Source organism: Callithrix jacchus, chromosome 5 (assembly GCF_049354715.1).
Source record: "Callithrix jacchus isolate 240 chromosome 5, calJac240_pri, whole genome shotgun sequence".
Taxonomy (NCBI): domain Eukaryota; kingdom Metazoa; phylum Chordata; class Mammalia; order Primates; family Cebidae; genus Callithrix; species Callithrix jacchus.
In genome coordinates, this window is record NC_133506.1 from 115,869,049 (window position 1) to 115,920,970 (window position 51,922).

Here is a 51,922-nt window from a genome sequence, read left to right on the forward strand (position 1 = left end):
GGTGGACTGCCTGAGATCAGAAGTTTGAGACCAGCCTGGCCAACATGGCAAAACCTTGTCTCTAATAAAAATACACACACACACAAAATTAACTGAACTTAGTAGTGCATGCCTGTAATCCCAGCTACTAGGGAGGCTGAGGCAACAAAATTGCTTGAACCCCAGGGTTCACACCACTGCATTCAAGCCTGGGCAGCAGAGCGAGATTTCATCTCAAAACAACAACAAAAAACAAGTCGGGCACGCACAGATGAGAGTCCATCCTCCATCTGCCTCAGCAGCATTCCTGAGCCTTGGGGGTCCAGCTCCAAATGAATCCCAGCCTTCTTTTGTCCCTGACTGCCTACCTGTAGGTAATAAACACGCTCCACGTCACTTGTGTTTGCCTCGCTGGAACTTGTGGGTGTTTGCTTCACTGGACTCAGAAAAGATGGTAACCAGTGCGCAGTGAACCTGCTTAGACAGACAACTGGGTTCTGATTCAGCTATGTGATCTTGAGCAAGATACTGAACCTCCCAGAGTTTCTGTTGCGTCATTCGTGAAGTGGAACCAATGGCTACTTGATAGGATTGTTGGGAAGATTTGGAGAGAAAATTATGTGAAAGTACCTAGCGTAGAGCCTGGTACTGAAAGTGCCCTAAACCTATGTTCGTATCTTAAAAAGTGAAGAGGAGGTTTCTGCTGCGGGCAGGTACACTGGGAGGTAAAGGTGCAGGTAGGCCAAAGTTTCTATTCCTGTGAACTGGGAACCTATGCGCCTTTTGGAAGTCAGCTGTTTTTATTTACTGGGGGCCAGGAGATAGTAGTAAAAGGGTATGGGGTTTCTTTCATAGGTGATGACAATATTTAAAATTGACTGTGGTAGTAGTTACACATATTTATTTGTGAATGTAGTAAAGACCACTGAATTCTACACTTTAAATGGTGGATTGTCCCAGCACTTTGAGAGACTGAGGCAGGAGGATTGCTTGAGCCCAGGAGTTCTGGACCAGTCTGGGCAACATAGCAAGATCCTGTCTCTTATGAAAAAAATGTTTAAAAATTAGTTGGACACAGTGGCACATTCCTACAGTCCCAGCTACTCAGGGGGCTGAGGTGGGAGGATTGCTTGAGCCCAGGAGTTCGAGGCTGCATTAGCTATGATCATGTCACTGCTCTCCAGCACAGGAGACAGAATGAAATCTTGTCTCTAAAAAACGGGGGTGGGGGTATGAATTGGATAGTATGTGAGTATATCTCAATCAAGCTGTTACATAAAACAAGAATAGGCCGGGCGCGGTGGCTCATGCCTGTAGTCCCAGCACTTTGGGAGGCCAAGGCGGGTGGATCACAAGGTCAAGAGATCAAGACCATCCTGGTCAACATGGTGAAACCCCGTCTGTACTAAAAATACAAAAAATTAGCTGGGCACTGTGGTGCATGCCTGTAGTCCCAGCTACTTGGGAGGCTGAGGCAGGAGAATTGCTTGAACCCAGGAAGTGGAGGTTGCGGTGAGCTGAGATCACGCCATTGCACTCCAGCCTGGGTAACAAGAGTGAAACTCCGTCTCAAAAAAAAACAAAAACAAAAACAAGAATACTTCTTGTTAATCTGGCAACAATGTGAAGAACAATTAAATTAGAGTAGCTTAAAAATAAAACATTGAGGCCCAGATGAAGTGGCTCATGCCTGTAATCCCAGCACTTTGGGAGGCTGAAGCAGGTGGATCGCTTGAGGTCAGGAGTTTGAAACCAGCCTGGCCAACATGGTGAAACCTCACCTCTACTAAAAATACAAAAATTAGTTGGTGGTGGTGGGTACCTGTAATCCTAGCTACTTGGGAGGCTGTGGCCGGAGAATCACTTGAATCTGGGAGGCAGAGGTTGCAGCGAGCTGAGATCACACTACTACACTCCAGCCTGGGTGACAGAGCAAGACTCCATCTCAAATTAAAAAAAAAAGGATTGGTATCTCAAAGGAATACCAAAGGTCGGGGTTAAATGTTAAATTAAGTAGATAAACCACATCAAGGTGCTCTGCACTCTCGATGACAAGGAATAGGAGGTCTGAAAGTGCTGGTTTCCCTTCAGTGTCTTCTCTTCTCCATCCCATAGTAGCTGCCAAGAGAGCCCACCAGCAGGAGGCCAAAGAAAACAGAAGCTCTTTATGTCAAATCACAAGGACAGACAAGGGGAGTGTGGGGGATGGACAGGAGGAGGGCCTGGGTGGATCCTGCCTCCCTCTTTCTTCACAGATTTAGATGTCGCTCCATCTGCTCTCGAAGTTTGAATTTCTGGACCTAGAAGAAAGGAAAAGGAGTTAAGGTGACCAGCTATCTTGGGTTGCCCAAGACTGAGGGGCTTCTCCAGTCTTAGTACCAAAACAGGACAAGTCCTGAGGCAAACCAGAATTAGGTGACTTGGTCACCCTACTGCCAGCCTCTCCATATCCACTGCTGAAGGAAACGGAGGTGGGGCCCGTCGGCCCCCAGAGCCCAGGCTGCCCTTCCCAGTCTCCTCCACCTTACGCACCTTTCCTGAAACGGTGAGGGGGTAGTCTGTGACAAACACGATGTAGCGCGGAATCTTGAAGTGAGAGATCTGTGGACCAGAGGCAGGGAGGGCGGGCATGAGGCTGGGCAAGCTCACAGGGCTGCGGGAAGGGGACCAGGGGCTCGCCTGGCTGGGAGTCAGCTTCGTTAAGGGAGGAGCAGCCCCCGCCCTGGGCTGGTTGGTAGAGGAGGGGATGGGCAAAGAACCCAGCAGCATCAGCTTGGTTGGGAGGAGGCTCCCACCTTCCCTTTGCAGAAAGCTTTGATCTCCTCTGGCGTGGTCTTCTCCCCGTTCTTCAGCCGAATGCAGGCACAAATCTCTTCTCCCATCCGATAATCCTTCACTCCCACCACCTTCCAGGGCCAGGGAAAAATATCAGACATCATCGTGTTCATGTGTGTTCCCTGTTTCTGGGGACTCCCCTGGGCCAGGTACCTCACCTGCACTTCCTGCACCTTCGGGTGTGTGTGGAAGAAGTCCTCGAGCTCCACAGGGTAGATGTTCTCGCCGCCCCGGATTATCATATCCTTAGAGCGGCCCACGATCTTGCAGAAGCCCTGTTCATCCATCATGGCTATATCTCTGTAAAGAAAGCCCAGGGGTGACCTGTCACCTCTGCCTTGTTCACTCACAGGCTCGCTCACTCGTGAAAGTGACTTCTACTGCTCTAGACTCTGGGAGACATAGCAGAAACAAGACACAACCTCTGGATAATAGTCTAGTAAAGGGAGGGAAGGCAGAAAAAAACCAGCCAATACCTATAACATATTCTCTCTCTCAATGTATCCGTACATATGCTTTTCACAGCTGGCTCCTTTCTGGGTCTCAGCCCAAACGTTTCCAGACGTCTTTGTCCACACATTCTAAGGGAAGCTCCCCTCCCCACCACAGCCACTTTCTCTCCTATAACCCTATTTTATTTTCTTGGTGTTTTTTTGTTTGCTTGTTTGTTTTTGAGATGGAGTCTTGCTCTGTCACCCAGGCTGGAGTGCAGTGGTGCAATCTCAGCTCACTGCAACCTCCACCTCCCAGGTTCAAGCGATTCTCCTGCCTCAGCCTCCCAAGTAGCTGGGACTACAGGTGTCAGCCACCACGCCCAGCTAATTTTTGTATTTTTAGTAGAGATAGGGTTTTGCCGTGTTGGCCATGCTGGTCTCGATCTTCTGACCTCAGGTGATCCACCGGCCTCGGCCTCCCAAAGGGCTGGAATAACAGGTGTGAGCCACTGCACCCGGCCTATTTACTTGGTGTTTATCGATGTCAGAAATCATCTCTTTTCCTCCAAAAACCAGGATCCTTCTCACCTTACTTTCCTCTGGACCTCCAGCGGCGAGAACAGTGCTAGCATATAGGGAATCTTAACAAGAATTTGCTGGGGTAACCAATGAGTGACTGAATCTGGACTCAGATTTTGCAGCTGCTGGAATAGGGCGATGACCCAGTCGCTTTCTTCCATGCTATGTATGATCATCCCTATCGTGTACGTTTTGGAAATTAAGTCTCCAGCATGTGAGGAGTCATTCTTGATACCCGCATCCTCCCTGTGCCAGGTTAATGTTCCCGGCTCAGCCTCAAGACCTCCAGCCTCCCCTTGGCAGCCAGAGCCTCCACCCCACCCTGCCTTCTCACCCTGTCCGATACCACTTGTCCTGACCCACTACTTCCTCCGTCTTCTGAGGCTCGCCCCAGTAGCCCAGCATGACGCAGTACCCTCGGATGAACAGCTCCCCCGGCGTGTTCAGCTCTGCCAGCGTCCCCGCCTCCATGTTCATGATCCGGGCCTGGGACAGGACAGCCTCATGTTGGGGCTTCCTACCCTCTTGTTTCAGGGTAGGTGGTCCTTGGAAATGGAGAGGGCTCTGCCTCCCCTCAACCCTCCCCCCCCAGGAATGAGACCCTCTGGTTCTGCCTATCCCCATCCAGAGAAGGGAGACAAAGGCTAGAGTCAACCCAATGCCAGTCAGAGACCTGAGCTGGGCATGAAAGAACAGCTGAGGCCCAGGCTGGGAGTGCTGAGGAAACAGCGGGCAGGCAGCTGCTGCAGAAAAAGAGGTCCGTGGACAGCCAGGCCAGCTGAAGAATGACAAACGGTGCAGAGGAGAAGGGAGTCTCCTCTTATTCCCCATTAAGCAGCAAATAAGCCAAAGAGGGTGTCGTTGGCAACACCATGTGAATAGAAGAGGCAGAGTCTGAAAGCCTGGTAGAGAAAAGAGCCATGGCTGCTGTGCCAAGGAAAGCTGAGCCTGTGTGCCTCAGTGTCTGCATCTGTGAAATGGGGCGAATGATGCCTGCCCATTTCCCTTCCAGGTGGGCATCCTAGTGAGAGTGGCAGTGCAGCTGTAGGACACATGGGAGGGGGCTCACATCTGCACTCACTCCCTGTGTGCAGGACTGCTCTGGCGGGAGGGCAGGGCAGATTCACACCAGGACAGTGGCCAGGCCCAGGGGAAGCAGCTGCTTGCACACAGGGGCAGCGATCCCCCAGGGTGGGGAGCAGAAGCACAAGGGAAATCAGGAGCTGGCTGGCAAGGCCCAGTGCTGGAGCAGGAGAGGAGGCATGGCTGGGTGTTTGAGATTGAGATGCACTCTGGGCAGTCTTTGAGGGGCAAAGGGACCCCCAGAGGATAGGCTGCTTGAGAAATGGAGTGTTTACGCCAAGCAAGAAGAGGAACTCTGCTAAAGTGAGAGGCGGGGACCACTGGAGGAAAAGAAGCTGTGTAGGAAAAATCTCTGTGCTCTGGCTCCTCTTTGAGGCTACCCTGGCTGCCCTGAAACAGACAGTGGGCTTGGCAAAAACACACCTCAGACAGGAAGGGAGGCTGTGGGGAGGTTCAGCTGGCAGCCACTCATGGCCACTGTTCCAGCTCTTCCCCTTTCATGCTTAGCCCACAGAGAGTGCTCTGGGCCAGGCCTAGCAAGCCCCTGCGGCTGGGGGCTCTCAGCATCCTAAGTGAGCCATTTGGCTCTCTCACTGAAAGGAACAGATGTCCCAGCTGGGTGCACCCCAGGTGGGTGTTGGGAGGTGGGGCTTGGGGGTCTTGGTGAGGGGCTCACCTCTGTGTGAGGCATAACTCTGCCCACGCTTTCTGCCTTCTGCTCCACAGTGTCCTCGGGGAAGCTCATGAATGTCACGGGACTGTTCTCTGTGGTTCCATAAGCACTCTAGAGGGTGCAGAAAGGGTGTTTGGAGAGGGCTCAGAGCCTGCAGAGGGATTGGGTGAGCTACCTGGGGAAATGAGGAGGAATTCATAAAGGAAAAGGGGAAGTGGAGGGCAGCCAAATGGTGGAAACAGAGATGTCGTTGGTAGGGGTCTGGGGTCAGGAGGCACTGGGAGTGAGCAGCCTAGGTCTCTGCAGGGCCCCAGATTTGAAAGAAAACTGAGTGCAGGGACATACCATTCTCTTCCAGCTGGGGGTCACTCAGTGCCCCATTTCCCTGGAGCAGCCACCTGTCTGTGCCTGTGGCTCCAGTATTACCAAGACCCCACACTTCTCTCCCCATCCTCTGGCTGCCTTAACCCCACCTTCCTGATTTCAGACCACATCCTCTGCCCCTCCCCTTCAAGCCGAAGGCCCCAAAAGCTTGATGAGAAAGCCAGCCTGCCTTGGCCCAGCTAGGAGTGGCACAGACACAACCTCACCCCTGCATCCCGAAAACCCTGAACAAGTGCCTGGCCCTGGGGCAGGCGTCTCCCAGGCTCTGGAGAGTTTCCCATGAATTCATTTCTGTCAAAATAAAAAACAACCGAAGCAGTGATTTTAAAAGCCAGTGGCATCCTCCCCCTGCTCCCCATTTCCAGTGGTTGGAAACCCTGAGTGACAGGAAAACTGGAAGCCAGCCTTGGAGAAGCCTAAGTACCACCAAAGAATGTTCTAGGCCAAGTATGACCCGCCTATCCTAGAGGTAAGGGGCAGAGAGGTTTGGGAAAACGGCAGGCCTTGGAAACCAGGCCCCAACACAAGGGTATGGGGTAAGGGGAGAGAGGCCAGCTACCCCATATCTTAGGTCCCCTTCAATCTATGGTCACCAGATCTCAGCATCCTCCTCCCCGCACCAAGCTTCCCCCATATCAGCTGGTCTGGCTCTGGCACAGCTGGGGTTTGGTTCAATGTGGGGTCTGGTTTCTCCCTCCGCCCCTCATTGCAGACAATACCCTGTGCCAGGCAGCCTGGAGCTCACCCTGGGGCCAGAGCTGTGACCCTGCCTGCTCACCCTCCCCTTTCCACAGGAATCCGGACATCGTGGCTGGCAAGTGGGCACAGAGAAATCTGGCGGGCTGGGGCGAGACTGCCCACAGAACTTAGGGTCTGGCAGCCTGAGCTATCCAGGGCTGGTCCCTCGACCTGCCTCCCCCTTCCTCCCCACGAAACCGTCCTTGCAGTCCTGAGGCCACTGCCCGAATGTGGCCTCTGCCAAGTACACCTCGGCGCCACTCAGCCGCCACCCTGAGACCCCTCAGGGTGGGGTTCTGACCACTGGGGTTGGGGATGAGGGATGGGGATATTTCGAGGCGATGAAGGAGGGGGATGGCACGACTGTGCTTGGGGCCTGTGGTCTCCAGGTGTGTTTGTCATTCCCGTGGGCCACCCTCCTCCACTTCCCACTTTTCTGCTTAGCCTTCAGCAGTGGAAAAGGGGGATGGGTGGCGCAGAGGACAGAAACGCAAACGGGGTTGGGAGAGAGGGGCCGGGGCGCACCCGAGGGTGTAGAAGGAGTTCGCAGCGTCTCCCCAGGGCCAGCTTTGGCGCGTCCAGCCCGAAGGGGGAGCCCGACGCTGGGGCGGCTCTCACGCTTGGCCGGCGCCGCACAAGCGCCCCATTAAAACGCCGCCAGCTGGCCCACCGCGGGGAGACGCGTCCGGCTGTCCGGCTCCGCTTCCTCCCGCCTGGCGTCCAGGGCACCCGGCCGAGCGCGTGTGGATGGCGTGGCGTGGAGGCTCAAACTTGAGCAAACAAATATGTTCAGGGAACGCCTCCCTCTCTCCGATGTAAACTCGGGGCTACAATCAGACCCATTCCCCCTTCCCAGAAAAGCCCCGGAAAGGCGGTAGGGAGAGGAGCAGCATAGGAGAGTAGGGGACTGGAGCCAGGGTTCGGGGGACACCGTCCCAGTCCCGGAGGAACGGTCGCCGGCTGGGGGACGGGCCCCGCCCCGCCCCCCTCCCCGTGGAGGGCGGGGGCGCATCTCTGGGCGCGAGGGAGTTAAGCCCAGTGGCCTCGATGCTCCACGTAGGAGCTGGCTCGGCTGCCGGCTGCGGTCAGGGCCACCGTATAAAGAGGGCGGCAGACCCGAGTGCCCAGGACTCGCCGCTGCCCGCGCCCTGCCGCTGCTGCTGCCCCCAGCCCCGGCCCCAGGCGCCCCGGCCATGGTCCGCCCAACGCTCTTGCTCAGCCTCGGCCTTCTGGCCGGTCTGCTGCCGGCGCTGGCCGCCTGCCCCCAGAACTGCCACTGCCACGGCGACCTGCAGCACGTCATCTGCGACAAGGTGGGGCTGCAGAAAATCCCTAAGGTGTCAGAAAAGACCAAGCTGCTCAACCTACAGCGCAACAACTTCCCGGTGCTGGCTGCCAATTCGTTTAGGGCCATGCCGAACCTCGTGTCGCTGCACCTGCAGCATTGCCAGATCCGCGAGGTGGCCGCCGGTGCCTTCCGCGGCCTCAAGCAGCTCATCTACCTGTACCTGTCCCATAACGACATCCGCGTGCTGCGCGCGGGCGCCTTCGACGACCTGACCGAGCTGACCTACCTCTACCTGGACCACAACAAGGTCACCGAGCTGCCCCGGGGGCTGCTCTCCCCGCTGGTCAACCTCTTCATCTTGCAGCTCAACAACAACAAGATCCGAGAGCTGCGCGCAGGCGCCTTCCAGGGCGCCAAGGACCTGCGCTGGCTCTACCTGTCTGAAAACGCGCTTAGCTCCCTGCAGCCTGGGGCCCTGGACGATGTGGAGAACCTCGCCAAATTCCACGTGGACAGGAATCAACTGTCCAGCTACCCGTCCGCTGCCCTGAGCAAGCTACGGGTCGTGGAGGAACTGAAGCTGTCCCACAACCCACTGAAAAGCATCCCTGACAATGCCTTCCAGTCCTTCGGCAGATACCTGGAGACCCTCTGGCTGGATAACACCAACCTGGAGAAGGTGAGCTTCTGGCTGCAGGGCTCTGCCCTGGTTCCTTCTTCCTTTCCTGGAGGCCCCAGGAGCCAGGGCCACAGCTGGCACCATCCCTTGTCCCCAGGTTCCCTGTCCCTCTGGCTATCTCCAAGGCAAGCAGCTCTGCCACCTCACTTCATCACCTTGTCACATCCTTATCCTAATCCCTGTCCTGCTGTCAGTCTCACCACCACCCTCCTAGGATTCCTACATATGAAAGGAGTGGGGCTGCCCTGGCCCCACAAATACCCCCCAGGGCCATCACCAGTGCTCCCAAACTCCCCACCTTGAGCAGCAGCCACCTCCACCCCTCCTCTGCTGTGTTTCCTGTCTCCAGTAAACCTACCATCCCATAAAGGAAGGTTTGTTTATTGAGGAGCCTTCCAGAGGAGCTGGGCAGATCTGGCCCACAAAGAGACCCTGTTCCTGGTGGGGGCTGTGCATGTGTGCTAAGGTGGAGTGTGGGGCTGGGGAGTGAGGGGAAGCAAATGCTTGAGGAAGACATTCTCCATGCCCCACAGAGGCCTGGGTGGATGGCCCTGCCCAGTCCACATCCACACAATCCACTGCCTTCTCAGGTCCACTTCAATTGAGCAGGCATGGGACCAAGGGCTCCTCCAGGCTGCAAGCATGGTGCCCATGGGGTCCATGAAGGCGGAAAGCAAGACCACCATTGTCAACCATTGGCACAAGACCCCAGGTGTCTCCCCACAGGGAGGGCTGGCGTGCCTCACTGTCTCCAGACTGCTGACTGCCCGTTGCCCTCCCCTGTCACCAGATCCATCTCCCGTCTGTATCCTCACTGGTTCCTTTCTCCCCTGGGGTGCCCAGGGTCTGGCCAGGTGGGGCTACCTGGAACCAGAGCAGAATCCCTTCTCTGAGACTGGAAAAGTCACCCTGGTTACAGGGGCTTCAGCCAGGAGGTTTGCGGGGGGACCAATAAGGCAGAGGACAGGCTGGTTACTGGAGACTTTCATACCTCAATGTGGACCACAGGAGAGGAGGACAGGGGCATGGAGATGCAGGCAGAGTCCTACCTGGGCAGCAGCCAACCTTTGTCTAGGTGGATGGAGCCTGCTCAAGCCTGCCCTTCTCCAGCCCTGCCTCTCTCCAGCTGAAGTTGGAGTCCCCTGTGGCCCACCAGTGCCAGAGTGGTCTTTCAGTGGTCAGCAGAGCAGCAAATCAGGGGCTGGTTTGGGCCAGACAGGAATTGTGGCGCCAGGGCAAAGATGTGGGCACCAATAGAACATTTCCTCTGGAGCCGTCCAACCTTGCCAAAGGCTCTACCAAGGTGGCTTCACAAATAGTGTCTGGCTGGAAGTGGGGGCACAGTGAGGACAGCGCTGGGGGATGTCCCGGGACTCTGGGGCTGTGGGAAGCCTGGGCCCACTGCCCATTCCACTAAGCACAGATTGAGTTCACCGTGTACCAGTTTGGGCTGCTGCACAGTCCCAGTGTTTGTGCAGGGATTGTGGTGCCAGTGGGAGAGGAGCTGGGTGTGGTCCTGTGGCTACTGTTTACCCACTGCTGTGACCCTGGGCAAAGGACAGCACTTTTTCCATTTCTCGATTTGCATATTAGAAATAACACCACGTGTCTCAAAGGGGGTTGTGTAGATTGGATCATCTGAGACCACTTGGTCACACTGTTTTGAAAACTGGGCAACTCCTCAAGGTGCTGTGGCTCATTCCAGGGAAGGACACTGCCCCTCTGGCACTGGGGTGCTCACTCAACCATCTTGCTCCCCAGTTCTCGGATGGTGCCTTCCTGGGTGTGACCACGCTGAAACACGTCCATTTGGAGAACAACCGCCTGAACCAGCTGCCCTCCAACTTCCCCTTCGACAGCCTGGAGACCCTCACGCTCACCAGCAACCCCTGGAAGTGTACCTGCCAGCTCCGGGGTCTTCGGCGGTGAGAACACCCCCATGACACTCCCAGAGCCCACCACTAAGCACTTAGCCCTGCGCTAAGGCATGTGGGACATGCATCCTAGGTCTGCTACCTAATAGGCATGGGACCCTGGGAGCCTCAGTTTCCCCATTTGTAAAATGAAGATGACAGCTTCAGACTATCCTGCAGCCAAGTCAGTCCTGGCCCCATAGCTCACTGCCCTTCCCCCCAGCACTCCCACCATCTCCCCCAGCCCCAGCAAGTTTCTGTCTCTCCAGGTGGCTGGAAGCCAAGGCCTCCCGCCCAGATGCCACCTGTGCCTCTCCTGCCAAGTTCAAGGGTCAGCACATCCGTGACACGGACGCCTTCCGCAACTGCAAGTTCCCCACTAAGAGGTCCAAGAAAGCTGGCCGCCATTAAACAGGTGGGGCTGGGTAAACAGGTCCCCCACGTTCCTCTTTGGCAATTCCAGCAAGTGAGCTGGTATCTTCCAGGATACTCCCTCCCCCTGGAGGAGCAGGCAGACCCTCCATTTTTAGAGAGAGAGGAGGAGAGGACTGGGACCCCTTTTGAAGGGAGGAAAAGGTCCTGCCCAGGACCCCCACCATTTCCTCCAAGCATCATCTGGGTTGTTGGATGGAGTGATGAGTCAATCCTTACCTCCTTGCAGGTCCTGACCCAGCCAGTCCTGGTGACTGGCCTCTGCCTTCCACCGGAGAGACTACTGACCACCCACCTCCACTCCTACCTTCTCCGCACAGCCTCTGCTGATGCACAGAGCTGCCCACACCTAGACACGTCCTGGCAGGGGGCCTCAGGCACTCCACTACCAACCCAGCTCCACTCAGCTGTGTCCTGGGGAGGAGGAAGGCTGAGCCCCTCCTCAACTTCATGCCTTCCCCACCCTCCAGCTCCTCTCAGAGAAGCTGTTGCTGAGAGCCCCCAAGTCAATAAGAACCAGAATGGGTTGGTCATCAGGATGGCTACCCTTCCAGAATCATCCTTCCTCTGTTCCTCTTTCCCAGCCACATGGAACAATAATCAGACCCTTGCCCTACCCCTTGCTTCCAGAAAGGGTTTTAAGCCCATGCCCCAACTCCGCCAGCCCCCACCTGCCAGGACACTCTAGCAGGACATTGGTGCTTTGCTGCCCATCCGCCCATGCTGCAATTTCTTCCTCAGATTTCTATAAATATAAATGTATGTATGTATGATATTTACTCCCCTGCCACCTTACTCCTTCATCTGCCAGGTGCTAATGAGGTCAGACTGTCTTTTCTCACATCTGCTTTCTGGAAGGAGGGCTTGCTGACAGGGTCTCCTTGGAACATCTGGTCTGGGCTCATCCCCATGTCTGCCAATCTGTTGTCACCCCAGGCCTGGCCTGCCCCCAGCCTGGGCCCCGGTCACCACTCACCACCAGCTCCTTCATATTTATCTTGTCTATGATGGCTCGGATGAGTTCTGGAGGTGCAGGGGACCCAGCGATCACACCTGAATCAGAGAGAGGGCTGACCCAGCTCCCCACTTCTCCAAGCCCTGTGGAGTCCTCTTGCTTACAGCTCACTCAAGGGAGGAACATTCCCTCTTCTCCCCTGACCCTGAGCGTTTCCCACACCTGGCAAGTTGGCCATGGGCTGATGTCCAGGGACACTGGGGATCTCCCTCCCTCCCACCCATATTTTATAGTGTCCTTCCTGCCCCCTAAATAAAAGGCTGGGAGCATATCTAAGTCACCCAGGCCATTACTGTGGGGGAAGCAGCCCCCTCCCCACACCTGGCTGCCCTTGGCCCCACCCCACCTCCATACACGGTCGAGATGTCATAACTGGAGAAGTTTGGCTGGTTCAGAATGTCCACGAACATCGTGGGGGTACCATACAAGAAGCAGCCTCTGTATAGGAGGAGTTCTCGAAATTAGGCTTTGGAAGTGGAAAGGAACTCCCTCTTCTCACCCACCCCACCATGAACCTGCAGCAAGAGAACAGGCAGGAGAAGCTCCTGAGGCAGGAACTGGTCCTCTCCTGAGGGACCTCCTCTACTGTCCCCATCCCCAGTCTCCTGGCTGGAGGGAGCAGGCAGCTTAGAAGGGTATCAGGGCCCAGGAATGAGGAACAAGAGGGTTTTATCAGCCCACAAACCACCACCAATGCCCACCTCTCTGTGCTGATGGCCTCCAGTGCCTTCTTGCCATTGAAGATGGGAGAGGACAGGATGAGGGTGGCACCATACATCAGACAAACCATTGTGCCTCCCACGGATCCCAGGCAATGGTACAGGGGGCTGGGAAGGACCATCCGCAAATTCTCTGGCGTCTGATGATGGAGACAGGAGGCTGGGTCTGTCTTGGAGCCAGAAGCCAGTTCCTCTAGCTGGCGAGGGGAGCCCAGCCAGCCCGCCACCCCTGCCTGAGCCGCCCTTCCTGCAGCCTTGCCCCAGGCCTAGTGTCGCCTCACCTTCTCATGCAGTTTCAGGCGTTCGCCTATCAAGCTGGAGTTGTTGACAATGTTGTAATGGGAGAGGGTGGCCCCCTTGGGGCTGCCTGTTGTCCCCTGACAAGGCAAGTGGGGGACAGCTTGGCCTCCTTCTCATCTCCTTCCCACCCTGGGCCACTGCCTTGAAGGGCACTGGACCGGGAATCAGGAGACAGGGATTTTTGCCCCAGATCCATCTGTTCATTCAGTCTATTTGCAAAAGGTCTACCGTGATGCCAGGTGTCAGGGTCCAGCAATACAGAAGATAAGGTCTCTGTTCTCATGCCACTTATATGGCCCAGAGAACTCTGCCACCTACTAGCTGGCTTGGGCAAATTCCCTCTCTGGGCCTCTGATTCCCCATCAGCTAAATGAGGGGCAGCCTCTACCCAGCTCTAACCTGTGTAGGTTCATTGAATCTGCCACTGCACCGGGAACAAGAGGGCTGGAGTGGAGCGGGCAGGGGGCCGAGGGAGGGAATGCGACAAGGACACCAGGTGCTGATATTTTCCAGGGCAGAGAGGACAGGTGAAGGCCAGTCCCAGGAAAGAATGCCTGCTCTTCTGACCTCCTCTGCTGTCTCCCCGTCTCCAGGGAAGTGTCACAGGGGCAGGGGGCATGTGTCAGCCTGGGCTTGAGGCCTGGAGACCTCTGCCCTACCGAAGTGAACTGGATGTTGATGGGGTCATGGCAGGACAGGAACTGCTGGGTGTACTGGAGCTGGTCCAGATGCTGCTGTGTGCTGCCAGCCGCCACCACTTCGTCCAGGAGCAGGGTCCCCGGCAAAGGGGCATCCACCGAGATGGCTATGGTCAGATCTGGGAGCCTGGGGGTGGGCAGGAGGGTGAGAGGCAGGGGCTGAGGGATGGGGAGGGTGGCCAGAAAGTGAAGGAATCAGCGATGCTGAATGATGCACCCCCATTAACCCAGGACACACTCACCTCTGGCTCTTCAAGGCCCCTGGCTGGGCATTCTCCACCTCTGGACAGATCTGCTTCAGGATGTTGTAATATTGCTGGGTCTTGAATTGCTTGGGGAACACAAGGGCCTTGCAGCCCACCTGTGGAAAGGGAGTCCCCCACCTGCAGTCAACAGGGAGCCCCAGACTAGGGCTCTGGGGGAGTCCTCCCTAATCAGCTGCTCTCATGCAGATGCACCTGCATCTGATACACACACCTCCAGCATACTCACAGGCACCACACCCCATGACCAATACGCACACGTACCAGCCCCAAGACACACACACCACGTCCTGAGACACATGCATCACGTACGAGGACACACACACACCTGCCCTGACACACGTGTGCCACTGCACACTCACGCCAAGCTTGTGTCTGACCAACCACCCTCCATGGAGTTGGGGCCACCTTCCAACCACACATGGCCTAAGGAAGGACACTCTGCCTGTCACCCACCCATGCACGCCCTCGCTCACACCATCAGACTCTGACAAGCAGAGTCTATGCAGCCCCGTGTGCCAGGCCCTAGCCGGGCCCTCCATGACAAATGAGCTGTACCTTCTTGAGGACATACTCCAGTTCCATAGCCTGGTAGGCTGGGTTCACAGACACCTGGAGGAAGCAGTGAGGGCATGTCAGTATTTTGGGCAGACCCTGCCCTCCTGTAGCCCTCCACCCCCAGGAGGCATAGACTCTATACCTCCCTGGCCCCTGGAGGCCTTCTGGGTGGATGTCCACCAATCTGGGGGAAAGCACCACTTGGTTAGAAATCAACCAGGCACTGGTGTGGTTCTGAAGCTGAGGGCCTGAGGGGCTCCCCTTGAGTGATGTTCCCCCACAACACACACCCAGCTGTGCAGGCAAGCCCCTCCTCACCAGAATGATGCCCGCATGGGCAGTGGCCAACTGCATGAGCACCCATGCATAGGAGTTGGGTCCCCACATGCCCAGCCGGTCACCCTTGCAGAGGCCAATGCTCAGGAGGCCAGAAGCAGCTTTGTCCACCTGGCGTAAAAGATGGGGTACAAGGGGTGAGATGGGGGCAAGCAGGAAGGGGTCCTCAGCTCCTACCCTCAGCCCTTTGCCCAGGGGTTATCATCACAATCACTGGGAACAAAGGGATGGCAGATTCCCAGCCTCAGTGGGTCTGCCCTGGAGCCTGCATAGGTAGCAAGTGCCCCAGGAGTTGCTGATTCGTTGGGCCCCTGTGCCTTAGTCCCATCCCCTTCTCCTGCCATCCCTTTGGGTTCTCCAGCAGCCCCAGCACATTGCCCCATAGCCAGGTGCCCATGTTCCTGGTTCTGCCCAGCCAGGGCAGTTTGGGAGCTAGCACCTGCCCACTTTGTGGTTTCCAGGTCAGGACCCACCTCCTCCTTGAGCTGGGCAAAGGTCAACCTGACGTTTTCATGGAGGACGACCAAGGCCTCTCGTTCTGGGACCCTCTGTGCTGTGGCCTCCAGGCACTGGCCCACAGTCTTGCTGGTAAGACGGTTTTTGATGCACCCCTGAATGTAGCTGAGGCCTCCGATGGGCAGGGGGACCATGTGATCCACCTCTCTGGAACTGTGGGGAGAGGAGCTATGGGTTTGACTGTCCCATATCAGCCTCCCTGGAACCAAGGACATGGCACACCCAGCCAAGCCAGGGGGTAGGCTGCTGACAATGTGTCAGAGACCACTAGGTTTTCTCCAGATCTTCTTGTAAGCCTAAAATCCCCCAGACCTGTTTCCCAACCTCAAGCCTAATCCCAAGGCAGAACGACAGGGACATGGTTACAACAAGCTGGGGCAAAGGGCCCTCCTTCACCTTCCAGGGAAAGATGAGATGCTCCAGGGAAGGCTGGGAAAGCCTGCCTGCACAGACAGACAGGTCTTAAAAAGTGCAACCACGCCTTTGCCCCCAGCCCCCGCCTCCTAGAAAATAAACAGGTCACTGGGGTCCTTCCTGAGGAACCAGTGAAGCCACGGCTGGACCCAGTGCTGGAATCCATGGCCTTAGGATTTTAGGCTCCCTGGTGGGCCATTTTTTTCTCCTCTGGGCCTGAAAGCCAAAGAGAATAGGAAAGGAATTAAGCAGAGGGTGGATGGAGGCCCTAAGAGAGGCAGCTGGGAGGCCCCGGTTATTTCTCAGGCCTGTAGGTGCCCAGTGCCCAGTATTGCAAGATCCTGGACACCTGCAGATGAATAAGAAAGCCCCTAGATGCCAAATGGCACCTGGGCTCCAGTTCCCACTCTCAGATCACAAAGCAGGCAGTTTCTGTCTCCAGGGAATTAAGCTGGCCAGCCGAAAGCAACCCATGAAGGCAAAGGGGCCGACGTCAGACAAGCAAGGGGCACTGAGCCTGAGAGTACTGAGCTGGGGATGTCAAGTGAGGAAGCAGCCAGCTCGGGACCTAGCTCGGGTTCTAGTCTGGGGCAGGGACTCCCCACCTCTCACCTTCGGCTGCCTATCTGTCTCAGGGCACAGGTGGAAACAGGTCTGGGCAGAGGCCTAGGCAGTCCCAGGAGTAGTAACCTACTTTTCACTTTTCTCCATCGGACAGAAGTTCCTTCCAGAAACTCCCCATCTCCTCCCAGCCCTACCAGGTAAGAGGCGATCCCCAAGTGAGGGCACATCAAGCTGAAGGAGAACCTGCACTTCCATTACTGCTCCATCCAACTTCCCCACCTTTTATTAACTGTGGCATCTGAGCCGGGCGTGGTGGCTCACACCTGTAAAGTAACGCCAGCACTTTGGGAGTCTGAGGTGGATCACTTGAGCCCAGGAGTTTGAGACCAGCCTGGGCAATATAGGGAAACCCTGTCTCTATGACAAAATTTTAAAAATTAACCAGGTATGGTAGTGCATGCTTGTAGTCCCAGCTACTCCAGAGGCTGAGGTGAGAGGATCACTGGAGCCTGGGAGGCAGACGTTGCAGTGAGTCATGGATGCACCACTGCACTCCAGCCTGGGTACAGAGAGAGACCCTGTCTCACACAACAAACTAACAAAATCAAGTGGGACCTGGCAAGTTACCTGCTTATTCTTCGGCCAGAAGGGGATGAATAGACGGCCTTGCCTATTCCATAGGGGGGCCACGAGGTTCAAGTGTGAACAGGCCTGCAAAGGTGCTTTGCTCTGTAATCGACAGGCATTTTACTGTCTGCTCATGGCATTTGTTGACCATACATTCAACACACATTCAGTGAGCACCTACATGTGCCAAGTACTATGCTAGGACTAGAGACAGAACAAGCCACTGTCCTTCCTCTAAGATACTCCCTGTCTCTGGGGGAATTAAACATATTGGCTCTTCTTGGGTGGGAACAGCCTGGTAAATCAGGAAATAGGAGCCAGGAAGCAGACTGTCAGGGGAATCCCACCCCATCTGAGGCCCATTCTCTGTCCTCTCAAACTGGGTTAGGGAAGCCTCTCTTAGACCTGGGCCCTGGGGCCACCCACACTATGGCCTCCTCAGCCCTACAGAGTAATTAGCCAACATTTATTCCTCCAACAAGTATTTGGGAAACACCCACCACACAGAAGGTTCAATGCTAAATGATGAACAAAATCAAATACAGTCCCTGTCCCTGCAGAGCTGAGAGTCTGGTAGGAAACAGCAGGGTGCCGTCAACCTTAGTAATGAGGAATGTACGTTTAGAAAGCTGAGATAAGGAAGGGGCTGTGGTCCTATGAGCACCTGTAGGAGGGAATCTGTGATCACCTAGGGGTCCGAGGAAAACTCCCTTAAGACAGTTATGCTTAAGCTGAGAGTTGAAGGGTGAGGAAGCATTAACCCGCAGAGAAGGGAGAGGAGGGCATTTCCAGCAGAGGAGAGCTTGTCTCAGTTGCTGGAGCACAGAAAGTGAGAGGGAGTGCTGTGAGAACAGGAGCGGGGACTGGAACGTGAACCCAGCTGAAACCAAAGGGTCCAGACCAGAGGACACTGGGCCTGGAAGAATGTGGAGGGCCCCAAAATTCCAGGTCCTGGGGTTAGGTTTTCTCCACCCATGGGCCCAAGTGTTCCCACACCATTTATGAGGTGAAGAGGGATGGATGGATGTTGGAACCAGGATCTATGTTTACGGGCTGATCCCTCCCTTGTCCCTCCAGGGACACCAAATGGAACCTTCTCAACCAGTGTCACTCCCTCCTCCGAGTGACAGTTTATCAAGATGTGGTCCAAGGATAGCTGCTTCAGAATCTCAGGAGCTCACAAAGAATCCAAGTTCCTGGGCCTCTCCAGCGCCTACTCATTGCAGAGCCTCTGGGAAGTGGACCGGGAAAATCTGAATTTTTAACAGACTCTCGTGTGATTCTGATGCGGGAGTGGGTGAGAAGGATCTATGAATGATGACCACTCTCCTGGCAATCGAAACCACCCAACTGCCTTTGACTCATCTATTCAAGCAAGCTTTAATGAGCACCTACTCTGTGCCAGCCCTGTGCCAGGTGCTAGGGATACAGGGATGGATAAGACACTGCTCCCAGCCCTCTAAGGAGTCACAGTGTGGTAGGAAGAGAAAGGTTTGTAAACAAGTCATTTCAGGAACTTCCTTAATGTAGGAGTCCCTGGTTCTACAGGCCAGCCCAGCCTGGAAGCCAGCCTGGAAGAGGAGAGGCTCATTCCTCTAGGGACAGCCCTCAACCCTGTGGGGCTAGAGCTCCAAGTCCCCCATTTTCTGGGAGGTATCAGTACCTTCTCAGAGGTCCAGGTGAATGAAGCTCTTGTTGCCTAGGGTGATGATGTTAATAACATGCCCCTCATCGACTTCTCCCAATCCCTGTCTTTCTCTCTTTACTTCCTGTCCCTGCTTCCTAGGATCACTCTCCGAGATAAACTACCTGCACTGAAATCCTTGTTCTCAGGGGAATTCAAATTAAGACACAGGATTTATCCTTTCTAGACCTCACCTTCCCCACCTATAAAGTCTGGTAACTGGCCAGGCATGAGGACTCACACCTGTAATCCAAGAACTTTGGGAGGCTGAGGCAGACAGATCACGTGAGGTCAGGAGTTTGAGACCAGCCAGGCCGACATAGTGAAACCCCATCTCTACTAAAAATATAGAAATAAGCCACACGCGGTGGCGCATGCCTGTAATCCCCGCTACTTGGGAGGCTGAGGCAGGAACATCGCTTGAATCCGGGAGTTGGAGGTTGCAGTGAGCCAAGATGGTGCCACTGCCCTCCAGCGGGGATGACAGCTGTTCAGCCTCACAACAAGCCTCCTATTCTCACAATGACCAGGAGTCCCGTTTAGTTTGGAATTTGGTTTTCCATTATTTGCCATGATTTGCAGACCAAAGAGTGGCCTCCTGGAAACTCTAGTTGGGAAGTCAACAGGCTGATTTCTGGGGAAACAAACATCCAGTTCAACTGGCACATGCGTTTTCTCCCGTGCCTTCACAGTACTCTGACAGGTGGTATGCAGAGACCCCAGTAGCTCCTTCTTCTCTCATGACGCACCCTTGGACATCTAGCTGGTCCCACTGTGTGGAATTAAGACCAGGTTTCCAAGCATCCCGGGCTGCCAGTGTAGCCAGACCGTGAGGTTCTGGCCAGAGGGGTTTAAAGAGGGGTTGTGTATGAAACTTCAAAGAAACTTTTAAAGGAAGGGACATTTCTTTTCTTTTTTTTTTTCTTCCTTAGGCTGGAACGCTGCCTGTGATGGGAAAAGACTGATGGCATTTTGGACCAAATAGTGATTTGAGGCACCACAGAGCAACCGAAGAGGAGCCTGGCACTGGATGGCAGGAGCTGCCACACCAGTCCCAGACTGGCCGTCTCCCAGACAAAGAAACTCCCGTCCTTTTCTTCTTTTTCTTTTTTTTGCTTTTGAAAATTTATTTATTTTGAGATATTTGTAGATTCATATGCAGATGTAAGAAATAATATCGAGGCCAGATACGGTAGTTGATGCCTGTAATCCCAGCACTTTGGAAAGCCAAGGCAGGGGAATTGCTCAAGCCCAGGAATTCAATACCAGCTTGGGCAACAGAGCGAGACCCTGTCTCAAAAAAAAAAAACAACACTTTTTTTTAATTTGTAAAGGTATATGCCACAACTGAGAAAAAAGAAGAACAGAAAAAAAATACATTTTTTTTTTTTTTTTTTTCTGAAGAGCAGTGGTACAGTTACGGCTTGACCTCCCGGGCTCGACTTCCAGGGCTCACATGATTCTCCCACCTCAGCCTCCTGCATAGCTGGGACTATAAGTGTATGACCCCATGGCTGGCTATTGTTTTGTATGTTTTGTAGAGATGTGGGTTTGCCATGTTACCAAGGGTGGCAAAATTTTTTTTTTTAATTAGCTGGGCATAGTAGCATGCACCTGTACTCCTAGCTACTCAGGACGCTGAAGCAGGAGGATCTCTTCAGCCTAGGAGTTCAAGGTTGATCGTGCCCACTACATTCCAGCCTGGGCAACAGAGCAAGACCCTGTCTCTCAAAAAAAGATCCCCAAAACAACAACAACCGCAAAAAGCAACAAAAAAGAACCAATACAGAAATATCTCCTGCACTCTTCACCATCAGTATGCAATTTCTCCCAGTGTTAACATCTTGCAGAGCTATAATACAATATTATAGCCAGGATGTTGATATTGATAATAGTTAAGACACACAACCATTGCCTTGACCCCATCATCTTTCACTGAGATGGGGTTTCACCATGTTGACCAGTATGGTCTCAATCTCTTGACCTCGTGATCCACCTGCCTCGGCCTCCCAAAGTGCTGGGATTATAGGCGTGAGCCACTGCGCCTGACCTCAGTTTGGGTTTCTTTGAGACACACTAATCTAATCCTACAAAAAAATGCAGGTGAGGCCGGGCACGGTGGCTCACTCCTGTAATCCCAGCACTTTGGGAGGTCAAGGTGGGTAAATCACCTGAGGTCAGGAGTTCAAGATGAGCCTGGCGAACATGGTGAAACCCTGTCTCTACTAAAATACAAAAACATTAGCCAGGCGTGGTGGTGGGTGACTGTAATCACAGCTACTAGGGAGGCTGAGGCAGGAGAATCACTTGAACCCAGGAGGTGGAGGTTGCAGTCAGCAGAGATTGTGCCACTGCACTCCAGCCTGGGTAACAGAGTGAGACTCCATCTCAAAAATTAAAAAAATATATATATTTTTAAAATGCAGGTGAGAATCATGAACTCCATTCCACAGGTAAAGAAGCTGAAGTGCCAAGCGATCAAATGGCTCACATGGCTGATGAACACCCGAGCCAGGAGCAGAGGACCTGGTGCAACTGCCTCAGCTTACAGCCATACCTGCGCACTCCCCGCCCTCAGATCTGGGAGAAAGGAGTGGGCATAGGCGATTCCTGTTCCTTCTGGTTTGGAATTTATCTCCTGTCTGATCATCAGAGATAATACAGCCTCAATTTTATTTTTCCGCAATTTCTGCTAACTGATTCCAGGAAACTGAGACTAGGGTAGGGCAGGGCTGAGTTGGAAACAGGTGGCTCTTCCAAGGAATTAAGAGTTCTACAAACTCATCAATGCAATGTAGGAATCACCCATCAATTCGAAAGATGGAGCACAACAAACCAATTCTCCTTCCTTACCACATCCCAAATGTCTGGGCATACAGGTGGCCATCTCTCTCTCTCTCTTTCTTTCTCCTGAGACAGAGTCTTGCCCTATTGGCCAGGGGCAGTGGCAGCACGATCTTGGCTCACTGCAACCTCTGTCTCCCAGGTTTAAGCAATTCTCCTGCCTCAGCCTTCCGAGTAGCTGGGATTACAGGCACACAACACAACACTGGCTAATTTTTGTATTTTTTTTTTAGTAGAGACAGGGTTTCACCATGTTGGTCAGCCTGGTCTCGAACTCCTGACTTCATGATCTGCCGGCCTTGGCTTCCCAAATTACTGGGATTACTGGTGTGAGCCACCGTGCCTGGCCCATTTCTTTCTTTCTTTCTTTGAAATTTTATTTTAAGTTCTGGGATACATATGTAGAACATGCAGGTTTGTTACATAGGTAAACGTCTGCCATGGTGATTTGCTGCACCCATCAACCTGTCACCTAGGTATTAAGCCCCGCATGCATTAGCTATTTATCCTGTTGCTCTCCCTCCCCCTGTCCCACCCTCTGAGCCACCACTTCTTTTTCTATTCTTTCATTTTGTTTTGAGACTCACTCTGTCACCCAGGCTGTAGTGCAGTGGCATGATTACTACTCACTGGCGCGATGGCTCACGCCTGTAATCCCAGCACTTTGGCTTAAGAGATCCGTGACATTGCACTCTAGCCTGGTTTACAAGAGCAAAACTCTGTCTCAAAAAACAAACATCAAAAAACAAAATAACAAATGTTGACCGGGCACGGTGGCTCATGCCTGTAATTCCAGCACTTTGGGAGGCAGAGGCGGGCGGATCACGAGGTCAGGAGATGGAGACCATCCTGGCCAACAGAGTGAAACCCCATCTCTACCAAAAATACAAAAATTAGCTGAGTGTGATTGCACATGCCTGTAATCCCAGCTACTCGGGAGGCTGAGGCAGGAGAATTGCCTGAACCATGGAGTCGGAGGTTGCTATGAGCCAAGATTGTGCCACTGCACTCCAGCCTGGTGACAGTGCGAGACTCTGACTCAAAAAAAAAAAAAAAAAAAAAAAGTTGGCAAGCATGGGAGTATATTTCCAGTGGGAATGTAAAATGATTCAGCTGCCTGGAAAATAGTGTGGTGGTTCTTCGAAAAGTTAAATATAGAATTAGCATGCAACCCAGCAATTCCACTCCTAGTTATAATATATGCCCAAAAGAACTGAAAACATGTGTTCAAACAAAAACTCGGGCCAGGCACAGTAGTTCATACCTGTAAGCCCATGAACTACTGAGTAAGCCCAGTAATCTCGGAGGCCAAGGTGGGAGGATTGCTTGAGCCCAGGAGTTTGAGACTAGCCTGAGAAACATAGTGAGATTTCATCTCTACAAAAAATTTTAAAAATCAGCTGGGCATGGTGGTGCACACCTATAGTCCCAGCTATTCTGGAGGCCTAGGTAGAAGGATCACTTCAGCCTGAGAGGTTGTGGCTACAGCAAGCTACTACACTTTGACCTGGGTGACAGAGTGAGACTCGGTCTCAAAAAAATATGAACAAAAACCTGTACATGAATGTTTACAGCAACACCATTCACAATACCCAAAAGGAGGAAATGAACCAAATGTCCAGCGAAGATGAGTGGATAAACAAAATGTGGTATATCCATCTAAACAATGGAATCCATTATTTGAATTACAGGGGTCATCTGGGTATGGAACATCAGGCCTGCCAGAGTGGAGACTTAGAGCTAAGCTCGTGGATTTATCTATCTATCTATTTATTTATTTATTTATTTTTTGAGACGAAGTTTCACTCTTGTTACCCAGGCTGGAGTGCAACGGCGCGATCTCGGCTCACCACAACCTCCGCCTCCTGGGTTCAGGCAATTCTCCTGTCTCAGCCTCCTGAGTAGCTGGGATTACAGGCACGCGCCACCCTGCCCAGCTAATTTTTTGTAATTTTAGTAGAGACGGGGTTTCACCATATTGACCAGGCTGGTCTCGATCTCTCGACCTTGTGATCCACCCTCCTCGGCCTCCCAAAGTGCTAGGATTACAGGCTTGAGCCACCGCGCCGGCTAAACTCATGTTTTTAAAATCTGAAGTTCATTGCCAGGACTTATGATGGCACAGGAAGGGAATGTGGAAGGCACATTCAGGACCCTAAACAGAGTCCTCACCATGGAGGGACTCACTGAGGACATTAAGCATCGGTGGTACTATGAGAAGCCATGCTGACAGTGACAGCAAGAGAGCTATGAAACCTGCCAGCAAATCCACAACATAAAAATGGCTCACAGGATCAACTTTTTTTTTTTGAGACAGGGTGTCACTCTATCTCCCAGACTAGAGTGCAGTGGCATGAGCTCTGCTCACTGCAGCCTCCACTTCCTGGGTTCAAGTGACTCTCCCACTTCAGCCACCTGAGTAGCTAGGATTACAGGCATGTGCCACCATGCCTAATTAAATTTCTGTGTTTTTTGGTAGAGATGGGGTTTCACCATGTTGGCCAGGCTGGTCTCAAACTCTTGACCTCAAGTGATCCACCTTCTTTGGCCTCCCAATGTGCTAGTGGTATGAGCCACCACTCCTGGCCTGGATCAACTTCTTGATGTCAAAGAATTGGACGGATCTGCGGCAGGGTTGCTGTGGTCTGTGGACAGGACACCCAGTATGGAAACCCTCAGCCAGCCAGGTGCAGTGGCTCATGCCAATAATTCCAGCACTTTGGGAGGCTGAGGCAGGTGGATCACAAGGTCAGGAGTTCGAGACCAGCCTGACCAACATGGTGAAACGCTGTCTCTACTAAAAATAGAAAAAAAAGATGGGTATGGTGGTGTGTGCCTGTAATCCCAGCTACTCAGGAGGCTGAGGCAGGAGAATCACTTGAACTCAGGAGGCAGAGGTGGCAGTGAGCTGAGATCATGCCACTGCACTCCAGCTTGGGTGAAAGAGCAACACTCTGTCTCAAAGAAAAGAAAATAAAAGGAAAAGAAAAGAAAACACTTGGCCAGTTTGTGTCTCCACCTCTTGTCTTTCTACAACCACATTTTCTGTTACCCTTCTTTATGATAAACTCCATTGCATATATGCAAGAAGGCCTCCACTTAGAGAAACAAGCCCATTAGTCAGCAATGGACCTTCTCATTTATTAAGTGAAAGAAGAAACTGAACGTAAAGTAGAATGCTGTTTGCTGGGGACTGGGGAGGGGAATGGGAACTTATCATTTAATGGGTACAGAGCTTCAGTTGGGAAAGATGAAAAAGTTCTGGAGGTGGGTGGTTCTGATGGTTGTACAAAGTGTGGGTGTGCTGTATGTACTTAATGCCACAAACCGCAAACTTCAATAGTTAATTATGATGGCAAACTGCATGTTATGTGTATTTTACTACAATAAAGCAATTTTTAAAAAGGAAATGAAGTAGTAATACATGTCACAACACGGTTGAACCTTGAAAACATTTATAAGTGAAAGAAGCCAGTAACAAAAGACTACATATTGGTCTGGGCATGGTGGCTCATGCCTGTAATCCCAGCACTTTGGGAGGCCAAGGCAGGCAGATTGCCTGAGCTCAGGAGTTCAAGACCACCCTGGGCAACATGGTGAAACCCCGTCTCTACTAAAAATACAAAAATTAGCCAGGCATTTTGGTAGGCACCTGTAGTCTCAGCTACTTGGAAGGCCAAGGAAAGAGAATTGCTTGAACCCAGGAGGTAGAGATTGCAGGGAGCCCAGGTCACACAACTGCACTTCAGCCTGGGTGACAGACTGAGACTCCATCTCCAAAAAAAAAAAAAAAAAAAAAAAAAAGAGAGAAACTACATATTGTATATGTTACATAGCCTTTAAATAATTCCAAACACATATATAGTTTGTGAAAAAGTTGTTAGAATCAAAATGGAGTGACTTGTGTCAAACCCTGACAAAATGGAGCCAGGTAAGACTGTGCAGGGCGGGTTCTCATGCATGACTACCTGATAAAAAAGATATCATAAAAGACTTTGCCAAAACCACAACAATCTTGCACAAAGGCCACCTCAGTCTTACACAAAAAAATACTTTTGTGTGGACATCTGCCCAGCAACTGCCTGTCCCGCCCTGGACTGATGCCACCCTTGCTTTTGATCCATATAGCTGAGGATAATTATTTCAAGACAACATATGTAACCCTCATTTTACCTTTAAAAATCCTTGTCTTCCTGGCTGGGTGCAGTGGCTCACACCTGTAATCCCTGCACTTTGGGAGGCCGAGGCAGGTGGATCACCTGAGGTCAGAAGTTCGAGAGCAGCCTGGCCAACATGATGAAACCCCCATCTCTACTAAAAATACAAAAATTCGCCAGGCATGGTGACACCCGCCTGTAATCCCAGCTACTCAGGAAGCTGAGACAGAAGAATCGCTTGAACCCAGAAGGCAGAGGTTGCAGTAAGCCGAGATCATGCCACTGCATTCCAGCCTGGGCAACAAGAGCAAAACTCCATCTCAAAAAAAAAAAAAAAAAATCCTTATTTTCCTTTGCCCCCCTGAATATGCCATCGTTTACTGTGGCATGCATATTCCTTGTTGCAATGCTTATTCCCGATTAAACTCGTTATACCTGAAGAATTTTTTTCCATTTTTTATGTTGATGTTTGCTATGGGAGTGACATGTTTTGCTGTGACAAGAACATGGGGTATAATCCTCTCCTCTTAAGAATGTGACACCACGATACCTCATGAGACCCCATTTGTGAGCTACTGACCTTAACTACTGGACTCTAAAATTCAGTCACGCCCTGCAAAACAATGTTGTGGCTTATGATGGATGGCATATACGACGACAGCCTCATAAGATTATACCGGAATAGTGGGCTGGGCATGGTGGCTCACAGCTGTAATCCCAGCACTTTGGGAGGCCCACGCAGGCAGATCACAGGTCAGGAGATTAAGACCATCCTAGTTAACCCCCATCTCTACTAAAAATAGAGATGGAGTGAAACCCCATCCCTACTAAAAATACAAAAATTAGCCGGGCGTGGTGGCAGGCGCCTGTAGTCCCAGGTACTCGGGAGACTGAGGCAGGAGAATCGCTTGGACCTGGGAGGCAGAGGTTGTGGTGAGCTGAGATCATGCCACTGCACTCCAGCATGGGTGATCGAGTGAGCCTCCATCTCAAAAAAAAAAAATTATACTGTAATACTGTATTTTTACTATAGCTTTTCTATGTTTAGCTATGTTCAGATACACGAATACTTACAATGGCCTACAGGATGTGGGACAGTGACATGCTGTACAGGTTTGCAGCCTAGGAGCAACCGGCTCTACCACATAGCTTAGGTGTGTAGTAGACGCTACCATCTAGCTTTGTGTAAGTGCACTCGCTGATGTCTGCACAATGACAAACTCGCCCGAAGTACTTCTCAGAATGTGTTCCCGTGGTAGAGCATCGCACGACTGTACAGATAAACCTAAGAGTTTGACAGACACTTTGAGACCTTGGGCTGTGGCAGGGCTACACTCTGTCTGAGTGCTTCTCTGAAGATTGAGAGCTCAGGCTGAGCTAAGGCCACACCCAATTAACCTTTGAGCTAATTTCCACAGCTTCACCCAACTCTGGTACTCCCTCTAGCATGGTCAAGCCATCTAGCGGAGAATCTAGCAGAGAATCTCTCCTCTAAGGGTAGCCTCAAGCTTCAGCTAGACTTTTCTTCCCACAGAGGCTTGCTTTCATCCTAAGTGAGCAATTAGACTTTAACAACTGGACTCTAACAGATGGGAACTCCCTCACTATGTAGCCAAGGGACCTCCTCTATTGAGTGATTTGTTTTCTTATTCTCCCTGCTTTAAGAACGTGAACAACAAGAACAACAAAATCTCTGTATGGCAATAAACCATGTGATTCGTGAAATCATACTTTGATCATCTCTTTATTATTATTGTTGTTATTATTATTATTATTTTGAGATAGAGTCTCACTCTGTGGCTCAGTCTGGAGTGCAGTGGCATGATCTCAGCTTACTATAATCTCTGTCTCTCAGGCTCAAGAGATCCTCCCGTTTCAGCTCCCTCGAGTATCTGGGACTATAAGCGGGCACCACCATACCCGGCTAATTTTTGTATTTTTGGTAGAGACAGGGCTTATGATGGATGGCATATAGCCATGTTGCCCAGGCTGTTCTTGAACTCCTGGGCTCAAGTGATCTACCTGTCTCAACCTCCCAAAGTGCTGGGATTACAAGAGTGAGCCACCACTCCTGGCCATCCTTATTTTAATCATACAAGACAGTATGATTCCATATGTATGAAATGTCCAGAATAGTCAATTCTATAAAGACCGAAAGCAGATTAAGTGGTTGCTCAGGGCAGAGAGAGATGGAAGACAGACAGATAATAGCTACAAAGGCATAGGGTAACTCTGTGCAGTGATGAAAATGTTCTACAGTTGACTATAGTGATGTTTATACATATCTGTGAATATACTATAAGCCATTGAATGTACACTTAAAAAATAATGCACATAATCTACTCCTAGGCATATATCCAACAGAAATCAAACATGTGCTCACCAAAAGACAGGTATTAGGATATTTGTATCATTTCCAATATGGAAACTACCCAAATGTCCATCAACAACGGAATAAATGGTGACTTATTTGTAATTATACAGTAATGACAGCAAAGGAACTATGATTACACCCAGAAATGTGAATGAATCTCATAAAAATAATGTTCAATGAAAGAAGGCAGATTTTAAAAGGTATAGTGTCTAATTCCATTTATATGTGCAAAATAGGCAAAACTAATTTATGCTATTAGAAGTCAGGAGAGTGGTCAGGTGGTGAGGGTCAGTGACTTAAAGAGGTCACGAGGGAACTCCTGGTTTCTGGTCATGTTCTGTGTCTTGATTTGAGTGCTGGTTATGTCGGTGTATTCCGTTTATCAAAAGTGCATCAAGTGGGCCTTAAAATATGTGTACTTTTCTGGCTAGGTATGGTGGCTCACACCTGTGATCCCAGTACTTTGGAAGGCCAAGGCGGGTGGGTCACTTGAGGTCAGGAGTTCAAGACCAATCTGACCAACATGGTGAAACCCCGTCTCTACCAAAAATACGAAATTTAGTCAGGCATGGGGATATGTGCCTATAATCCCAGTTACCTGGGAGGCTGAGGCAGGAGAATCGCTTGAACTCGGGAGGCAGAGATTGCAGTGAGCTAAGATTGTCTCAAAAAAAAACACAAAACACTATACTTTTCTGAATCTGTCATATACTTGAATACGAGGTTTAAAACCCTTCTAGGGCTTAAGCTACTGCCAATATAGTCATAATTAATAAACTAAATTTATAAGATTGTAGCATCTATTTAACATTCTGTCAGAAAGATAAAAGCAGCACATAGCATGTCTGTGCAAAATATATACATTAATAAATAAAGCTGGGCAAGCCAAGAAAACACATCTGTTCATGATATCTTAGAAATTACTCAAGAAAATAAACAGTCCTATTGAATGTCCTGGGCTTTTCCTTCCTGAGGATGTGTTCTCTGGGCAGTCACAGTACAATCTGACTGTTAGCCCCGCCAGTCTGTTTCAGATGTGGATGCATGCTCTACAGGTTCAGGAGCAGAGCAGCTGATGACACAGAGTTGCTCATTTAGAGTATGGCTTACTGAATGCAAGGCTCTAGCAAGATCCAGAGGGCAGCTTTACAATGTGATTTTTTACAATGTATTTTTTTCTCTTTTGGAGACAAAGTCTCATTCTGTCACCTAGGCTGGAGTGCAGTGGCATGATCTCGGCTCACTGCAACCTCCGCCTCCTGGGTTCAGGTGACTCTCGTGCCTCAGCTTCCCATGTAGCTGGGATTACAGGTGTCTACCACCATGCCCAGCTAATTTTTGCATTTTTAGTAGAGTTTTTTTTTTTTAGATGGAGTTTTGCTCTTGTTGCCCAAGCTGGAGTGCAATGGCACGATCTCAGCTCACCACAACCTCCTTCTCCTGGGTTCAAGCGATTCTCCTGCCTCAGACTCCTGAGTAGCTGGGATTACAGGCATGTGCCACCACACCCAGCTAATTTTTGTATTTTTAGTAGAGACGGGTTTCTCCATGTTGGTCAGGCTGGTCTCGAACTCCCAACCTCAGGTGATCCACCTGCCTTGGCTTCCCAAAGTGCTGGGATTACAGGCAGGAGCCACTGCACCTGGCTAGTAGTTTTTTTTTTTAGCAGGGTTTTTTTCCCCCATCAGTAATGCTAAAAGTTGCTATTCTAAGTCTTCTATCTGCCACTACTTTAAGATAACTCTGCTGGGTTGTGTTATTTCATACTAGTTTATTTAGGGGTTCCATTTTCACTCCTTGATAGATTTTATGTATTTCTCATAGGCTTCTTAACTCATAATTTCATCTAGTGCTGAAGGGTTACTCAGTGTCATCTTGATCAGCCAACCATCTTCATAACAAAATTTGTTTACAAGTCCTGGATTTTCTGCAAGAGCTTCATTAATTTCAGGTACTTCTCCTGATAAAGGAGAATAGAGCTCACTAGCAGCTTTCACACTTTCCAAAGCACCAAACTCATCTTGTTTGTTCAATTTTGTTCCAACTTCAAGCAGACTACAGTAAACAACATCTCCCAATGCTTCCTGTGCAAAATTGCTGATTCACACTGTTCCAACACCATTTTCTGTTGTTATCCATTCATGTTTCTCTATGAATTTACACACCGAAAGCAGAGCCAGACCCATGCACAGTGTCCGGATGACGCCAGCCCCCAGCTGTCAGGCCCCCAGCAGGCGGGGCGTGGCGGGTGCTGGGGCTGTGCACAGGCTACGGATCACAGCCCGCATGCTCAGACCACTCGCATTGCCATGCTCGCAGCGGAATAGGTATATATATATAATTTTTTTTTTTTTAAAGATGGGGTCTTGCCCCGAAAGCCTAGGCTGGAGTGCAGTGGCATGATCACAGCTCACTACACCCTCGACCTCCCAATTTCAAGCAATCCTCCTATCCCAGCCTGCTGAGTAGCTGGGACCACAGGCACGCACCAGCAGACCTGAATAATTAAAAAAAAATTTTTTTTGGTAGAGTCAGAGTGTCTCCCTATATTGCCCAAGCTAGTCTTGACCTCCTGAGCTCAAGCAATCTTCCTGCCTTGGCCTCCCAAAGTGTTGGGATTACAGGCGAGAGCCACCATGCCCAGCCTGTAGACACTTTTGATGACAAGTCAAAAATGTAATGATTCTGCTTTATGAAAAAGATAAGCACTCTTGGAGGGGAAGGCAGAGATGTGTAAATTGCAGGGTATCTAAAAAGCAGAGAAAAAGAACACTGAGTATCTCCTCTGCAATGCAATTACACAGGTTTTCGAGGCAAATTGTCCTGGCAATTTGCAGGAGATATAGACTTTTATTTTGTTTTTAAAGATGGAGAACATTGAGATGAAAACGTTAAGCAATGGGTCCAAGACACTGCTAAAAAGGTTGATCGACAGCCTCATGTAAGTCAGGCATGGTGGCTCATGCCTGTAATCCCGGTACTTTGGGAGGTGGAGGTGGGAGGATTGCCTGAGTCCAGGAGTTCAAGACCAGACTGAGCAATGCAGTAAGATCCTGTCTCTATGAAAAATTGAAAAATTACCCAGGGGTAGTGGCATGCACCTGTAGTCTCAACTACTCAGGAGGCTGAGGCAGGAGGATAACTTGAGCCCAGGACTTAAAGGTTGCAGTAAGCTATGATCATGCCACAGCACTCCAGCCTGGGCAAGGGTGAGGCCGAGTCTCTTGAAGACAAAAAAGCCCACATTATCATTGCAAACACTTTTTCACTAAAACAGACCAAGTGACACTTACACACAGAAGACAATAATGACCAAATCTGCCACAAAGTCACAGAAGATGGAAGGCAAATGACCAGTAAAATATGGTTATTATGATGCCTGCAACTTATTTTCAAATGATGGCAGAGTGTGTGTGTGTGTGTGTGTGTGTGCGCGCGCGCGCACGCGCGCGTGTGTGTTTACACAGAGAAAGTGTGGGGGCTGAGGAAGATATCTGATTTTTTGGTGGCTTATATGTCTTTTCTTTTTTTTTTTTTTTTTTGACACAGAATCTCACTGAGTAGCCCAGTATGGAATACAGTGGCGCCATCTCAGCTCCCGGCAACGTCTGTCTCCCCAGTTCAAATGATTCTCCTGCCTCAACCTCCCGAGTAGCTGGGACTACAGGCATGCACCACCACACCCAGCTAATTTTTTTGTGTTTTTAGTAAAGATGGGGTTTTGCCATGTTGGCCAGGCTAGTCTCAAACTCCTGTCCTCAAGTGATCTGCCCACCCAAAGTGCTGATCTGCCCACCCAAGTGATCTGCCCACCCGGGTGTGAGCCGCCATGCCCAGCCAGTGGCTGATATTTCAAAGTCATTTCCTTTTGATCATTTATCTAAATTATTATACTACCAGGGCCAAAAAGCTGCTATTGCAAAAATCACACACACACACACACACACACACACACACACACACATAAAATAATTCAACCTGTCTGATACTGTAATAAATGACACATTATGAGAAGAGAAAATAGAATAAATCAGTAATTCTCTACCCAAACCAAAGATTGCTGTCTTTCTAGAGGAGTCTAAGTTTAATTTCAAATTTCCATGATAGGCACTTTTGTCAAAGAATAGGAAGTACTAGAAAGCAGTTGCATCTATATAAGAGTTCATTCTTGGCCGGGCGCGGTGGCTCAAGCCTGTAATCCCAGCACTTTGGGAGGCCAAGGCGGGTGGATCACGAGGTCAACAGATCGAGACCATCCTGGTCAACATGGTGAAACCCCGTCTCTACTAAAAATTACAAAAAATTAGCTGGGCACGGTGGCGCGTGCCTGTAATCCCAGCTACTCAGGAGGCTGAGGCAGGAGAATCGCCTGAACCCAGGGGGCGGAGGTTGCGGTGAGCCGAGATTGCGCCATTGCACTCCAGCCTGGGTAACAAGAGCGAAACTCCGTCTCAAAAAAAAAAAAAAAAGAGTTCATTCTTATAACCCCCAGAAGTTCCTGTTTGTGCTGGCTTTATGCAGTCAGTGAGAGGTTATTTTAGGATATGCTACAGCACTAGAGTATCATGCTGCATTCAACAGGGCCTAAATAAAGCTCCCCAAGTAGAGAAGATTAATAAAAGAGCTATGAATTTCAACATAAAAACAAGAGTTACTGATTATATGGAATGTTGGCAAGGATGTGGAGAAATATACTGGAGTGTAAATTGGTACGAGATTTTTAGAAGACAGTAAGTACAGAAGCAGGAAGCCTAAGAAACTTCAGCATGCCTCCCAGCCTGGCCCCTGCCTACCACCCTAGCGCTGGGAGTTCCTGGAAACTGGAGAGGAAAGACTGGCTGCAAATCAAGAAGCATTTATCTGTCAGCATTTCTGACAAATTGCTTAAAGAGAGCTCAAAAGAGAATCTTCAAGCTCCAAGCAATTTGTGGCAAATTCTTTTCTTATTCCAAATCAATCTTCAGTTTGCACAGAATCTGATACTTAAGGGTTTTTATTCTTGTTTAGAAAGAGGGCATCCCAAACTGTGCTAGCTTTGGCACCTGTAAATCTGGATCCCTTCTGATTTGATAATATCTATTAACATTTTTAATATGCATACCTTTTGAAAACCTGGCAATTCTGCTTCTATGGATCTATTCTGAAAAACAAGAACAACAAACAAACCAACAGACCTAAAAAATGCCTAAAGGTGTGAATAGAGACATTAATTGCTGCTTAGCAAAGAACTGGGAGAAAACGATTCCTGTGAGTAAGAGATTAGATAACTAACTTAGAGAGCATATACAATACAACGCTATGCCATTAAAAAACGAAGACGTGGCCAGGCAAATGGCTCACAGCCTGTAATTCCACCACTTTGGGATGCCAAGGCAGGCAAATCGCTTGAATTCAGGAGCTCAGGTCAGCCTGAACAACATATTGAGACCCCATCTCTACAAAAAATAAATAGCCAGGTGTGATCCCAGCTGTTCAGGAGACTGAGGCAGGAGGTTCACTTGAGCCTAATAGGTCAAGGCTGCAGTGAGCCATGAATGTGCTTCTGCATGCCAGCTTGGGTGACAGAGAAAGACCCTCTCTCTAAAACAAAACTCAACTAAAAGGCCAGAGTGGTGGCTCATGCCTGTAATCCCAAGCACTTTGGGAGGCTGAGGCAGGAGGACCGCTTGATTCAAGTAGTTTGAGATCAGCCTGGGCAATATGGCAGATCCTGTCTCTACAAAAAAAAAATTTTTTTGTCTTGTTTTGTTTTTGTTGACAGAGTTTCACTCTTGTCATCCAGGCTGGAATGCAGTGGTATGATCTCACCTCACTGCGACCTCCGCCTCTGGGGTTCAAGTGATTCTCCTGCCTCACCCTCCTGAATAGCTGGGACTACAGGTATGCACAAGCACACCAGGCTAATTTTTGTATTTTCAGTAGAAACAGGGTTTCGTCATGTTGGCCAGGCTGGTCTTGAACTCCTGACCTCAGGTGGTCTACCCGCCTCGGCCTCCCAAAGTGCTGGGATTATAGTCGTGAGCCACCTGGCCCAGTGAAAAAATGTTTTTAATTAGCTGGGCATGGTGGTGGATGCTTATGTCCCAGCTACTTGAGAGGCTAAGGCAGGACAATTGCTTGAGCCCACAAGGTCGAGGCTGCAGTAAGCCATGATTATGCCACTGCACTCTAGCTTGGGAGACAGAGTAAGGTCCTGTCTCAAAAAGAATAATAAAATAAAATGAAATAAAAAGAAGACACTATATTTAGTGACATGGAAAATGTCTAACGTACTGTGGGTGAAAAAGCAGATTTCAGAAAAATAGGAGCTAATGTTTATTGCTGTGTCCTCATGCCAGCTCTCTTCTACAGACCCTGCATGCCTCATCTACTGTGATCTTCATAACCACTCCCTGACCAAGATACAGACCCATTTTTCAGATGAGGGAATGTGGCTCCAGGAAATGCAGCGCCTCCCTCAAAGCCACAGAGCATATAAACAGTCAACCTGGAATTTAAACCCAGGACTGTCTGGATCCCAAGACCCCAATGCAATACAAGTCTTGTGACTTAAAAGGACCTCCAGGGCTGGGCGCAGTGGTTCAAGCCTGTAATCCCAGCACTTTGGGAGGCCAAGGCGGGTGGATCACAAGGTCAAGAGATAGAGACCATCCTGGTCAACATGGTGAAACCCCGTCTCTACTAAAAAATACAAAAAATTAGCTGGGCACGGTGGCACGTGCCTGTAATCCCAGCTACTCAGGAGGCTGAGGCAGGAGAATTGCCTGAACCCAGGAGGCTGAGGCTGCGGTGAGCCGAGATTGCGCCATTGCACTCCAGCCTGGGTAACAAGAGTGAAACTCCGTCTCAAAAAAAAAAAAAAAAAAAAAAGGACCTCCAGGCCAGGCATGGTGGCTCACACCTATAAGCTCAGCACTTTGGGAAGCCAAGGTGTGTGGATTGCTTGAGAGCAGCCTGGGCGACATGGTGAAACCCTATCCCTACAAAAAACACAAAAAATGTTTAGCTGGATGTGGTGATGCATACCTGTGGTCCCAGCTACTGGGGAGGCTGAGTTAGGAGGATCACCTGAGCCTGGGGAGCTCGAGGCTGCAGTGAGCAGAGATCGTGCCACTGCACTCCTGTCTGGGTGTCTCATATGATTCTCACATTACTCTCGAACCATTTCTTTTTAAGGGTAAAGAAACAAGAGGTTCATTTTCCTGAGGTTCTGACCCTGATGGGTGGCAAATCTGGACGCTTTTCCGGGTACACCACTCTTTATTCTGCATCCCATTCTCAGCCTGCCCTGTGGGCCCTTACAGACATGAGCCACCATGCCTGGTCTTTAGTTTAGTTTTGTTTCAAGCACCTCTGGCATGAACCGGCTGATGGGGAGCCCTCTGAGTGCCTCCAGCCCCTGGGGAATCCCTCCTGGGACAGCCCCTTCAACAGCTGCTCCCACTAGGCCTTCCGCTTGGCAGCCCTTGAGCACACACTGACTCTTCCACGATCTTGTGGTGTCTGTTTTCCTTTGCTGCCTGTTCTCTCATTGTTCTGCTCTTGTGAGCCAGCTGACCTCTCCTAGCACCAACCCACAGTGGCTCTGTGCCCTACCTGTGCAGCCACCTGGTCAAACACACATGGAAAGCCTCCTACCCCGGCTTTAGCCCTGCCCAGCCCAGCCTTGCCTACCAGCAGGAACTGAGTGATAAACATGAGCTAGCTGGTTCAGAGCAATGCAGGTAAAATAGCAGTGGCATTCTGTGACACTCAGGACTGGCAACTAAAGTCAGGGGCTGGAGGTCACTGTGGATTGCATAGTTCTGACATGGTCTGGTACAGACCACGGGCACATGTGGTGGTGCACACCTGTGGTTGTGGGAGCCCTGGTTAGCAGGGAGGGAGCCCTGGTTGGCAGGGAGGCTTGCAAATGCCTGTGCAAACAGGTCTGCAATGGAGAATCTACGGGGAGAAGCAGTTTGTTTGCCTCCCGTTACATATTACCTGCTGGGTGGAGATTCTTGGAACCTGGACCAGAGGTTTATAGGTGGACGCTGCCCCTTTCAGGGACTGGAATTGCCTCAGGCCCTGGGAAAGGCCTCTTCAGAAGCCACTGGGGAGGGAGGATCAAGGACTCAGAATCTTGACTTGTAAAAGGCCCAGAGAACTGCAGGAACAGCCCCAAGCTGAGGCCATCCCCTGCTTCCTGGTGAGGGTGCCATAGTAGCTAGCCGCCAGTGAGGCTTTCAAAGTGAAATTGAACGGCCGGGTGCAGTGGCTCACACCTGTAGTCTCAGCACTTTGGGAGGCCGAGGTGGGTGGATCACCTGAGGTCAGGAGTTTGAGACCAGGCTGGCCAACATGGTGAAACCCCGTCTCTTCTGAACACACAAAAATTAGCTGGGTATGGTCGCATGCGCCCGTAATCCCAGCTATTTGGGAGGCTGAGGCAGGAAAATCACTTGAACCCGGGAGGCGGAGGTTGCAGTGAGCTGAGATCACCCCATTGCACTCCAGCCTAGACAAGAGTGAAAGCCCGTCTCAGAAAAAAAACAAAAAAAAAACAACTAACTTTGAGTAAGTTTCACATTTTATAGAAGCAAAAATAAAATGAGTCACAGACTTAAGTGTAAAATGCAAAACTTAAAAAAAATTATAAAATCTCTGGATCTAGAGCTAGGCAAAAAGTCCTTAGACTTGATGTCAAATGCATGATCCATTAAAAACAAACAACAGAGAAACCCACTGAGAGCTGGGTGCAGTGGCACGCACCTGTAGTCCCAGCTACTTGGCAGGCTGAGGCAGGAGGACTGCTTGAACTGGGGAGTTGGAGACCAGCCTGGGCAACATAATGAGACCCCATCTAAAAAAAAAAACCCACTAACCTTGACTTTATAAACTAGACTTTATCATAATTTTAAAAAACTTGCTCTATGGTGGGTCACATCTGCAAAGTAACCCCAGCACTTTGTGAGGCTGACGTGGGAAAAACACTTCAGCCCGGGAGTCGGAGACCAAACTAGGCCACACAGTGGAAGCCCATCTCTATGAAAAAATTTAAAAATTTAGCTGAGTTTTACAGGATGTACCCATAGTCCCAGCTACTTGGGAGGCTGAGGCAGGAGGATCACTTGAGCCTGAGAGGTTGAGGCCGCACTGAGCTGTGGTTGTACCACTGCACTCAAGCTGTGGGGTCACAGAGTGAGACTCTGTTTCAAAAAAAAAAAAAAAAAGGATTAAAAATATTTTTGGTCAGCAAAAGACCCTATTAAGAGGATGAAAAAAAGCTAAAAAGTAGGAAAAAATATTTGAAAGCCACATGTCTGACAAAGGAATAGTACTAGAACACATACAGAACTCTGAAACATTGAGCTGTTTTGTATGTAACACTTGCTGTTGTGAATTTTTGTCAAGGTGAATGAGCTGCTTTTCCCAAGAGCCCTCCTTGGCTTTTGAGCAAAAAAAGCCGAACACAAAAATGTATAGAATACATACACTAGGGTTCAAGAACAGACAAAATTAATCCTTGGAGACAGAAATCAGAGCAGCAGTTGTCTCTGGCTGGGGAAGGGAATTGAGTGGAAAGGGGTACCAGAGAAATTTCTAGAACAGCATGGTCTTTATGGTAGCCCTAGTCACATGTGGCTATGGGGCACTCAAAATGTGGTTAATCTGAATTAAGGTGTGTTGTATGCATTAAATATAATTTGACTTGGAAGACTTTATGAAAAAAATGTAACATATCTCATTAGTAATTTTTCAAGGTTGATTACATGTTCAAATAATTTTGGCTGCACTAGGCTAAAAAGTATATATCATTAAAATTAATGTCTCCAGCCAGACATGGTGGCTCATGCCTGTAATTCTAACACTTTAGGAGGCCAAGGTGGGAAGATCACTTGAGCCTAGGAGCTCAAGACCAGCCTGGACATCATAGTGAGATCCCATCTCTATAAAAAAATTTAAAAATAAATAAGTAAAATTAATATTCCCTATTTCTCTTTACTGTTTAAAAAAGGAAAACTGTAAAATTACATATGTGGCTCACATTATATTTCTATTCAACAGCCCTGTTTGGGAGTAATAAATAAATTCTATATCTTGGGATGTTGAGTAATAGATAGACATATTGGTTGAAATTCATTGAACTGTATCCTTAAGATCTCCGAAGTTTACTGTATGTGATTATACCATAAAGCCCTTTCTACCACTCACATAACCTCCCTGAGGGAGTATGAGATCTATGAAAAACACCGACTAGAAAGAACAAGCTACAAACGACTACAAAGAGTAGTAAGGGCTACAGTAAAGATTTTTTTTTTTTTTTTTTGAGATGGAGTTTTGCTCTTTTGCTGAGGCTGGAGTGAGGTGGTGCTATCTCAGCTCACTGCAATCTCCACCCTCCAGGTTCAAGAGATTCTCTTGCCTCCGCCTCCCGAGTAGCTAGGATTACAGGCACATGCCACTACGCCCAACTCGCTTTTGTATTTTTAGTAGAGATGGGGTTTCGCCATGTTGGCCAGGCTGGTCTCGATCACCTGACCTCAGGTGATCCGCCCACCTCAGCCTCCCAAAGTGCTGGGATTACAGGCGTGAAACACTGTGCCTGGCTTAGCAAAGATTTTGAACAAGATACTCTATATTGGTGGGAGCTTCCATTCTTAGCATCTTGTTTTGTTCTTATTATTATTTGAGACAGGCTCTCTGTCACCCAAGCTAGAGTGCAGTGGTATGATCAAGGCTCACTGCAGCCTCAATCTCTTGGGCTCAAGAGATTCTTCTACCTCAGCCTCCCAAGTAGCTGAAACCACAGGTGCATGCCACCACACCCAACTAATTTGTAAAAAGTATTGTCTGGGCCAGGCGTGGTGGTTCATCCTGTAATTCCAGCACTTTGGGAGGCTAAGGAGGGTGGATCACAAGGTCAGGAGTTCAAGACCAGCCTGCCCAAGACAGTGAAACCCTGTCTCTACTAAAAATTCAAAAATTAGCTGGGCGTTGTGGCAGGTGCCTATAATTCAGCTACTCAGGAGGCTGAGGCAGAGAATTGCTTGAATTCGGGAGGCAGAGGTTGCAGTGAGCTGAGATCACGCCACTGCACTCCAGCCTGGGCAACAGAGCAAGACTCCATCTAAAAAAAAAAAAGTATTATCTGTAGAAATGCAGTCTCCCTATGTTGCCCAGGCTAGTCTCAAACTTCTGGGGCTCAAGCAACCCTCCCACCTCGGCCTCCCGAAGTGCTGAATTATAGGTGGGAGCCCCTGCTCCCAGCCCATTTTCAGCATTTTGAATGGAACCACTGGTGTCTGTATAGAAAACACATAGGAAGTGATAATTTTGGTTCAGAAAACTCTCTCAAGAAGACATAGAAGGCTTAGCGCAGTGGGTCACACCTGTAATCCCAGCACTTTGGGAGGCTGAGGCAGGAGGATCACTTGAGCCCAGGAGTTTGAGACTAGCTTGGGCAACAAAATGGAAATCCATCTCTACCAGAAAAAAAAAAAATACAAAAAACTTAGCCAGGCATGGTGGTGCACACCTGTAGTCCCAGCTATTTGGGAGGCAGAGGTGGGCACATCACCTGAGCCAGGGAGGTCAAAGCTGCAGTGAGCCGTGGCCACACCACTGCACTCCAGCTCGGGAGACAGAGTAACCTGAAAGGAGGCATCCATTCTGCAGGTTTTCCTTTGGAATAGCTGGACAGAGACCACAGGAGAAGAGTGCCCAGGAGTTGGGGATGGGGGCTGATTCAAGACACTTGTCCCTTGATAGGATTACTAAAATACATACAAGCCTAGATCTTGGTTTTCTAGGATGAAAACCTTTGATGTAGCCAGGTGCCCATGATGGTGTGTGCCTGTAATTCCAGCTACTCAGGAGGCTGGGGAAGGAGGACTGTTTGACTCCAGGAGTTTGACACTAGCCTTGGGAACGTAGCAAAACCTGCGTCTCAAAAAAGAAAAACGTATTTAAGTGTGTGTGTATGTGAGTGTGTGTTTAAAACAAAACTTGATGTTTCTCTTTGCTCAGGGGACTACAGAATTACAGAATGTTAGGAAGGCTGCATACTCAGAATTTGTAAGGGACCAAGTGAAATTCACATAGGTATGAAGCCTGTATACTTCAAATTGCAGCCCTGTTGGTTAAAGGATCAGGCTCAAACTCCAGCCTCTTCAGGAATCACAGAATGTTCCCATAAAGGTAGAGCACATCTTGTCCAAACAGGCTATTTCACAAAGAAACTAAAGTCTGCAGAGGTTAACTTGCCTAAAGCCACACTAAGTTAGGAGTGGTAGGGCTGGGAATTGTTTCCTGTCAACTACCTCCCAAATAGAGGAATACCTGCATACCACTGAGCTTTACAAAGCATGATTTGTAAGCTAGAAATACAATATGTTTAGTTCTAAAGGGAGAGGCACTGGCAGAATTGTTCACACCCTTCATTATTGGACACTCCCATGGCAAGGCCAACCCAGATGAAATGACAGCCTGCATGTTGGCTTGTTGAATGTATGACCAGCTTCATTCCCATCCTCAGCATAAGCTCAGGCCTGTCCACCCATCTCCAGCAGCCCCATCTTTACTTAGACAGTTTCCCCTGCTGGAACCTTCTCCCTCCCACTTTCCAGACACAATTACTATGCTGTGGGCCTTGGTTGGTGTTGCTATAAGAATGGGCCAAGCTATCATTACACAAGCATTCCTATAAAATAGGTCACAACTAGGACACGTTGCTCCCTGACCCATGTAATGGGGTGAACATGTCCTTGGCATCAAACTGTGTTTTTAGCATTTTCTTATGTGCTCATTCATTTAACCCTCACAACACACTATTTATACATAAGAAAAGTCAAGATCAGGTGCGGTGGCTCATGCCTGTAATCCCAGCACTTTGGAAGGCTGAGGCGGGCAGGTAACTTGAGCTCAGGAATTCAAGACCAGCCTGGGCAACATGGCAAAACATTGTCTCTACAAAAAAAAAAAAAATTCGCTAGGCATGGTGGTGCATACCTGGAGTCCCAGCTACTGGGGAGGCTGAGATAGGAGGATCACTCAAGAGTTTGGGGCTGTAGTGAGCTGTGATTGTGCCACTGCGATCAACCTGGGTGACAGAGTGAGACCCCTGTCTCAACCAAAAAAGAAAGAAGGAAAAAAAAGTCAAGTTCAGCTTAAGTAAAAAACTACTCAGTTACAAAGTGGTTCATTTGAATCCAGACCTGCCTGCCTCCAAAGTTTCCATCTGTAGATTGAAGTAAAATAGAGGCTGTGCTCAGCAGCTCACACCTATAATCCCAGCACTTTAGGAGGCCAAGGCAGGAGGATCCTTGAGTGCTTGAGGCAGGAGTTTGCGACCAACTTGGGCAACACTGCATAATCCTCATCTCTATAAAACATTTAAAAATTATCTGGGTATGGTGGCATTTGCCTGTAGTCCTATTACAGAGGCTAAGATGGGAGGATGGCTTGAGCCCAGAAATTTGAGGTTATAGTGAGCTATGATCACACCAAGGTTCATAATGATTCAAGCACAAGTGAGATTTCTTTTTTCTTTCTTTTTTTTTTTTTGAGATGGAGTCTTGCTCTGTACCCAGGCTGGAGTACAGTAGCATGATCTCTGCTCACTGCAACCTCCACCTCCAGGGTTCTGCTCACTGCAACCTCCACCATCCGGGTTTAAGCAATTCTCCCGCCTCAGCCCCCTGAGTAGCTGGGACTACAAGTGCCTGCCACCACACCCTAATTTTTGTATTTTTAGTAGAGACCAGGTTTCACCATGTTGGCCAGGATGGTCTTGATCTCTTTTTTTTTTTTTTGAGACGGAGTTTCACTCTTGTTACCCAGGCTGGAGTGCAATGGTGCGATCTCGGCTCACTGCAACCTCCGCCTCCTGGGTTCAGGCAATTCTCCCGCCTCAGCCTCCTGAGTAGCTGGGATTACAGGCATGCGCCACCACGCGCAGCTAATTTGTTTGTATTTTTAGTAGAAACGGGGTTTCACCATGTTGACCAGGATGGTCTCGATCTCTTGACCTCGTGATCCACCCGCCTCGGCCTCCCAAAGTGCTGGGATTACAGGCTTGAGCCACCGCGCCCGGCCGGTCTTGATCTCTTGACCTCATGATCTGCCCACCTCAGCTGCCCAAAGTGCTGGGCATACAGGTGTGAGCCCCCGCACCTGCCCTCTTTTTTTTTTTGAGATATTGCATAGGCTTGAGTGCAATGGCACAATCTCGGTTCACTACAACCTCCACCTCTCGGGTTCAAGCAATTCTCCTGCCTCAGCCTCCCAAGTAGCTGGGATTATAAGCACATGCCATCACGCCTGGCTAATTTTTTGTATTTTTAGTAGAAAAAAATAATGTTAGCCAGGCTGGTCTCGAACTCCTGAGCTCAGGTGATCTACCCTCCTTGGCCTCCCAAAGTGCTGAGATTACAGGAGTGAGCCTCTGCATCTGGCGATTCAAGCACCAGTGAGATTTCATGGAAGTACAGAGGCTTCAAGCTGCAGACTTATCCTTTTAGGGGTCTGGATTAAACCCAGCCTCTTTGAGAAGTCTCCTCCCATTTCCACAAACCAGATTCCTCCTCCTTTGACTGACATCCTTAATGGTACTGCAAACATTCTGCCTTGAATCAGTGTGTCTACAGTCTTCCCCTGCAGACTCCTTCTAGGAAAATAGCTCTGTTAGTGAAAACAAGCTCATTCCTCTTTTTATCACCTTTACAACCTTCACAGACGACTGCAACAGCCTACAGCATTCCAGGTAGAGGAGGGTAACTGAAACAGATGTGTACCATTCACTGATTCCAGCAGCGAAGTTCAGAGTTATTTTCTACTGTTACATTTAGACTGGAGGATCCCCAGTGGAATGCATAGGGATATTATTACGAAATCATTTAGTACCAAATCACTTACAATCTATCTATTGTAACTATTTATGGTTATCACCCAAATCACTTCCAGGCTTAATAGAGACAGCATTTTGTAGTTTTCCATGTGTGTTTAACTCGTTGGTCATAAGAACAGAAAAATAGCTCAGAGCTGTCTGAGCTATGTGAGATATGCGAAATTTATCAAGCCCAGAGAGACACGAGTGTGGGACTTCCCTCCCTTCCCAGGCGCAATTGTTTAAAGGCATTTTGCTCCTGACTAGCTGCTTCACCGATTACCTTACCTTCATGTTAACAAAATTTGTGATATAAACAACAAGGTACAGCGAATCAATAGCTTATGTCATTTTAATGTACATTCTTGGTAAGTCACTTAGGAACCACCTCTTATTTTCTTTTAAAAACCCATTTGTAACTGCTGCTCATCAGAGCGTACATTCAGGGCAACTCGAGTCAATGTTCCTGGGTTGCAGTCCTCAAAGTTGTCCCAAATGAACTCTCTACTTAAATAACTTTTGCCTCGGTTTTTTCCCTTAGGTCTACAGTCTCATATGATCATAGCCATTGCCATGGAGGGTGTCGGAGGGAAACCCCGCGAGTGCTGAGGCAAGGATCTGAAGCCTCAGCCTGTTCCCATATGAATACTGAATTAGAAAATAATTAGAAATATAAGCACACAGTTATTACTATAATAATCATATATAATAATTTAGTTATTCACATATACTCATAAAGATATATATATACTCAATATAACCTTTTACTGCAACTTCTGCCACCCAGGTTCAAGCAATTATCCTGTCTCAGCCTCCAAAGTAGCTGGGATTACAGGCATGTGCCACCATGCCCAGCTAATTTTGTATTTTTAGTAGAGATGGGATTTCACCATGTTGGCCAGGCTGGTCTTGAACTCCTGACCTCAAGTGATTCACCTGCCTCAGCCTCCCAAAGTGCTAGGATTCCAGGCATGAGTCACCACACTCAGCCTTTATTTCTTCTTCTTATTTATTTATATTTGAGATGGAGTTTCTCTCTGTCACCCAGGCTGGAGTGCAGTGGTGCTGTCCTAGCTCACTGCAACCTCCACCTCCCAGGTTTGAGCAATTCTCCTGCCACAGCGACTCTAGTAGCTGGGATTACAGGCACATGCCATCATGCCTCGCTGATTTTTGTATTTTTAGTAGAGATGAGGTTTCACCATGTTGACCAAACTGGTCTCCTGACTTCAAGTGATTTACCCAACTGGGCCTCCCAAAGCGCTGGGATTACAGGCATTAACCACCCACTCAGCCTTTATTCTTATTTTTTGAATCTAGGTTTTGCTCTGCCACCTAGGCTAGAGTGCAGTGGCATGATCATGGCCCAATGCAGCCTTGAACTCCTGGGCTCAGGTGATCCCACTGCCTCTTCCTTCCAAAGTGCTGAGATTACAGGCTTGAACCAGTATGTCTGGCCTGAGCCCCGAGGCTTCTGAAGGGGAAAGTAGGAGAGAAATCAGGTAAAACCACCACAGCCAAAAAGGGCACAAGCACAAGGGAGTGGGAGAAATGGCAAGCAGTTAGGCCAAACACTCAGAAAATCATCTCTCTGGTTAAATGGGTCTTCTCTTGACACAGCAATAAGAATTTCTTTGAAGCTTGGTGCTCTCAGAGGTCAAAGGCCTGCATCAGGTAAGTGACCTATTTTGTTTATAGACAAAAAAGTCAAAGGTCGGAAATGTTGCCAGGTGGCAGGACTTAGTATTTATTTATTTGTTTGTTCTGTATTGGGCAGACTCCTGAGCTAGAGTAGGCTGACAGCCTCCCCTGTGGCCTGATTTGGTAGGATAAAATATGTACACTTTGGGGAGTAACTTTCCTTAGAGTCCTCCCAGCCTGAGAGCAGGCACCCACGAGTCCAGGGGAGAGGATTAGCGACTTGGGGGTCAGGGGAGGGCTGAACTTGCCTAGGGAGACCCTAGGAAGTGGTGAGTGACTTCCCAGGGTCACTGGGAAGAGGACCACATTGTCTTCCTCTCAATCCCATCTACTGAGCAGCCTTCCTCCACTTAGTTTCCTGGCAAATTAGGCAGAGTGATTGCATGCTTTCCAGCATTCAGGAACCAGCAAGTTCAAAACGTGTGATCTTGGGTTCCAGTCCAAGAAGACTCTGTGTGTCCCTCCAACTCCTCCCACTTAGCCTTTTCCCAAACAAAACCAAATCTAGTTCTCTGAGACCCAGATTTGTTCCGGCTTCCTCTCCCTTTTCCATGTCCGGGTCCACACCCCATCTGATGTTGACAGTGGTGTCCTGACCACAGACTTAGTATCTGGCCAAGCTGGGCGGTAGGACAGGCTCAGCAGTGCACACGGCTCCCCGATGGTGGTGCTGACGCTAACAGCGCTGATAGCATAGGTGGGTGGCGGCCTGCTCTCTGTTACTCATGCACTTTCACATTTGCAATTTCACGGGGTCCTCCCAGGGACTGGCCACACCGGGAAGGCAGCTTTACTTACTGTGCTGCTGAAGAGGCAGCGAAGCTGCTGGGAACTCACATCCTGTATCTGCAGCTTCCATCCCACCCCTCGCACTGAGGACAGACGAAAATAGGCCCAGGAATAGGTAGCAAAGAATGAAAGCTATGTTAGTCCGCAGCTGATAAGGAGAGAGGAGACTGCTAAGTTTAGCGGCCTGGGTCGGGGAGACTGGGGCTGATCCCCAAGTTTGCCCATGAAGGGAGAAGTTTGCCCAGAACTCGGAGGCAGTGTCCTGAGGGTACAGCCCAGGCCTTGGCCCTTGCTCCTCCCCATCGGAATAGTCTCCTGAAAGCCCACACTCCTTGCCCTCTGTGCCCATAAAGGAGAGAATCGAGAGTCTTGGACCAGAACTCCAAGTCCCTGCAGCCACCAACTGAAGCCCCAGTCCACTAGGCCAAGCCAGCTTTTCCTATTGCCTAGGTGCTGGTGGGGGGCGAGGGAGGGGTGGGTACCTACCCCCCATTGCAGAGGTCCAGAGATGGGGCTTCCTAAGCTCGGCGGGACCCCCAAATTCCTCTCCCAGAGAACCGCCCCGCCCCCTCTCTTCCCGGGGGCCCCGTACCTGAGGGAGCGGACACCCTGCAACCTCGCTTCCTGCCAACTCCGAAAGAGGGCAGCCCGGGCTCCCAACACCCCGGGGCTCCCGGCGCACAGTCTCCCCAGGCTCAGCATCCCGACGTAAACAGCCACTGCTCACTTCGCCCTGCGTCCCGCGAGTTAACTTTTTAAAGTAAGCCGAGGCGGGGCGGGCGCGGAGCAGGCAGGGAGGCGGGGAGGGTGGCCTCTGCCTATGGGGTGCGGCGAACTCGGTCCGGGAGGGTGGAGCGTGGCGCGGCGCGGCGGTGGAGTCTTAGCGCAGGGCCACCTTCCCCTTGAACCCCGCGGCCCTCCCCCTCCCACCCTCGAAGAATGGCCCTGGTTTCCTCTGGATCTGAAGGCCCCAGCTGCAGCCTGAGACAGATCTTCCTCGCAACCATCCTCAGGGGCCTGGACTTTAGAGGCGCAAAAGTTTGTTGATTTCCTAGAGGGAGAGCCAGCCGCACATCCGTGCGGGGCCAGAGGCTGAGGCAGGAGAATTGCCTGAACCCAGGAGGCGGAGGTTGCGGTGAGCCGAGATAGCGCCATTGCACTACAGCCCGGGTAACAAGAGCGAAACTCCGTCTCAAAAAAAAAAAAAAAAAAGACCTGTCCATCCCCTACCACTTTAGCTCTCGGGTCAGGTGCTGGCCCGCTACTTGCGAGCCAGAGGCCAAAGGAGCAGGCGCGAAGCGCCCTTGAGGCATGCCAACTGGAGCACAGGGCCCGCTGGGGTGGGGAGGCAGCTGCGACAAAGGGTGTCGACTGTGAGCCGCCACCGGGCCTGCTGGTGCCGGAGTTCCAGCGGAGGCCAGATTTCAGCTTCAGAAGGGACACCAGTTGGTACCCCATCTCACACGAGGCATCCTCCCCTCCCCCCTGGGCGCCTCTGCCTTGACCCTCTGCACGGGGTTGGGGCCGGTGCACTGTAAGGTGGCCTCAGGGACTGGGACCTGTGTATTTCATCCCCCATCTGCCTGTCTTGGGACCTGTGGCACAGTTCCCTGTGCTACCCCCGGTGTGAATAGAAAGCAACACTGTGCCCCTCCTTGGGGTTCCTGAGGCCCAGGGGTAGGTGGGGTACTAAGACCTGGGCAGAGCTGCAGGACAGAGAAGGTGATAGTCCAGCTCTGATCCAGGCTAGGAAAGGTGGCACTGGGCACCAAAGAGCAGCACAGTGTATACGTGTTCCAGGTCTGCATTGCCCCACGTAGCCATGATCTTTCCTCTAGGGAAGGAGCTGGAGAAGAACAAGGGAAGGGCCCTGGCAGGGTGACCTCCTCTCTCCTGATGGAAGGAGATAAAGTAAACCTTACAGGGCAGAAGGGGTGGCTGGGGGTGGATCCTGCCTTGACAGAACCTTTGCCCTTGTCTGGGAACTCTGGCTCCATTTCAGTCATGAGAAGTTCACTCTGAGCCTCTTTATAATCTTGAGCGTGACCTCAAATCCCCCCTGGAGCCCAGCTCCTAGGGAGGGTCCCCACATTTCAGTTTCTGTGGGGTTGGGGCAGGAAGAGACAGAGGAACAAAGAGATCACACGAGGCTGGGCCTACAAGGACGTGCCTTCCTAGTTAGACTGTCTCTGATAGCGGACCAGGTAATAGGGAGTGCTGGGGAATTCACAGGTCTGGAGTCCCAGCCCTGGCTGGCAGGCTCAGCCTCTAGCTTGCTGGGTGACCCTGGGTAAAGAGTTGCCCCTCTATGGGCCTATGAAGTGAGGGGTAGGTTCTGATCTTGTAGGTTTGTCCACTCTTCTGGCTAGTTTGAGGGTCAGTCCTACAGCAGGAGACAAGTGAGTTCCTCCTTGAACTTAGCTTCAGCCTCAGCTTTTCGAGACACTGGGCTTTCCTGATGCACAGGCTGTGGAATCTTAGCCACCAATTTCAGGATGTCTTGTACATGCCAGGCTCTTCAAGAACATTTTCTCTGACCCTCAAAAACACCCTGCAAGGAACAGGCATGCTTGGAATGTGTCTTTTTTTTTTTTGAATTAAGAAACTGAGTCCAAAAGAGGTTCAGCCTCTTAAACATAGGCCAAGGCAGGCCGGGCACGGTGGCTCAAGCCTGTAATCCCAGCATTTTGGGAGGCCGAGGTGGGTGGATCACGAGGTCAAGAGATCAAGACCATCCTGGTCAACATGGTGAAACCCCGTCTCTACTAAAAAGACAAAAAGTTAGCTGGGCATGGTGGTGCGTGCCTGTGATCCCAGCTACTCGGGAGGCTGAGGCAGGAGAATTGCTTGAACCCAGGAGGTGGAGGTTGCAGTGAGCCGAGATTGCGCCATTGCACTCCAGCCTGGGTAACAAGAGTGAAACTCCGTCTCAAAAAAAAAACACAGGCCAAGGCTCTGCCCATAGGCTCTTTGTGGCTTTGGGCAAGTCATGGAGCCTCTCCAGCCTCATTATCGGTCAAATGGGGATAATAATACCAACTTCACACAGAGGTAAGAACTGAGTAGGTGGCACAGAACTGGTCATTGGCCAATTTACAGTGGTTGTTTTTTCTCCATCCTCTCCTTCTCTTGTCTTCACGCTCAGACTTTCCTCTGTTAGGAATTGCAAATCTTTTTTAGGAGGGGGAATTATTTTCTTTCTGCAAAACCCTAGTAGGCACTGTTTCTGTGGATGTGGGGTGGGCTGGGAGAAAGTCAAGATGGCTGGTGGGGGAGTCCGTGAATCATGGTGGGGGATCATGTAGACTCAGCATTCTTGGACCAGTATAGGGAAGTGGGGAGCGGGGCACACGGCCCATCTAGGCCCTCCAGCTTCTGTTCCCTTTCCTTCGCTTTAACCAATTCAATTCCCCATGGCTTCCGGAGGGAGTTTCTGCCTGAGCCATCACATCTCCTTTGTACTGCACATGACTTGCATGATTTATGATCCTTGTAATTTGGCTCATGCCACTGGCTACCATGAGAAAGCCCTTATTCCCTCACCTCTGTCAACATCCTGCTTCTGAGCTCCAAAAGCAGGCTCAAAATGTAAACACCATTTATTGATTTTTTTTCATTCTTAACATTAACCTATGAATAACGTCCAGAAGATCTAGTCACAGTTACAGAACAGAATGTAAATGTAATATCGCTAGCCTTGGAAGTTACATCTGATAGTAGTTGAGAGGGAAGGGGCTCAGGGGGAGTATAAACTAAAAATAAAGGAGTATGTCATTATGTATAAAAATAATAATTAAACTATAGCAGCAGGACTTGGGGAGGAGAGATGGGCATTATCAAACAGAAAATCTAGAAATGGCAAAATAAATATGTTATTTAGAGGCAAGTAGCAGAAGATAAAACAAAAATAGTTACAATAGTCCAAATGATTCTCTTTTGACTTAAATGGGTATTTCACCATATATATGCAATACCTATATATATATATATTCCCCAAAGAAATATATCTCCAAAGAAGATACACAGATGAGCAATTGCTCAACATCACCAGAAATTAGGGAAATGCAGATCAAAACCATCCTCAAACCCATTAGGATGGCTATTAATTAAAAACAACAGGCCAGGCATGGTGCCTCACACCTATAATCCTAGCACTTTGGGAGGCCGAGGTGGGCAGATTACCTGAGGTCGGGAGTTCAAGACCAGCCTGACCAACAAGGAGAGACCTCGTCTTTACTAAAAATACAAAATTAGCTGGGCATAGTGGCCCATACCTGTAATCCCAGCTACTCAGGAGAATCACTTGAACCTAGGAGATGGAGATTGCAGTGCACCGAGATCATGCACTCCAGCCCGGGCAACAAGAGCAAAACTCCATCTCAAAACAATGACAACAACAGGCTGGGTGCAGGTGCTCATGCTTGTAATCCCAGCACTTCTGGAGGCCAAGGTGCACAGATCACGTGAGTCCAGGATTTTAAGACAGGCCTGGGAAATGAAGTGAGAAACTAACTGTACAAAAAAAACAAAAATTATCCGAGTGTACTGGTGTGTGACTGAGGTAGAAGGATTGCTTGACCCTGAGAGGCCGAGGCCGCTGTGAGCTGAGATCACGCCGCTGCACTCCTGCCGGCGTGTCTGAGCAAGACCCTGTCCCAAAAAAAAAAAAAGAATACACACAAAAAACCCAGAAAATAACAAGTATTAGTGAGGATGTGGAGAGATTGAACATGTGTGCACGGGTGGTGGGAATGTAAAATGAGGCCACCACAATGGAAGACAGTATGGTGGTTCCTCACAAAATTAAAAATGAGTTACATGATCCAGCAATTCTACTTCTGGGTATATACCCAAAATAATTCAAAGTAGGGACTCCAACAAACATTTGTATACCAGTGTTCACAACAGAATTATTCCCGATAGCCAAAAGGCAGACACAACCCAAATATTCATCAATGAGTGAATGGATAAACAACTGTGGTATATTCATACAATGGAATAGTATTCAGCCTTCAAAAAGGAAGGAAATTCTCATACATGCTACAATCCACATGAACCTTGAACGCATTGGGCTAAGTGAAATAAGCCAAACACAAAAGAATAAATATTGTAGGATTCCATTCATATGAGACACTTAGAGTAGTCAAATTCACAGAGACAAAGTGGATGGGTGGTTGCCAGGGGTTGAGGTGTGGTGGGGGAGCGGGGAGTTATTGTTTGTTTAATGGGAGTAGTTTCAGTTTAGGAAAATGAAAGGATTTTTGAGATGGATGGTGGTGATGGCTATATAACAATATAAATGTACTTAATACCACTGAACCGTACCCCTAAAAATGGCTAAAATGATATATTTTATTTATGTCGATTTCCCCACAGCTTTTAAAAAAGCTTCTCTTTAGGGCATGGCAGTGGGAGGAAGAGTGAGGACACAGAACAGGCTTTTGTTAAAAAAAAAAGAAGCTATTTTCTCATTTTATTTTCTAAGATGGTGTATGTGATTTCTCTTAATAAAATATTTTATTAGCATGCCTGAGGGAGGCTTCCTGATTAGCACCATCAATCATTACAGGAACAAATGTGTTTGATGAGGTTTTCGCTGTAACCGAATGAGTGCAAAGGAGTGACGTGGGCTTGGAGTCAGTTTCAGTGTCAGATCTGGAAAGGACCCAACACTAGTGATTTTTCTGTCAATGACCTTGAGCAAATCTCTTTTCTCTGGTGTAATTTTTTATAGCTTCTCTGTTGTAATTGAGTGTCTCCAAGTAACAAGTGAAAAACGGCTCTTTTAAAGGATTTCCTTCACTGTGTGTTTGAGAACTAAGCTGTCTAATAAGAAATACAGTCATCATGAAGGAGAGATGGAAAAAAAAAGAGACCACCGACAGCCACAGAAAAAAGGGGGAAGAGGAAGATGAGGAAGGAAGTTTCAATTTTCAAAGAGATTGAAATGACTTGGAGCAGAATGCGTATATTCTGCTAGTCAAGCCAATCAGATCCTGTAGCCAATACCAAAAAAAAAAAAGAAAAAAAAAGCAGGGCCAAGGGTGATGGCTCACACCTGTAATCCCATCACTCTTGGAGGCCGAGGTGGGCAGATCACGAGGTCAGGGGTTCAAAAGAGGTCTGACCAACATGGTGAAACCCCATCTCTACTAAAAATACAAAAATTATCTGGGCGTGGTTTCACGTGCCTGTTATCCTGCCTACTCCAGAGGCTGAGGCAGGAGAATTGCTTGAACCTGGGAGGCAGAGGTTGCAGTGAGTTGACATCGCACCATTGCACTTAGCCTGGGAGACAGGGCAAGACTCAGTCTCAAAAAAAAAAATTGTTCTGAAAATGGATGTTTCTCATTCTCAAACTGAAAGTAAAAATAAGGAACTTGCTCTGAACTACTGTGTAGAGTCAAGTTATCTTTTTTTTGTTGTTTTCTTAGAGACAGAGTCTCACTCTCACCTGGGATGGAGCTGGAGTGGTGC

At 49.6% G+C, this 51,922-nt stretch overlaps 2 protein-coding genes and 1 pseudogene across 3 annotated transcripts; 1 reads left to right on the forward strand and 2 right to left on the reverse strand.

Moving 5' to 3' along the window:
* Positions 1-2,129: 2,129 nt before the first annotated feature.
* Positions 2,130-46,175, reverse strand: ACSF2 (acyl-CoA synthetase family member 2). Of its 2 annotated transcripts, XM_008997379.5 has the most exons (17): positions 46,038-46,175; positions 45,455-45,528; positions 15,380-15,575; positions 14,889-15,017; positions 14,571-14,624; positions 13,992-14,110; positions 13,711-13,876; positions 13,033-13,128; positions 12,734-12,891; positions 12,379-12,470; positions 11,994-12,070; positions 5,587-5,694; positions 4,162-4,313; positions 2,973-3,114; positions 2,775-2,885; positions 2,512-2,580; positions 2,130-2,279 (listed from the first exon to the last, which is right to left on the reverse strand). In XM_008997379.5, exons 3-17 carry the CDS (start codon positions 15,554-15,556, stop codon positions 2,229-2,231), a joined length of 1,701 nt encoding a protein of 566 aa, XP_008995627.1. In that variant the 5' UTR covers positions 15,557-15,575; positions 45,455-45,528; positions 46,038-46,175; the 3' UTR covers positions 2,130-2,228. The 2 variants fall into 2 exon arrangements, with proteins under 2 accessions (XP_008995627.1, XP_008995626.3); XM_008997378.6 differs by lacking the exon at positions 45,455-45,528.
* On the forward strand, positions 7,832-11,790 carry CHAD (chondroadherin). Its single transcript, XM_002748436.7, has 4 exons — positions 7,832-8,672; positions 10,434-10,597; positions 10,855-11,000; positions 11,247-11,790. Exons 1-3 carry the CDS (start codon positions 7,899-7,901, stop codon positions 10,994-10,996), a joined length of 1,080 nt encoding a protein of 359 aa, XP_002748482.3. The 5' UTR covers positions 7,832-7,898; the 3' UTR covers positions 10,997-11,000; positions 11,247-11,790.
* Positions 29,744-30,609, reverse strand: LOC144582669 (glycine cleavage system H protein, mitochondrial pseudogene; annotated as a pseudogene).
* Positions 46,176-51,922: the final 5,747 nt, after the last annotated feature.

Coding starts and splice junctions, on each gene's coding strand:
- ACSF2 (XM_008997378.6), bottom strand. CDS start 46,147: ATGCTGAGCCTGGGGAGACTGTGCGCCGGGAGCCCCGGGGTGTTGGGA. Junction 4,314..5,586: donor GAGTTATGCCTCACACAGAG/GTGAGCCCCTCA, acceptor GTCCTGTCCCAG/GCCCGGATCATGAACATGGA. Junction 2,581..2,774: donor AAGCTTTCTGCAAAGGGAAG/GTGGGAGCCTCC, acceptor TCTGGTCCACAG/ATCTCTCACTTCAAGATTCC.
- CHAD (XM_002748436.7), top strand. CDS start 7,899: ATGGTCCGCCCAACGCTCTTGCTCAGCCTCGGCCTTCTGGCCGGTCTG. Junction 8,673..10,433: donor ATAACACCAACCTGGAGAAG/GTGAGCTTCTGG, acceptor CTTGCTCCCCAG/TTCTCGGATGGTGCCTTCCT. Junction 10,598..10,854: donor CAGCTCCGGGGTCTTCGGCG/GTGAGAACACCC, acceptor CTGTCTCTCCAG/GTGGCTGGAAGCCAAGGCCT.